Source organism: Conger conger, chromosome 7, assembly GCF_963514075.1.
Source record: "Conger conger chromosome 7, fConCon1.1, whole genome shotgun sequence".
In the NCBI taxonomy this organism is placed as follows: Eukaryota; Metazoa; Chordata; class Actinopteri; order Anguilliformes; family Congridae; genus Conger; species Conger conger.
In genome coordinates this window covers 6693862-6754809 of record NC_083766.1, presented here as the reverse complement: position 1 = coordinate 6754809, position 60948 = coordinate 6693862, and the positions used below count along the sequence as shown (strand labels likewise).

General features: G+C 41.0%; 8 protein-coding genes across 8 annotated transcripts; all 8 read left to right on the top strand.

The window, feature by feature from the left end:
* Positions 1–873: 873 nt before the first annotated feature.
* LOC133132506 (odorant receptor 131-2-like) lies at positions 874–1752 on the top strand. The gene has a single exon (XM_061247963.1). The coding sequence runs from the start codon at positions 874–876 to the stop codon at positions 1750–1752; it is 879 nt and encodes a 292-aa protein (XP_061103947.1).
* Positions 1753–9143: 7391 nt separating this feature from the next.
* LOC133132505 (odorant receptor 131-2-like) lies at positions 9144–10127 on the top strand. Its single transcript, XM_061247962.1, has one exon. It carries the CDS (start codon positions 9144–9146, stop codon positions 10125–10127), a length of 984 nt encoding a protein of 327 aa, XP_061103946.1.
* A 3408-nt stretch (positions 10128–13535) lies between these two features.
* LOC133132504 (odorant receptor 131-2-like) lies at positions 13536–14414 on the top strand. Its single transcript, XM_061247961.1, has one exon. The coding sequence runs from the start codon at positions 13536–13538 to the stop codon at positions 14412–14414; it is 879 nt and encodes a 292-aa protein (XP_061103945.1).
* Positions 14415–20013: 5599 nt separating this feature from the next.
* Positions 20014–20892, top strand: LOC133132503 (odorant receptor 131-2-like). The gene has a single exon (XM_061247960.1). The coding sequence runs from the start codon at positions 20014–20016 to the stop codon at positions 20890–20892; it is 879 nt and encodes a 292-aa protein (XP_061103944.1).
* Positions 20893–26067: 5175 nt separating this feature from the next.
* Positions 26068–26946, top strand: LOC133132502 (odorant receptor 131-2-like). The gene has a single exon (XM_061247959.1). The coding sequence runs from the start codon at positions 26068–26070 to the stop codon at positions 26944–26946; it is 879 nt and encodes a 292-aa protein (XP_061103943.1).
* A 15235-nt stretch (positions 26947–42181) lies between these two features.
* Positions 42182–43165, top strand: LOC133132444 (odorant receptor 131-2-like). Its single transcript, XM_061247888.1, has one exon. The coding sequence runs from the start codon at positions 42182–42184 to the stop codon at positions 43163–43165; it is 984 nt and encodes a 327-aa protein (XP_061103872.1).
* Positions 43166–46249: 3084 nt separating this feature from the next.
* On the top strand, positions 46250–47128 carry LOC133132443 (odorant receptor 131-2-like). Its single transcript, XM_061247887.1, has one exon. It carries the CDS (start codon positions 46250–46252, stop codon positions 47126–47128), a length of 879 nt encoding a protein of 292 aa, XP_061103871.1.
* A 6025-nt stretch (positions 47129–53153) lies between these two features.
* Positions 53154–53969, top strand: LOC133132442 (odorant receptor 131-2-like). Its single transcript, XM_061247886.1, has one exon. The coding sequence runs from the start codon at positions 53154–53156 to the stop codon at positions 53967–53969; it is 816 nt and encodes a 271-aa protein (XP_061103870.1).
* The last annotated feature ends 6979 nt before the right edge of the window (positions 53970–60948 follow it).

Below are 60948 nucleotides of genomic sequence, written 5' to 3'. Positions count from 1 at the left end.
CATTTTGAGAGTTGCCTGACTAAAAACATAATGTCTTTCCATGTTGCCCTGACCAACATTACAGGGACTTGATGGACCCACTATAGGGCATAGGTCTTGCAACCTTTAACTGCATTTCATGTAAATTAATTGCAATTACTCTGTGCTTTAGAAACATGGAATATTTCAGATTCACTCCAGGCAACTTGTGGGTCATCTTAACTGATTAATTGCCTGCCACATAACACTCACACACCTTTTGTTATATTATTGTGTTATTGCATATACTCTAGTGACGATGGCATGACAACAGTGTATCACCCTTGTATATAAATAAATGTCACCAGCACATAGATTGTCAGATGCTGCACAGCAGCAAAAGGAGCTCAAGGATTCTTCCAATTGCACTTTTGAAAAAGATCAGTGACTTATTTATATTTGGGATATTATTCAAAAATGAAATGAGGCCAGCTGTTCAGTATACATTATATTTGGCTGAATTCTGGAATGAAGACATGCCTGCATACTGTACAATACCTGTAAATAGGCATTTATTATAGTGTGGTCACAGGTCAAATATTTTTTTTCCAAGCCTGATGAAGGACACAAAGAAGCATACTGTCTTTTTTCTAGGATTGCAAAGAGACCCTTTGATCTACTGTAGTTTCTTTGTCTCTTTGTGTCTGTGACAGAACGTTATGTCAGGTGTGCAAACGAATGTCTTCCAATCTTATTGAATTGTACCATTTCATTTAAGCAAAAGAAATCAATTCTATTTTTTGCAAACATTCAGGGTAATTTTTTCTTAGGTTAAGAAGGAAGTGATCTATGGAGGAGGGCAATGTTTCATCTGGACAGCTCACATTCATACAACAGCAAGTTGTTGTAATACAGATGACTGCAGTTGTGGTGACAGAGATAATTGTGATATTGGGTACGTCATTTTTCTTTACTTTCTTGAGTGGCATCATGTTCTTCATTCTGTGGAGCAAACCAAAATTCAGGGAGGACTCGCGTTACATCCTCTTTGCCCACATGCTCATCAATGATTCTGTTCATCTGATGGGCACTATAGTGTTGTTCTTATGTGTCTTGGCATTCCTGCATATGTCTAAGGCCATCTGCTCTATCCTGGTACTGATTACTGCAGTCACTTATCACAACACCCCACTCAACCTGGCAGTGATTTCACTGGAGCGCTATGTGGCCATTCGCTTCCCTTTGCGTCACACAGAGATTGCCACCCAGAGAAGGACAGCGATCGCTATTGGACTAATATGGCTCATTAACTCTGTTAACATCCTCATTGAGCTATTTTACAGCATTGCACTTGATCCCCACTTTTTCACTGCACCCGTATTATGTACACGGCAGCAGATGTTAATTGAGGAATGGCAGCTCGCCTTTAGCACTGGGTTGAATTTTTTTTTCCTTGTGGTTGTGGCTCTGACGATCCTCTATATTTACATTAGTATAACATTCATAGCTAAATCAGCTTCCACAAACAAGGATTCAGCCAATAAGGCTCGCAAAACTGTGCTGCTCCACATGTTTCAGCTGGGACTATGTGTCACCTCTTTTCTGTTTATATTGTTTGAGTCTCTGATAGCCAAGACTGCCTCTGCCTTGTATGTGCCTCTGCAATACTTGAACTATTTTTGCCTCATTGTTCTTCCCCGATGTCTGAGTCCCCTCATTTATGGCCTGAGAGACAATGCCATCCGGCCACTTTTCCTTGGGTACTTCAGGTACAACCCCACCACACTCAAGTAACACACTATGAGGGTTTAAATATAAAATGACATTTGTCAAATCATTTATACCTTTAGATATTTACTGGAATAACTGAGGTGAGATGCATTTTTCCAGAAGATCAAAGTAGTGTCCCATGCAGACTGTAAACTTACAGTGTAGTAATACTACAGCTCAAGTCCAAATGTTCAGAGTTATGGTTTTTTTCAAATATGTGTATTGTGTAATTCCTACATGGTTCACCCAATCCGGTTGTGATATTATTCAATTAAAGCTGAAAGTCTGCATTTAACCACATAGTGATTGCTTTATTTCAACTGTTTGTTTGCTGGAGTACAGAGCAAAAATAACAGAAAATGTGTCATTGTGCAAATACTTACTGTCTGCACTGCATACTATAGTTGCCTGCACACAGAGGCGGGCATTGAATATACAAGGCAATTGCTTTTCTGGCAGTGGTCAGAGAACCTCGTAGCTATATTGATCATGTTCTAGAAAGTCTATACAAAATGTAGATAATAGCATTCCTATGTAAAAATACACAACAGCGAAATGGATCATTATAATTATAATTACACCAGAGAAAATCCAAGAAGACAATCAACATTATATGAATGTTTCATTTGAGAATGAACACTGACCTCATCACACAGCCAGCTATAGGCAGCCCATTACACAGGTTTTAATTGACAACCTATTACGATGCTCATGATGACATTTAAATTGATCTGCACAAAACAGAATACAAGCACGAGTAGTCATGTACTCATCAAATTTATTAAGTCAGGTTATCTCACTATCCATTACCTATGTATATTCAATAGATAGACAAAATAATGTGACATTGTTATCAGTAGTCACTGATTGTAAAAGACAAACACAACACATTGCACATAACTGGTATTGTTAGTTAAACTGGACTTGTGACTGACTGTGCTGCAATTGAGAGAAGATGGTTGAGATGAGATTTCTGACTGCAGTCTAGAGTCTTATTTTACTACTTGTTACAGGATGACCCCTATACGTCTCAGATCCTCTCTACCATTAAAGCACCAAGACCTGCAACTGCGCAACAATATCATTCGGAGAGTCGCAACATGACTTTGACAGATGATTCTTTGAGGAGCAGCAAATTAAATGTGATAATATTTTTGCCCTTGTGTTTTCTTTTGTCTCTTTTTTTTAGGTATATATATATATATATATATATATATATATATATATATATATATTTTACCACAATTGGCTTGTATTTTGATTTTCAAAATGCAAATATCGTGGCTTTAATTACTGAATTTCGTTGCATTTATTATGACAAATATACATTTTTTTGTATTAGCTGCAAGCTGCAAGCTGGCTAGCCAGCTAGGTGCACTTAGATCCGTGAGGCTGCAGTATTATGATTAATAGTCTTGTGAGCTAGCCATCAGCACATGTTTTTTTTGGTTCTTTTTAAAAGTATAACACGAGAAAACCACGCACATCTGTCTATTTTCAGAAAAAATGTGTCTGGACATCTTTGAGGGACTTCATCTCCCAGAATCCAATGCTGTAATCTGTACGGAGACCATAGATGTAACAAGTTTTGTATGTTTAAAAACCAGGAATTTTCATTATCCCCGCAAACTGCAGTGGTTATCAGATGTATTGCAGTTTATTAGGTCTCTGGTGCCAAAAAGCTAATTTACCCCATTGAAATCCATTCAAAACTATGAATTATTTTTGAACAGTACTTTTAAATTCTAATTCACTCAGAAGAAGATATGATTTTCTTTTCATTCCTATTCATCCCTTCAGCTTTATGTACCCAGTGTGCATGCTCTGATGCCAAAAAAGCCCTATTGTCAAACATGGAAGCCTTCACTGATGACAATGCACCAACTGATGACACTCAATTGGTCCCACCCACACACACATCATCTCACACATGTCACCCTGCTTAAACTTAATCTGGCCCAGACTGAGCTGCTCTGCATCCATACCAAGTCTGATCTCTTCCAGGACTTCTGCATCACCTCATACTGATGAGCTTACTTCTGAGACGGGTGCGTGGGGGTTGGACCCAAAATGCACGACTCAGAAACAATAGTAATATAAAGACCCCTCAGGGCTTTATTCGGGACGAATCCTAGGAGAGTAGTCAACACAAGCAAAGTCCATACACATAGATCCAGCCAAACAAAAAGTAAACAAACAAAAAGCACGGTGCCGAGGGAAGAGGCAAACTCGTAGTCGGTAGACGTGCAGGGAGGTCCGGTAGCAGGAGAGCTGTCAGCGGGGCAGATGAACAGACGGACGGCAGGCAGAGGCGTAGTCGTGGGCGAAGCGGGAGTCGAAACCATGAAACAATCAGCGAAGCAAAAGTACAAAAACGGTAGGCGAGGACGTAGTCAAAAAACAAACGATGGTCACAAAACAGAAATCAATAAACAATGGTCGGTAAACAGGCTTGGATCGTAACGTGTAATCAATAATGGTAAATGCTCAAGAGTTGCGTGGAAAACAGAGGCAGACAATTTCGCGAAGAACAGTTGCGCGACTGGGCTATAAATGCGGGTGTAGACAGGTGTAGACAATTAGTTAGAGCGTAGCAAGGAAATGGAAAACAGGTGCGATGGATGACAAGCTTAACAAGGAGATTAGTAATCGTTAGTAATAAACCTATCCTGCCCTAGCATTAGTAAATTAGTAAATGACATGCACGAGAAACGTAAGGTAACATGAACACATGATTAGTCTTGTTAGTTTCTACCCAATCCTGATCTAGCGTTAGTCGTTTTAGTAAATAGACAAATGGAAATAATTAGGGAGTGAATGACAGAAGGAGCGAGAGAGAAAAGGCGGAACGCAAGGTTTGCGGAAAGACATGTAAAAGTGTATGCATAAACAACGACCAATTAACGTAACAATAAACATAAATCAAAACATAATACAAAACGAAACTAAGACGATAACCATTCAACATAACAAGGTAATATAATCGTAACGAAACATAACTAGACATGACGAGAAAATAAATCGTAACAAGAAATAAACTAAACAACATGACGAACCTAGACTAACATAATACATGATAAGACACTACGTGACTAAGACAACATGAATAAACATAAAACATGGCGAGACAGACCTGAAACGTGACGACTTCCTGACAGAGGTGGTTGCTGAACTGAAAGTAGATTGGATGGAAACCTGACTATGTATTATTCAGATCATGTGAATCAATGAAAAAGAATGAAAACAGGTTGAGACCAATTAACCACCTCTGTGAGGAAGTAAGCTCATAAGATGCTGCTATGAGCAGTTATATTATCAATGAAGGCATCTGAGATCTGTTTTTCAAGACACATGACCACTGAAATGCATTGTGATTCCTAGGCCTTTTAAAAAAAACCTATTAGACCTTTTTGAGGAAGCTACATTATGCTCTGAAATGAATCGGGCCTCTGACATAATTTACTCAAATCTACAACAAAGTGCCAGATGAGAGGCTGATAATGAAAATGAAATCAATGCAAAGTCCCACACGGATCAGTACTAGTGCCTTTACGCTTCCTGGGGCCTCGGTTTCATTTGCAGATGGTACAAAAATTGGAGGTATGGGAAATACTCAACTAGGATAATCCAAAAATATTGGAACAGAATAGAAGTTGACTGGCATTCAATATAACTTAATGTTCTGCATGTGGGGAATTTTTTAAGACAGGAGTATTTCATGGCGGCAGTAGTAATAACTCAATTTAAAAAAGACTCGGAAGGATTAGTAGACCAAAGTCTATCAGGATCTCTTGTACTGTAGCATATTATAAAAAAGATATAGAGCCTCTGGGAAAAGTAGAAAGAAGGGCAACTAAACTGGCTCCTGTATGAGCCAAAAAAAGGCCACTTAGACTGAGCTCTGTTAACAGAACAAAGGACCACAGGCTGAAATTAGCCGAGACGAAATTCTGAACAACTACTCAAAAAAGTATACTCAGAGTTGTTAATCCTTGGAACAGTTGAAGTTGAAGCATGGTACTGACAATGATGTAGTTTTAGGTCTTTTACTTTTGCTATTTATTTTTTTGATTGTTTATACTCCTTTTTTTTTTTTTTTGCTTTTTTGCTTTATTGTTTCTATTGATTCTATTGGTTTTACCGTAATGATTGTTTTTTGTTTTTTTTCGGGGGGTTTTTTGTTTATTGCTTGCTGTTTTATATATTGTTTGATTGTTCTTTATTGTTGGTTTATTGTTGAATGTTGTTTTTCTGTCAATACCAGAGCTAACAACACTCAAGTGTTGATGTTTGATCAATGTCTCTTCTTTCTTATCTTTGATTTTGTCTCAGTCCAATGGACTCAGACAAACACTACATGACTTGATTTTGACCCAACATGACACATACCCTAACAACACCTTTATATCGTTTAAAGACCTGGTAGATTTTGGGTTACCAATCCCTTCTTGAGATCACCAAGTCAAAATTATTGGTGAATGGTAAATTGCTAAATGGTAAATGGACTGCATTCATATAGCGCTTTTATCCAGAGTGCTTTACAATTGATACCTCTCATTCACCCATACACACATACACACACTTACACAACAACGGCGACTGGCTGCCAGGAAAGGCACCAAACAGCTTATCCGGAGCAATTGGGGGTTAGATGTCTCGCTCAGGGACACTTTGACATACCTGACACACCAGACGACAGCTCCTACAAAACATAATTTTATGTTATAAATAAATTCAAGACTAATCTAAGGAGTGTTGGTATAGCAATTGATATACATTCACTTGATACAATGGTACCAGAGGGATTTCTTACACAGGGTCTCACATAAGTTAGAGCATGTACTGTATGGTTAAAGTTTTCTGTTCCTGTTACATCCCAGCTAGTGTTACAACTCACCCCTACCGTAGCAAATACACTGTTACGGTATATATTTTTAGAAATAGATTTTTAGAATTTCTACATTTAAATACTAAAAAGCGCAATTCAAGCTTTGTTTGAAAAATGTAGTTTTGAAAAGGGTGACATTGTAGAAATGGATTTTGTTTTCAAATCATGTAAGAAAGAGGTCATTTGTTTGTGTCTGATTTAAAGGTATAATAGGTAATTTTGGACTTCTAACGCTCAAGAGAGGAATCACAGCAACAAACTCTCAAACCACAACATTGTTTATCCCACCTCTTCTCTGTGAACGCACAGATGTTGAACCCCCCCACCCCCCGCCATTGGCTGTGGCAATTACAACCTATTTCCAACCAATGAGCTTGAATTATTGTACAGCTGTACAATATTTTGATACAGTGTTGGTGCGTCAACTATATTTTGAAACTTGAATTTTGGGACTATAAACACAGACAGAGTGTGAGTCAGCATGTCAGTGAGCTTTTTTCAATGCTAGGAAGGGATTTACAGTCGTCTTGTAATAATGTTTGAACAAAAAACAAATTTTCTGTTCCTGCTACATCTACTACATGACATGTCATTTGGCTGACGCTCTTTATCAAATGTGACTTACAGTTGATTAGACTAAGCAGGAGACCTTGAGCAATGCGGGGTTAAGGGCCTTGCTCAAGGGCCCAACGGATATTATTGTGGCTACACCGGGGATTGAAGCACCTCCTAGATTGTCACCTTCCCTCATGTATTTAAACCTCAGTCTCTGAATTGTTCTTTGTCAGAACGTTGATCAGACCTCGTAAGCCTAACTCTTGAGATTCTTGATAGACACCCCTTTGCCATTTGATTTCCAAGCCTGCCTTGCCCTTTTGTTTTGTTTGCCTTTCTGGTTTTCGACATTCTGCTTTGTTTTCTGGTTTTGATTCTTGCCTTCGTCCTTTTGTACTTTAGCCTTTTGATTTTCTGGATTTTTGACCCCCTCGCCTGTTTTTTTCGACTATTCTTTTGCCTTTCGTTTTTGTCTTTGTATTGGATCTCCTGGCTACGATTTCGGACTATTAAACTACGATTTTGGATAATCCTGTGGTCTGCATTTGGGTTTTCAGAGGCGTACATAACACTCACGCATTCTGTGACATTCAAGACAATATCTAAATGACTAGTATTTGTAGCAGACAAATGTGGGTAGCTTATATCAGCATAAACACTCATTGAGTTATACATGTTGGAGCATGTTACATTTGTCCCCGGTCTCCCCTCCATAAGAAAACAAAAAACCAAAGCATAAAACCAAAATGAAAAGGCAAATTTCAAATTAAAGTTTGGGAATAGCAATTGCTATAGCTATTTCAGGGTGCTATTGTTATTGCTTTTGCAGGGTGTTTAAAATAGTACACCACTGAACTGGTGAGCTTCAAAGTGTGTGTGTGTGTGTGTGTGTGTGTGTGTGTGTGTGTGTCTCTCTCTTGGGAATAGCAATTGCTACCGATATAGTCAACACACACACACACACACACACACACACACACACACACCATTTTAAAACACCCTGATGGCCATTGCATGATGTCACAGTCATCTCTTATATATACAGTAAATACTCTTCAGCACATGCAGTTACTGATGCTGACACAGCAGCAGCAAGATTAAAAGGTATTTACAGTTCTATTTCTTATCAGTGCCTAACTTGCTTCAGACTCTCTATCTTCTCTCTTTGTGTTATGATGTTAATTTCAAATGTACCCAGCTTTTCATTGCATGTCATTATATATTACTTGCATTGCAGCTCATTCAATGATTAATCAATATACCATATAGCGGAACAAATTATTTCATAATGTTTCTCAGGTGTCACCCAGGGACCCAAATCTTTTCTTTTTTTTTTTTAAGAGTAAAAATATATCATTTTAACAAAATTCCATTACAAAAAGCGTTCTAATTGTCATTGAATGCAGGGCACTCCCCTTTTAAACCAAAATTGAAAAAGCCGACCACGTTAATATAAACCATTATAAAATGAAACACATCGATTCACGTAAAAGGGAACACTTTTCAGCTGCTTTAATGCTCAAATGTCAAATCGGCAGCTTGGAGCTGGGGTGCGGGGTTGTAGCCCACTAGTAAAGGCTGTAGAGCATAATATCTTGAAGCGCAATCACTTTATTTAATCTCGCTATGTTACTTTCAACCTAGGTCTCATTTATTTCACCAAATGAGCTGACTTGGATATGATTAAGAGGCCATGGGCAGCTGTGTCTGTTGGAAGTCCAGTATGATTTGTGAACTTTGCCAGCAGAAGGCTACAGTGCCCCTGTAGCTTCAATCCGTTTGTGTTCTTTCTTAAAACTGGCTGATGAGAGTCCAATAACCAATAGTGTTAAGTAATTTCATAAGTAATAATAAAATTATAAGTAAAACTAAGTAATTTTGTTAAATTCTTGGTAAAATAAAACTTGATTGATTGATTTATTGATGTGAACATTCAGGCAGATTTTCATTTAATTTCAGTGTGAAGTGAACCATGGAGAAGACCAATGTATCCTATGAAGATTTTATAAGTGTACAGGGGCAAGCTGTCCATTTCAAACATGATGCTGTATCTCTAGCAAGAATTATTTTGGTGATGTGTTCTTCCCTTTTCTTCATCTATGTGAACAGTGTCATGTTCTTCACTGTGAGGAGCAAGCAGACCTTCAGCGAATCCTCGCGCTACATACTCTTTTCTAACATTCTCATCGGTGATTCTTTCCATCTGCTGGGCTTGGCAGTGCTGTATTTGTTTTCTGTGGGAAATCTACACCTGATCAGTGCACTCTGCAACCTACTCATAATGATACCTTCTGTCACATTTTCAATCTCCCCCCTGAACCTGGCAGTTATGTCAATGGAACGTTATGTGGCCATTTGCTTTCCTTTACAGCACACAGAGTTTGTCACCAAAAAAAGGGCATATTTATCCATCGCTGTAGTCTGGTTGCTTAGTTCGATCAACTTCATTATTGACATATTGTACAAAACTGTGGTGGATTCAAATTCTCTGATGACACATACAATTTGCAGACGAAGGATACTGTACATTGCTAAGTGGCAGGTAAAATTGTCCCAAATATTTAATGGTCTTTACTTTGCAACTATATCACTAATTCTCATCTATACCTACATTTGTATTATGGTAGCAGCAAAATCTGTTTCCACAGACAAGAAGTCAGCCACAAAGGCTCACAGAACTGTGCTGCTCCATCTGATTCAGCTGGGACTGTGTCTCTTGTCTTTTGTGTATGGTACCTTAGACAGAATGATAAGGCTGCTTATGGCTGACCATGCATTGTTATTGCACCTGCAATTCCTCAACTTTGTTTCCCTCATCATTCTTCCCCGATGTTTGAGTCCCCTCATTTATGGCCTGAGAGACAGTGCCTTCCGGCCGCTGTTCCTCGGATACTTCAAGTGCAAACTAAGCACAGTCAACCCTGTTCTCATAACCAACAAAGATGTATTGCAATGAAAAAACTTTATTTAAAGAGCGTTATGACAGAATGAGAAAATAAAGGCTTAAATTATGACTTGGCATAATATCTGACCTTCTTCAGACCTTCTTGGACCAAGGGCTCTTTTTCCCAGAATCACTGGGGAATGGACACAGTCCACATTTGTGCACTGGGTGTAGTTTTGGTGGTAACAATACAATAATAGGGTTTCCAATAATGCTAGCTATTGCAGGTTATAGTTATAGGTTGCACTTGTTATTCATGATAATTATGTTGGGTAGCTATGTTGGCTAGCACATGAAGCGATTGAATACACCTGTCTAACCAAAAACAGCTGAGAAGACAACTGTCCAATTACTTTTGGTCCCCTAAAATGGGACTATATGATATAATCTATAAAAAGGGATGCAATACCTACACAGATCACCTGATATGGATGTACACACCCTCAAAGGTTAAATCGGCATTTTAACTTCATTTTAATTGTCATTGTTTAATTTTAAATCCAATGTCCTGGAGTACAGATTCAAAAGAACATAAATTGCGCCACTGTCCAAATACTTACAGACCTCACTGTAAAAATGACTGACAAACCGCTGTCATGGTATGAAAAAGAGAGGAGGGACAGCGTTTGCAAGGACAGGAGAAAGCTATAGAGCTGAAAAGCAACAGTGTGGTTTGATTTATTTTGCCTTTGTTATTTTGCCTTTATTATTTTTACCCAGATCCCGTGAGGGTGACTGCAAAGATGTTTTGTTTATTTGTGGCATCACTCTCGCTCTCTCACCCTTCCCCCGTCAGAATTCCCTTTAATAAAATGCCTGTGTAATCCGGAATTTTTGTATTTTCCGGTCTCCAACTCGTCTGTCCTCCCCAGGGTGTGTCACGACATGCGACATGGCGAAATGCCAGATAACTGGAAACAGGGGAGTATAATAACAATATTTAAGAGGGGTGACTATACTGACCCTGTAAATTACAGGCCTATCAGTTTATCTCATATTGTATGTAAAATGCTTGAATCTATCATAAAAGACTAAATGTAATGATTCCTTGAAAACAATAGTACTTTAACCTCTTATGAGCGGATGCAACCTGCATGTTACATCTCCCATAACAGACAGATGCGTTTTATTTCATCATATGACCGTTTTTCAAGACACAATCACAATGAAATACATTGTGATTCTTAGGCTATCCTATGGGTTTTCTATAAGGCGCCTTAGTCCATAATGGGTTAAGTGAAAGTATGTTTTTCGCAAAGTGAGGTCATGTTTAACAAACCTATTAGACTTTTGAGGAAGCCACATTATGGTCATGACCTGAATCGGGCCTCTGACATAATTTATTCAGATGTCCGAAAATGATTTAGATAAAAAAGTACGAGATGAGGGTGATAATAAAAATGAAACAGGGATCAGTACTGGTGCCTTTGCATTTCCTGGGGCCTTGGTTTCATTTGCAGATGATACAAAAATTGGAGTTATGGGAAATATTCAACAAGCATAATCCAAAAATTGAAGTGAGCAAACATTCAATATAACGAAATGTAAAATTCTGCATGTAGGAAAAATAATTTAAGTCAGGAGTATTTCATGTTGGGATGTAGTCTACCGCATAGTCAGCACCTGATTGGGTAGACTGTGCTCAATGGTTTTGGCAAAACATTACAATATGCCGTACCATTAATAAAGTATTATTCCTCCTAAATAGTGCACTAGTGCACCTTAATATGTTTATGAAAATATTTGAGGCAAGAAATAAGCACCTATTCGATCTGCAATGCTTAGTTTGAAAGTTTGATCCAGGTTTTGTGAGCCCGTTGAAAGTAGCACAGCACTCACTGGACTCATGCACTGCAAACCTCTCCATAGAAAATAATGGAATGTGCTGCTCACATGATTCATACAGCAGGTCAGATCCACTCGTTAGTTTTGTTCCAACCTAAGAAGAAATTGTAAATACAAGAAAATTATTTAATGCACCAAGTTCTCTTAAATCCTTTGTACGAGCAATTTAAGAAGAAATCTGTTTGTATGAGTTATTCTTGCCTGAGGCCCATTGATCCCAAGCATATTGCTAAAGCAACAGTTTTTCAAAGTCAAAAACTGGAAAATTCTTGATTACTGATGTCATTCACCCAGTCTGAATACAACTGAATGTGCATTTCATATGCTAAAGAGAAAACTCAAGGCAACTAGCCCCTGGAACTAGTAGCAACTAAAGATGGCTACAGTACAGGCCTGGCGGAGCACCACCAGAAAACAAACTAAGTTCCCATGATGTGTATGGGTCACAGACTTCAAGCACACATTGTATGCAAAGGATATTCAACAAAGTGCTGAACATGACAACTTTAATTTACATCAAGTTAACATGTCCTGAAATGGGGCGAGGTATAAAATGTGCTGTAATTTCTACATTGTGAAACCAAAGTGTATTCTTCAAATGGTTCAGAAATATTTCAACTGACAGCTGTTACTTCCCCACTTAATTTAAATACTTACACATTTCACGAATATGATACAATAACAATTAAAAACACAACTCTACACTCCTGTGCATGATGTCAATTGTGGCCTTTGACTAAATTGTCCCATTTTAAGGGTTGCCTGACTAAAAATATAATGTCTTTCCATGTTGCCCTGACCAACATTACAGGGACATCATGGACCCACTATAGGCCATAAGTCTTGCAACCTTAAACTACATTCCATGTAAATTAATTGCAATTACTCTTTAGCCATGTGTGCTTTAGAAACATGGAATATTTCAGTTTCACTCCAGGCAACTTGTGGGTCATCTTAACTGATTAATTGCCTGCCACATAACACTCACACACCTTTTGTGGTCACAAACATTCTAATGAGAGTTGTGTTATTGCATATACTCTAGTGAGGATGGCATGACAACAGTGTATCACCATGGTATATAAATAAACCACACAGCTTGTCAGATGCTGCACAGCAGCAAAAGGAGCTCAAGGATTCTTTCAATTGCAGTTCAGTTACTTATTTATATTTGGGATATTATTCAAATATGAAATGAGTCCAGCTGTTCAGAGTGCATTATATTTGGCTGAATTCTGGAAGAAAGGCACTCCTGCGTACTGTACAATACCTGTAAATAGGCATTTATTACAGTGTGGTCACTGTGGTCAAATAGATTCTAGGATTTCAAAGAGACCTTTTGATCTACTGTAGTTTCTATGTCTCTTTGTGTCTGTGACAGAACATTATGTCAGTTGTGCAAAGGAATGTCTTCTAATTTTACTGAATTTTACTTTGACAAAAGAAATCAATTTTATTTTTTGTAAACATTCAGGGTCATTTTTTCTTGGGTTAAAAAGGAAGAGATCTATGGAGGAGGGCAATGTTTCATTTGGACAGCCCACATTCATATACCAGCAAGCCTATGTAATACGAATGACTGCAGTTGTGGTGACAGAGGTAATTGTGATATTGGCTACAGCATTGTTTTTTACCTTCATGAATGGCATCATGTTTTTCATTCTGTGGAGCAAACCAAAATTCAGGGAGGACTCGCGTTACATCCTCTTTGCCCACATGCTCATCAATGATTCTGTCCATCTGATGGGCACTATAGTGTTGTACTTATTTGCCTTGGCATTCCTCCATATGTCTAAGGCCGTCTGCTCTATCATGGTACTGATTAGTGTAATCACTTATCACAACACCCCACTCAACCTGGCAGTGATTTCACTGGAGCGCTATGTGGCCATTCGCTTCCCTTTGCGTCACACAGAGATCGCCACCCAGAGAAGGACAGCGATCGCTATTGGACTAATGTGGCTCATTAGCTGTGTTAACATCCTCATTGAGATATTTTACACCATTGCACTTGATCCCCACTTTTTCACTGCACCCATATTTTGTACACGGCAGCAGATGTTAATTGAGGAATGGCAGCTTGTCTTGTCCAATTGGTTAACCATTTGTTTCCTTGTGGTTGTGGCTCTGATAGTCCTCTATATTTACATTAGTATAACATTAGTAGCTAAATCAGCTTCCACAAACAAGGATTCAGCCAATAAGGCTTGTAAAACTGTGCTGCTCCACATGTTTCAGCTGGGACTATGTATCACCTCTTTGCTGTATACATTGTTTGAGGCTCTGATTGTCAAGACTGCCACTGCCTTGTATGTGCCTCTGCAATCCTTGAACTTTTTTTGCCTCCTTGTTCTTCCCCGATGTCTAAGTCCCCTCATTTATGGCCTGAGAGACAGTGCCATCCGGCCACTTTTCCTCAGGTACTTCAGGTGCAACCCCACCACACTCAAGTAACACATTATGAGGGTTTAAATGTAAATTGGCATTTGTCAAACCATTTACACCTTTAGATATTTACTGGAATAACTGAGGTGAGATGCATTTTTCCAGAAGAGCAAAATAGTGTCCCTTGCAGGCTATAATAATACTGCAGCTGTTCGGTTTTTTTTTTTTTCTAATATCTGTATTGTGTAATTCCTACATGGTTCGCTCAATCCGGATGTAACATTATTCAATTAAAGCTGAAAGTCTACACTTAACCACATTGTGATTGCTTCATTTCAACTGTTTGTTTGCTGGAGTACAGAGCAAAAATAACAGAAAATGTGTCACTGTGCAAATACTTACTGTCTGCACTGCATACTATAGTTGCCTGCACACAGAGGCGGGCATTGAATATACAAGGCAATTGCTTTTCTGGCAGTGGTCAGAGAACCTCGTAGCTATATTGATCATGTTCTAGAAAGTCTATACAAAAGTACATAATAGAAATCCTATGTACAAATCCACAACAGCGAAATGGATCATTATAATTATAATTACACCAGGGAAATTCTAAGTAGACAATCAACATTATATGGATGTTTCATTTGAGAATGAACACTGACCTCATCACACAGCCAGCTATAGGCAGCCCATTGAACAGGTTTTAATTGACAACCTATTACGATGCTCATGATGACATTTAAATTGATCTGTACAAAACAGAATACAAGCACAAGTCATCATGTACTCATCAAATTAATTAAGTCAGGTTATCTCACGATCCATTACCTATGTATATTCAATAGATAGACAAAATAATGTAACATTGTTATCAGTAGTTATATTATAAAAGACAAACACAACACATTGCACATAATTGGCATTGTTATTTAAACTGGACTTGTGACTGACTGTGCTCCAATTGAGAGAAGATGGTTGAGATGAGACTTCTGACTGCAGTCTAGAGTCTTATTTTACCACTTGTTACAGGATGACCCCTATACATCTCAGATCCTCTGTACCATTAAAGCACCAAGAACTGCAACTGCGCAACAATATCATTTGGAGAGTCGCAACATTACTTTGACAGATGATTCTCTGAGAAGCATCAAATAAAATGTGATAATATTTTTTCCCTTTCCTTTGTCTCTTTTTTTTTAGGTATGCAATTATTCTTGTCAGTGGAAACTTTATGATTTTTCTGCTACCATAATACCAATGTAGGTATAGATGAGAATTAGTGATATAGTTGCAAAGTAAAGACCATTAAATATTTGGGACAATTTTACCTGCCACTTAGCAATGTACAGTATCCTTCGTCTGCAAATTGTATGTGTCGTCAGAGAATTTGAATCTACCACAGTCTTGTACAATATGTCAATAATGAAGTTGATCGAACTACGCAACCAGATTACAGCGATGGATAAATATGCCCTTTTTTTGGTGACAAATTCTGTGTGCTGTAAAGGAAAGCAAATGGCCACATAACGTTCCACTGACATAACTGCCAGGTTCAAGGGGGAGATTGAAAATGTGACAAAAGGTATCATTATGAGTAGGTTGCAGAGTGCACTGATCAGGTGTAGATTTCCCACAGAAAACAAAAACGGTCTTGAAAAGCGGTCATGATGAAATACATTGTGGTGGGGGTGTTTCAGTTTGGGCATGTATGCTGCTGGCTCAGATGCCTTCATTGATAATATAACTGCTCATAGCAGCATGTACAGAAGCATCTTATGAGCTTACTTCCTCACAGAGGTGGTTCATTGGTCTCAACCTGTTTTCATTATTTTTCATTGATTAACATGATCTGAATAATACATAGTCAGGTTTCCATCCAATCTACTTTCAGTTCAGCAACCACCTCTGTCAGGAAGTAAGCTCATCAGTATGAGGTGATGCAGAAGTCTTGGAAGAGATCAGACTTGGTATGGATGCAGAGCAGCTCAGTCTGGGCCAGATTAAGTTTAAGCAGGGTGACATGTGTGAGATGATGTGTGTGTGGGCGGGACCAATTGAGTGTCATCAGTTGGTGCACTGTCATCAGTGAAGGCTTCCATGTTTGACAATAGGGCTTTTTTTTGTCATAATAAATGCAACAAAATTCAGTAATTAAAGCCACGATTTTTTGAAAATCAAAATACGAGCCAATTGTGGTAAAAAAAAGATATATATCTATATATATATATTAGCTACTTACAATGAAATAACGTTTTTTGAAGAGCGTTATGACAGAATGAGAAAATTAAGGCTTACATTATGATTTGGCATAATATCTGACCTTCTTCAGAGGTTGGACCAAGGGCTCTTTTTTCCAGAATCACTGGGGAATGGACACAGTCCACATTGGTGCATTGGGTGTAGGTGGATTAGGCTGAATATACATTGGGCTCCGGAATGATTGATATTCCTGACTGGCAATGCACAAAAAATACTTTAAAAAAATAAACAATCTGGTTGCTGATATCAACTCACAATGTTGAACTTCAATACAGTTTTTGTCCCAATACTGAGTACGCTTTTTCAAAACTCTTAACACTGGAAGCACCACAGCAGTCCATATATAGGGAAACAATGGGATGATAACTTTACAAATATGAAACTCTGAAACGTTTCATCTGACCTTGCCTGTTGTAAAACTGGTTAGGTAGCTAAATAGTTTTGGTGGTAACGTTACAGTAATAGGGTTTCCAATAACGCTAGCTAGGCAGGTTGCACTTGTTATTCATGATAATTATGTTGGCTAGCTATGTTGGCTAGCACATGAAGCGATTGAATACACCTGTCTAACCAAAAACAGCTGAGAAGACAACTGTCCAATTACTTTTGGTCCCATAAAATGGGACTATATGATATAATCTATAAAAAGGGATGCAATACCTACACAGATCACCTGATATGGATGTACACACCCTCAAAGGTTAAATCGGCATTTTAACTTCATTTTAATTGTCATTGTTTAATTTTAAATCCAATGTCCTGGAGTACAGATTCAAAAGAACATAAATTGCGCCACTGTCCAAATACTTACAGACCTCACTGTAAAAATGACTGACAAACCGCTGTCATGGTATGAAAAAGAGAGGAGGGACAGCGTTTGCAAGGACAGGAGAAAGCTACAGAGCTGAAAAGCAACAGTGTGGTTTGATTTATTTTACCTTTGTTATTTTGCCTTTATTATTTTTACCCAGATCCCGTGAGCGTGACTGCAAAGATGTTTTGTTTATTTGTGGCATCACTCTCGCTCTCTCACCCTTCCCCCGTCAGAATTCCCTTTAATAAAATGCCTGTGTAATCCGGAATTTTTGTATTTTCCGGTCTCCAACTCGTCTGTCCTCCCCAGGGTGTGTCACGACATGCGACAAGGCGAAATGCCAGATAACTGGAAACAGGGGAGTATAATAACAATATTTAAGAGGGGTGACTAAACTGACCCTGTAAATTACAGGCCTATCAGTTTATCTCATATTGTATATAAAAATCTTGAGTCTATCATACATACATACATACATTATCCTAACCCACTTATCCTGAACAGGGTAGCTGGAGCCTATCCCAGCATACATTGGGCGAAAGGCAGGAATACACCCTGGACAGGTTGCCAGTCTATCGCAGGGCACACACACTATTCACTCACACACTCATATACTCATACCTACCGGCAATTTAGACTCTCCAATCAGCCTAACCTGCATGTCTTTGGACTGTGGGAGGAAACCGGAGTACCCAGAGGAAACCCACGCAGACACAGGGAGAACATGCAAACTCCGCACAGAGAGGCCCCGGCCGACGGGAATTCAAACCCAGGACCTCCTTGCTGTGAGGCGGTAGTGCTACCCACTGCACCATCTGTGCCGCCCCTGAGTCTATCATGAAAGACAAAATGTAATCATTCCTTGAAAACAATAGTACTTTAATCTCTTATTAGCGGATGCGACCTGCATGTTACATCTCCCATAACAGACGGATGCGTTTTATTTCATCATATGACAGTTTTGCACCATAATATGTTTATGAAAATATTTGAGGCAAGAAATAAGCAACGCAGTTGCTTAATCTTGATTCATATTTGATCTGCAATACCTCGTTTGAAAGTTTGATCCAGGTTTTGTGAGCCCGTTGAAAGTAGCACAGCACTCACTGGACCCATCATGCACTGCAATCCTCTCCATAGAAAATAATGGAATGTGTTGCTCACATGATTCATACACCGGGTCAGATCCACTCGATAGTTTTGTTCCAACCAAAGAAGAAATATTAAATACAAGAAAATTGTTTAATGTGCCAAGTTCTCTTGAATCCTTTGTACGAGCAATTTAAGAAGAAATCTGTTTGCATGAGTTATTCTTGCATGAGGCCTATTGATCTCAAGCATATTGCTAAAGCAACAGTTTTTCAAAGCCAAAAACTGGAAAATTCTTGATTAGTGAAGTCATTCACCCAGTCTGAATACAACTGAATGTGCATTTCATATGCTAAAGAGAAAACTCAAGGCAACAAGCCCCTGGAACAAGTAGCAGCTAAAGATGGCTACAGTACAGGCCTGGCAGAGCACCACCAGAAATACTTAGCGTCCCATGATGTTAATTTACATCAAGTTAACATGTCCTGAAATGGGGCGAGGTATAAAATGTGCTGTAATTTCTACATTGTGAAACCAAAGTGTATTCTTCAAATGGTTCAGAAATGTTTCAACTGACAGCTGTTACTTCTCCACTTAATTTAAATACTTGCACATTTCACTAATATGATACAATAGAAATTAAAAACACAACTCTACACTCCTGTGCATGATGTCAATTGTAGCCTTTGACAAAAATGTCCCTGACTAAAAACATAATGTCTTTCCATGTTGCCCTGACCAACATTACAGGGACTTTATGGACCCACTATAGGCCATAGGTCTTGCAACCTTTAACTACATTTCATGTAAATTAATTGCAATTACTCTTTAGCCATGTGTGCTTTAGAAACATGGAATATTTCAGATTCACTCCAGGCAACTTGTGGGTCATCTTAACTGGTTGATTGCCTGCCACATAACACTCACACACCTTTTGTTATGTTATTGTGTTATTGCATATACTCTAGTGACGATGGCATGACAACAGTGTATCACCCTTCTATATAAATAAATGTCACCAGCACACCGATTGTCAGATGCTGCACAGCAGCAAAAGGAGCTCAAGGATTCTTCCAATCGCATATTGGAATATATTTGGGATATTATTCAAAAATGAAATGAGGCCAGCTGTTCAGTGTGCATTATATTTGGCTGAATTCTGGAATGAAGACACACCTGCGTACTGTACAATACCTGTAAATAGGCATTTATTATAGTGTGGTCAAAGGTAAAATATTTTTCTAGGATTGCAAAGAGACCCTTTGATCTACTGTAGTTTCTTTATCTCTTTGTGTCTGTGACAGAACGTTATGTCAGGTGTGCAAACGAATGTCTTCCAATTTTATTGAATTGTACCATTTCATTTAAGCAAAAGAAATCAATTCTATTTTTCGCAAATATTCAGGGTAATTTTTTCTTAGGTTAAGTAGGATGTGATCTATGGAGGAGGGCAATGTTTCATCTGGACAGCTCACATTCATTCAACAGCAAGCTGTTGTAATACAGATGACTGCAGTTGTGGTGACAGAGGTAATTGTGATATTGGGTACAGCATTTTTCTTTACCTTTTTGAGTGGCCTCATGTTCTTCATTCTGTGGAGCAAACCAAAATTCAGGGAGGACTCGCGTTACATCCTCTTTGCCCACATGCTCATCAATGATTCTGTTCATCTGATGGGCAATATAGTGTTGTTCTTATTTGCCTTGGCATTCCTGCATATGTCTAAGGCCGTCTGCTCTATCATGGTACTGATTAGTGTAATCACTTATCACAACACCCCACTCAACCTGGCAGTGATTTCACTGGAGCGCTATGTGGCCATTCGCTTCCCTTTGCGTCACACAGAGATCGCCACCCAGAGAAGGACAGCGATCGCTATTGGAATAATGTGGCTCATTAGCTCTGTTAACATCCTCATTGAGATATTTTACAGCATTGCACTTGATCCCCACTTTTTCACTGCACCCGTATTTTGTACACGGCAGCAGATGTTAATTGAGGAATGGCAGCTCGCCGTTAACAGTGGGTTGAATTTTTTTTTCCTTGTGGTTGTGGCTCTGACAATCCTCTATATTTACATTAGTATAACATTCGTAGCTAAATCAGCTTCCACAAACAAGGATTCAGCCAATAAGGCTCGCAGAACTGTGCTGCTCCACATGTTTCAGCTGGGACTATGTATCACCTCTTTGCTGTTTGTATTGTTTGAGGCTCTGATTGTCAAGACTACCACTGCCTTGTATGTGCCTCTGCAATTCTTGAACTTTTTTTGCCTCCTTGTTCTTCCCCGATGTCTGAGTCCCCTCATTTATGGCCTGAGAGACAGTGCCATCCGGCCACTTTTCCTCAGGTACTTCAGGTGCAACCCCACCACACTCAAGTAACACTCTATGAGGGTTTAAATATAAAATGACATTTGTCAAATCATTTATACCTTTAGATATACCAGAAGAGACTGAATAGTGTCCCAAGCAGGCTGTAAACTTACAGTATAGTAATACTACAGCTCAAGTCCAAATGTTCAGAGTTATGGTTTTTTTCAAATATGTGTATTGTGTAATTCCTACATGGTTCACCCAATCCGGTTGTAATATTATTCAATTAAAGCTGAAAGTCTGCACTTCACCACATAGTGATTGCTTTATTTCAACTGTTTGTTTGCTGGAGTACAGAGCAAAAATAACAGAAAATGCGTCATTGTGCAAATACTTACTGTCTGCACTGCATACTATAGTTGCCTGCACACAGAGGCGGGCATTGAATATACAAGGCAATTGCTTTTCTGGCAGTGGTCAGAGAACCTCGTAGCTATATTGATCATGTTCTAGAAAGTCTATACAAAATGTAGATAATAGCATTCCTATGTAAAAATACACAACAGCGAAATGGATAATTATAATTATAATTACACCGGAGAAAATCCAAGAAGACAATCAACATTATATGAATGTTTCGTTCGAGAATTAACACTGACCTCATCACACAGCCAGCTATAGGCAGCCCATTACACAGGTTTTAATTGACAACCTATTACGATGCTCATGATGACATTTAAATGGATCTGCACAAAACAGAATACAAGCACAAGTAGTCATGTACTCATCAAATTTATTAAGTCAGGTTATGTCTTCTCACTAACCTAGCCAGCTAGGTGCACTTAGATCCATGAGGCTGCAGTATTATGATTAATAGTGTGTTTATCTTGTGGTTCTTTTTAAAAGTATAACACGAGAAAGTAATGCATATCTGTCTATTTAAGAAAAAACGTGTCTGGACATCTTTGAGGGATCCAGAATCCAATGTCTGTAGTCTGTATGGAGACCATAGATGTAACAAGTTTTGTACGTTGAAAAACCAGGAATTTTCATTACCCCCGCAAACTGCAGTGGTTATCGGGTGTATTGCAGTTTATTAGGTCTCTGGTGCCAAAAAGCGAATTTACCCCATTGAAATCCATTCAAAACTATGAATTAAAATAATGATATTTTCTGAACAGTACTTTTAAATTCTAATTCACTCAGAAGAAGATATGATTTTCTTCTCATTCCTATCCATCCCTTCAGCTTTATGTACCCAGTGTGCATGCTCTGATGCCAAAAAAGCCCTATTGTCAAACATAGAAGCCTTCACTGATGACAATGCACCAACTGGTCCCGCCCACACACACATCTCCTCACACATGTCACCCTGCTTAAACTTAATCTGGCCCAGACTGAGCTGCTCTGGGTCCAAGTCTGATCTCTTCCAGGACTTCTGCATCACCTCATACTGATGAGCTTACTTCCTGACAGAGGTGGTTGCTGAACTGAAAGTAGATTGGATGGAAACCTGACTATGTATTATTCAGATCATGTTAATCAATGAAAAATAATTAAAACAGGTTGAGACCAATGAACCACCTCTGTGAGGAAGTAAGCTCATAAGATGCTTCTGTACATGCTGCTATGAGCAGTTATATTATCAATGAAGGCATCTGAGCCAGCAGCATACATGCCCAAACTGAAACACCCCCACCACAACGTATTTCATCATGACCGCTTTTCAAGACACATGACCACTGAAATGCATTGTGATTCCTAGGCCTTTCTATGAGTTTTCTATGGGGTGCCTTCGTCCATAGTGGGTTAAGTGAAAGTAAATTGTTTTCGCAAGGGGAGGTCATTTTTAACAAACCTATTAGGCCCTTTTTTAGGAAGCTACATTATGCTCTGACCTGAATCGGACCTATAACATAATTTACTCAGATCTCCAAAAAAGTGCCAGATGAGAGGCTGATAATGAAAATAAAATCAATCCAAAGTGGAGTCCCACAAGGATCAGGACTAGCGCCCAGGACTTGGCCGTCCAGCCAATAGGCATGGAGTTGATTACACAGTAATGTATATTACTTAGATGCCCCTTTCCTTGGTAATTTTCAAATTCTTAAATATAGAGTCCATTCATAACAGATGCACGGGTGAGTAGTGAGAACTTTATTAGGTATTTCACCTAAGTGAGTGTATCAACTGAGGAACCTTCGTTCACAATATGGGAATCCAACAGATTAGGTTACAATATATGGACATTTCCCTAACCAACATACTACACCCCTGCCAGTAACTGGTTTTAATGTGGCTCTCACTCAAAAACCTGTTCTGAAATCTGTGCTGCCTGTGTCACTGAATGCTGGCTGAGGCCTGATGCATCCAGCCAAACACCCTGCGTTACACATCTACAGATGAACACAGGAACAACCAAGGGCCCTAACAGCTCAGGAATGGTCATTAATAATAAATTAGTGTTAATGATGGGGCAGAGGCAAAACATTTTAATGGCACCCTGGAGCTTTCTCTGTGGGGGCACCTTACTCCTCACATGACATGAGGCCATGCACAGAGCAGGGACCAGTTTACTCTGCCATCTTCCTGCTCCTGTTACATCACCTGGTCAAACACAACACTGAACTGACAGGGCTTTGCCTATAGGCCTTTTAACACAATAATTGTATGTACACTCAATGAGCACTTTATTAGGTATTTATTAGAGGTTTTTTTTTTTTTTTACATATTAAGCTGCTGAAGCCCATCCACTTTTGACATCCAGACATGTTATGTGTTCAGAGATGCTCTTGTGAATACCACTGTTGTAATGTGTGGCTATTTGCGTTATTGTCACCTTCCTGTCAGTTTTGACCAGTCTGACCTCATCCGCTGACCTCAACTGCAACAGAACTACTGCTCACTGGATGTTTTTTTAGTTTTTCCACACAATTCTCTGCAAACTCTAGAGACTGTTGTGTGTGAAAATCGCAGGAGATCAGTAGTTTAACCTCTATCTCTTTTTTCTTAATTTCTATCAAGTGTGCCAATACCTCTGGAGCCCACTGTATATAATTGTTCTTTTGGCTCTGTACGCCAACGCATTTGATTTGAAATGAAACACTGAATAAGAGGTTAAAATGCAGCCTTTTAGTACTTTTTCTGTTTGAAGAGCTTGTACAAGTGTGCCACGTTGGATTCAGCAATGCTCCTAATTTCAGGAAACAGTCCTAAAGAATCCACGTAAACTTGATGAATGAATGAATCATGAATGAGCATAATTGACACCCCAAAATGCCAGATCAGGCGAGGCGTGTCCAGAAAATTCATTCATAAAAATTGCATTGAACCCCCAAGCTGCCCATTTTATGGGCTGCACTGTAGGTGGGCTCCATCATATAGATGGTCAATGGGATCAACAAGAACACGGGATGTAGTCTTCCACATAGTCAGCACCTGATTGGATGGCCTGACAATACAGCGTACCGTTAATAAACTTGTATTCCTCCTAAATAGTGCACTAGTGCACCTTAATATGTTTATGAAAATATTTGAGGCAAGAAATAAGCTCCTATTTGATCTGCAATGCTTAGTTTGAAAGTTTGATCCAGGTTTTGTGAGCCCGTTGAAAGTAGCACAGCACTCACTGGACTCATCATGCACTGCAATCCTCTCCATAGAAAATAATGGAATGTGTTGCTCACATGATTCATACAGCAGGTCAGATCCACTCGTTAGTTTTTTCCAACCTCAGAAGAAATTGTAAATACAAGAAAATTGTTTAATGCGCCAAGTTCTCTTAAATCCTTTGTACGAGCAATTTAAGAAGAAATCTGTTTGTACGAGTTATTCTTGCATGAGGCCCATTGATCCCAAGCATATTGCTAAAGCAACAGTTTTTCAAAGCCAAAAACTGGAAAATTCTTGATTAGTGAAGTCCTTCGCCCAGTCTGAATACAACTGAATGCTAAAGAGAAAACTCAAGGCAACTAGCCCCTGGAACTAGTAGCAACTAAAGATGGCTACAGTACAGGCCTGGCAGAGAACCACCAGAAAACAAACTAAGTTCCCATGATGTCTATGGGTCACAGACTTCAAGCACACATTGTATGCAAAGGATATTCAACAAAGTGCTGAACATGACAACTTTAATTTACATCAAGTTAACATGTCCTGAAATGGGGCGAGGTATAAAATGTGCTGTAATTTCTACATTGTGAAACCAAAGTGTATTCTTCAAATGGTTCAGAAATATTTCAACTGACAGCTGTTACTTCTCCACTTAATTTAAATACTTACACATGTCACGAATATGATACAATAACAATTAAAAACACAACTCTACACTCCTGTGCATGATGTCAATTGTGGCCTTTGACTAAATTGTCCCATTTTGAGAGTTGCCTGACTAAAAACATAATGTCTTTCCATGTTGCCCTGACCAACATTACAGGGACTTTATGGACCCACTATAGGGCATAGGTCTTGCAACCTTTAACTGCATTTCATGTAAATTAATTGCAATTACTCTGTGCTTTAGAAACATGGAATATTTCAGATTCACTCCAGGCAACTTGTGGGTCATCTTAACTGATTAATTGCCTGCCACATAACACTCACACACCTTTTGTTATATTATTGTGTTATTGCATATACTCTAGTGACGATGGCATGACAACAGTGTATCACCCTTGTATATAAATAAATGTCACCAGCACATAGATTGTCAGATGCTGCACAGCAGCAAAAGGAGCTCAAGGATTCTTCCAATTGCACTTTTGAAAAAGATCAGTGACTTATTTATATTTGGGATATTATTCAAAAATGAAATGAGGCCAGCTGTTCAGTATACATTATATTTGGCTGAATTCTGGAATGAAGACATGCCTGCATACTGTACAATACCTGTAAATAGGCATTTATTATAGTGTGGTCACAGGTCAAATATTTTTTTTCCAAGCCTGATGAAGGACACAAAGAAGCATACTGTCTTTTTTCTAGGATTGCAAAGAGACCCTTTGATCTACTGTAGTTTCTTTGTCTCTTTGTGTCTGTGACAGAACGTTATGTCAGGTGTGCAAACGAATGTCTTCCAATCTTATTGAATTGTACCATTTCATTTAAGCAAAAGAAATCAATTCTATTTTTTGCAAACATTCAGGGTAATTTTTTCTTAGGTTAAGAAGGAAGTGATCTATGGAGGAGGGCAATGTTTCATCTGGACAGCTCACATTCATACAACAGCAAGTTGTTGTAATACAGATGACTGCAGTTGTGGTGACAGAGATAATTGTGATATTGGGTACGTCATTTTTCTTTACCTTCTTGAGTGGCATCATGTTCTTCATTCTGTGGAGCAAACCAAAATTCAGGGAGGACTCGCGTTACATCCTCTTTGCCCACATGCTCATCAATGATTCTGTTCATCTGATGGGCACTATAGTGTTGTTCTTATGTGTCTTGGCATTCCTGCATATGTCTAAGGCCATCTGCTCTATCCTGGTACTGATTACTGTAGTCACTTATCACAACACCCCACTCAACCTGGCAGTGATTTCACTGGAGCGCTATGTGGCCATTCGCTTCCCTTTGCGTCACACAGAGATTGCCACCCAGAGAAGGACAGCGATCGCTATTGGACTAATATGGCTCATTAGCTCTGTTAACATCCTCATTGAGCTATTTTACAGCATTGCACTTGATCCCCACTTTTTCACTGCACCCGTATTATGTCTACGGGAGCAGATGTTAATTGAGGAATGGCAGCTCGCCTTTAGCACTGGGTTGAATTTTTTTTTCCTTGTGGTTGTGGCTCTGACGATCCTCTATATTTACATTAGTATAACATTCATAGCTAAATCAGCTTCCACAAACAAGGATTCAGCCAATAAGGCTCGCAAAACTGTGCTGCTCCACATGTTTCAGCTGGGACTATGTGTCACCTCTTTTCTGTTTATATTGTTTGAGTCTCTGATTGTCAAGACTGCCACTGCCTTGTATGTGCCTCTGCAATACTTGAACTTTTTTTGCCTCCTTGTTCTTCCCCGATGTCTGAGTCCCCTCATTTATGGCCTGAGAGACAATGCCATCCGGCCACTTTTCCTTGGGTACTTCAGGTACAACCCCACCACACTCAAGTAACACACTATGAGGGTTTAAATATAAAATGACATTTGTCAAATCATTTATACCTTTAGATATTTACTGGAATAACTGAGGTGAGATGCATTTTTCCAGAAGATCAAAGTAGTGTCCCATGCAGACTGTAAACTTACAGTGTAGTAATATTACAGCTCAAGTCCAAATGTTCAGAGTTATGGTTTTTTTCAAATATGTGTATTGTGTAATTCCTACATGGTTCACCCAATCCGGTTGTGATATTATTCAATTAAAGCTGAAAGTCTGCACTTAACCACATAGTGATTGCTTTATTTCAACTGTTTGTTTGCTGGAGTACAGAGCAAAAATAACAGAAAATGTGTCATTGTGCAAATACTTACTGTCTGCACTGCATACTATAGTTGCCTGCACACAGAGGCGGGCATTGAATATACAAGGCAATTGCTTTTCTGGCACTGGTCAGAGAACCTCGTAGCTATATTGATCATGTTCTAGAAAGTCTATACAAAATGTAGATAATAGCATTCCTATGTAAAAATACACAACAGCGAAATGGATCTGTCACGCCCCCCTGCTGCATTTTAACACTTTCCCCTTATGCCTCCCAACAGGATGATTGGTGGGCGTGGTCCCTCTACAAGCGGCACCTGGAGTGAGTTTAATTCCGGGTTAAAGGAGCTCCAGTGTGGCTGCTTGGGGGGGCCGAATAGCATGTCGAGTACCGGTCGTTGGACTGACGGTGTTTTGTTATAGTTTTTGCACTCACAACATTGCTACTCCTACTACATGCAACACTACAGTCATACTAATCCTTCACACCCCATGATAATTTACTTTAAAATAAAGAAATCGTTATCTCGTAAGCCTGTTGTCGCGTGTCTCATTTTCCTGCTCACGACTTGAACGAGTCAGTCGTAACAGATCATTATAATTATAATTACACCAGAGAAAATCCAAGAAGACAATCAACATTATATGGATGTTTCATTTGAGAATGAACACTGACCTCATCACACAACCAGCTATAGGCAGCCCATTACACAGGTTTTAATTGACAACCTATTACGATGCTCATGATGACATTTAAATTGATCTGCACAAAACAGAATACAAGCACGAGTAGTCATGTACTCATCAAATTTATTAAGTCAGGTTATCTCACTATCCATTACCTATGTATATTCAATAGATAGACAAAATAATGTGACATTGTTATCAGTAGTTATATTGTAAAAGACAAACACAACACATTGCACATAACTGGTATTGTTAGTTAAACTGGACTTGTGACTGACTGTGCTGCAATTGAGAGAAGATGGTTGAGATGAGATTTCTGACTGCAGTCTAGAGTCTTATTTTACTACTTGTTACAGGATGACCCCTATACGTCTCAGATCCTCTCTCCCATTAAAGCAGCAAGACCTGCAACTGCGCAACAATATCATTCGGAGAGTCGCAACATGACTTTGACAGATGATTCTTTGAGGAGCAGCAAATTAAATGTGATAATATTTTTGCCCTTGTGTTTTCTTTTGTCTCTTTTTTTTAGGTATATATATATATATATATATATATATATAATTTTACCACAATTGGCTTGTATTTTGATTTTCAAAATGCAAATATCGTGGCTTTAATTACTGAATTTCGTTGCATTTATGACAAATATACATTTTTTTGTATTAGCTACTTTCCAGCTGTTTAAGCCGGCTACGCTGCAAGCTGGCTAGCCAGCTAGGTGCACTTAGATCCGTGAGGCTGCAGTATTATGATTAATAGTCTTGTGAGCTAGCCATCAGCACATGTTTTTTTTGGTTCTTTTTAAAAGTATAACACGAGAAAACCACGCACATCTGTCTATTTTCAGAAAAAATGTGTCTGGACATCTTTGAGGGACTTCATCTCCCAGAATCCAATGCTGTAATCTGTACGGAGACCATAGATGTAACAAGTTTTGTATGTTGAAAAACCAGGAATTTTCATTATCCCCGCAAACTGCAGTGGTTATCAGATGTATTGCAGTTTATTAGGTCTACCCCATTGAAATCCATTCAAAACTATGAATTATTTTTGAACAGTACTTTTAAATTCTAATTCACTCAGAAGAAGATATGATTTTCTTTTCATTCCTATTCATCCCTTCAGCTTTATGTACCCAGTGTGCATGCTCTGATGCCAAAAAAGCCCTATTGCCAAACATGGAAGCCTTCACTGATGACAATGCACCAACTGATGACACTCAATTGGTCCCGCCCACACACACATCATCTCACACATGTCACCCTGCTTAAACTTAATCTGGCCCAGACAGCTGCTCTGCATCCATACCAAGTCCGATCTCTTCCAGGACTTCTGCATCACCTCATACTGATGAGCTTACTTCTGAGACGGGTGCGTGGGGGTTGGACCCAAAATGCACGACTCAGAAACAATAGTAATATAAAGACCCCTCAGGGCTTTATTCGGGACGAATCCCAGGAGAGTAGTCAACACAAGCAAAGTCCATACACATAGATCCAGCCAAACAAAAAGTAAACAAACAAAAAGCACGGTGCCGAGGGAAGAGGCAAACTCGTAGTCGGTAGACGTGCAGGGAGGTCCGGTAGCAGGAGAGCTGTCAGCGGGGCAGATGAACAGACGGACGGCAGGCAGAGGCGTAGTCGTGGGCGAAGCGGGAGTCGAAACCATGAAACAATCAGCGAAGCAAAAGTACAAAAACGGTAGGCGAGGACGTAGTCAAAAAACAAACGATGGTCACAAAACAGAAATCAATAAACAATGGTCGGTAAACAGGCTTGGATCGTAACGTGTAATCAATAATGGTAAATGCTCAAGAGTTGCGTGGAAAACAGAAGCAGACAATTTTGCGAAGAACAGTTGCGCGACTGGGCTATAAATGCGGGTGTAGACAGGTGTAGACAATTAGTTAGAGCGTAGCAAGGAAATGGAAAACAGGTGCGATGGATGACAAGCTTAACAAGGAGATTAGTAATCGTTAGTAATAAACCTATCCTGCCCTAGCATTAGTAAATTAGTAAATGACATGTACGAGAAACGTAAGGTAACATGAACACATGATTAGTCTTGTTAGTTTCTACCCAATCCTGATCTAGCGTTAGTCGTTTTAGTAAATAGACAAATGGAAATAATTAGGGAGTGAATGACAGAAGGAGCGAGAGAGAAAAGGCGGAACGCAAGATTTGCGGAAAGACATGTAAAAGTGTATGCATAAACAACGACCAGTTAACGTAACAATAAACATAAATCAAAACATAATACAAAACGAAACTAAGACGATAACCATTCAACATAACAAGGTAATATAATCGTAACGAAACATAACTAGACATGACGAGAAAATAAATCGTAACAAGAAATAAACTAAACAACATGACGAACCTAGACTAACATAATACATGATAAGACACTACGTGACTAAGACAACATGAATAAACATAAAACATGGCGAGACAGACCTGAAACTTCCTGACAGAGGTGGTTGCTGAACTGAAAGTAGATTGGATGGAAACCTGACTATGTATTATTCAGATCATGTGAATCAATGAAAAAGAATGAAAACAGGTTGAGACCAATTAACCACCTCTGTGAGGAAGTAAGCTCATAAGATGCTGCTATGAGCAGTTATATTATCAATGAAGGCATCTGAGATCTGTTTTTCAAGACACATGACCACTGAAATGCATTGTGATTCCTAGGCCTTTTAAAAAAAACCTATTAGACCTTTTTGAGGAAGCTACATTATGCTCTGAAATGAATCGGGCCTCTGACATAATTTACTCAAATCTACAACAAAGTGCCAGATGAGAGGCTGATAATGAAAATGAAATCAATGCAAAGTCCCACACGGATCAGTACTAGTGCCTTTACGCTTCCTGGGGCCTCGGTTTCATTTGCAGATTGTCAGGGTTGGAGGTAGTACTGATGGTGGCCACCAGGGGGGCTTATTACTTTCACCTGGTGGTCGTTAGTGCCTACTTGATGTCTACCTCCGGAAGGTATTTAAAGCCCTCATTTCCCCTCAGTCTCCGCTTTGGTGTCCACTGTTCGCTCTGGCTCAAAGCTGGTAAAGCACACGGTAGACTCGGTAACCAAATGAGTCAGGTATCGTGCTGGTGGGGTTTCGTTTCTCTATTTAAAGAAAAAGGTAAGGAAGGCGCTCAGCTCGTTAGTGCAGTGTGCACAAGCAGACGCCTTCCTAAAGGTTCTTTGGTTCTTTGTTTCGTTTTGTTTTCGGCTCGTGTGAGTCCGTGGGTGAGGGACGTTGTCCCCGGTATTTTGTATTTTGGTTTGTGTGTTTTTTCGGAGCTGCGACTCCTGAGTCTTTATTTTCGTTAGCCCAGTCTTTTATACTGGGTTGTACTTTTTATTTTGGGTTTTCCCCGGTCCGGGCTGTAGTGCTAGCCTTTACGCACTCATTTTTCGTTTGTGATTTTCGCCCTGGTTTTGGAGGGTAGTTTTTATTTCCTGAGCCGTTATTTGGGGCTCTTTCTTTTATTTGTGCGGAGTTGTCTCCGTGTACAGTGCTGTCTCCTCTACCCCCCCGGGGTCTTAGTGGCGGGCTCGTTTGTGGGTCCGCTTACAAGGGGTCACCCCCTTAGTCGCACCTGGCTCTCCGCACCTCCTCAACCTCACAGAACACCAAAGCCACCATGGAGAGGCCAGCGACTAGTGTGGGAGGGGATTCTCCTCTGGAGGCGGTTGTAGCCGCCCAGCAGGCTGCTCTGGTTAGGCAGGAGCAGGAATTATTGATGTTGCGTGCACAACAAACTGCCACTGCCGAGCAGCAAACCAGGGTATTTCAACGGCAGGATGAGATACTAACTAGGTTAGACCAACAGCAGGAGGTATTGTTCGGACTCGCCGAGACGTTCCGGCAATTAGCCAGCGAGTTTCGGTCTTCTCCAACACCCGCACCCATCTCTGACACCTCCCAATCGTCCCTTCCCCCCCAAGTAACCACTCCTACTTACCAACCCATTACACCGGTGGTTAGGGAGCCCAAGCTCCAGCTCCCTTTACGGTATGGTGGCGAGGCAGGGAAATGTAGGGGGTTCCTCTCCCAGTGCCTCATTTTTTTTAAATCTCAACCCTCACGTTTTACCACGGAGGATGCTCGGGTAGCGTTCATTCTATCGCTGTTGACGGGGACGGCTCTGGCCTGGGCAGACCCGCTGATTCGTGGTCAGGCTCCCCTCATGAATGACTCCCAGCTCCTAATGCAGGAGATGACGCGTGTCTTTGACCACGACATCACGGGTAGAGAGGCGGCATCTCGGTTAACATGGATAAAGCAGGGTGCCCGGAGTGTTGCCGAGTTTTCTGTTGAGTTTCAGGCTCTGGCAGGTGAGACGGGGTGGGCAGACGACCCGCTCATAACCTTGTTCACTAGCGCGTTATCCGACCCAGTCCGGGATGCCCTGGCCACCATGGAGCCACCGGGGAGTTTAGGCGCGCTAATATCCGCGGCTATCCGCATTGACAACCGGGTTCGTGAACGGGCGAGGGAGAGAGCGGGCAAGGGAGGTCAGTTCAACTGGCCTATTCCGTCCTCTCCAGGCAAGGCTGTCAGTACGGTGGGGGGACAAGACACACACACGGGGGAGGAACCTATGCAGGTGGACAGCGCTAATCTGGTGCGCCCTAAGAAACGTCCCTGGAAAGAGGGATTGTGTTTCTTTTGTAGGCGGCCTGGGCACCTAGTTAGAAACTGCCCCGACCTGAAGGGAAAAGCGCAGTCCCACTAGTGGAGCGAAAGGCACTAGTGGGACTGGTGAGAGGTATCAGCTTTCGCACGTTTCTCCCCATCAACTTGACGTGGAAGGGGGGTGGAGTTAGGGCAGACGCCTTTATTGATTCCGGGGCAGTTGACAATTTTATCGACCGACAGTGGGCGAAACACCACAGACTGCCGGTTCGGTCGTTGCCACAGCCCCAATCCATCACGGCGCTGGACGGTCGTCCGTTGGGGTCCGGGGTTGTGCGTCAGATGACTGAGCGGGTGGTAATGCGGATTCCGTTTCTGGGGCACCGGGAGCGCATTTATTTTTTTTTGGTGGAGTCTCCGGCGTACCCGATTGTACTAGGTCACGTGTGGTTAATAAAACATCAACCCCAAATAAACTGGGGAGACCGGAGCAATCCGGTGTCCCGGTGGGGCCCGCAGTGCGCTAATCACTCTGAGCAGACGCACACTCCCGCAGCTCCACCCGTAGAGACCGATATAGACTCCGAGGGGGACGAGGGGGAGGCTAGGGAGTTCCCCAGCGTTCAGGCTAGTCCTCAGGTATCGGATGAGCAGGCGGAGAGTCTGGAATGGGACTCCGTCTGTGACTGGAGTCCCCCCGTGGACGAGGGGGAGGTCAGTGACGTCACCGACTGGGACTCTGAGAGATCCGTGCAGGGCTCTGACAGTGGAGATGAGGGGCGGATGATAGGGGCGATTGCGTTTCCTCGCCCGCAGAACGTTCCCAGGGAATATAGGGAGGTAGCGGAGGTGTTTAGCAAACAGCGAGCCACTACGTTACCACCGCACCGACCCTATGACTGTGCCATTGAGCTATTCCCTGGAACATCTCCACCTAGGGGGTCGTTGTATTCGTTGTCGGCACCGGAGAGCAAAGCTATGAACGAATACATTCGCGAGGCATTAGCTAACGGGTTTATTAGACCATCTACGTCACCAGCGGGGGCCGGGTTCTTTTTTGTGAAGAAAAAGGACGGGAGCCTGAGACCCTGCATAGATTATAGAGGGTTGAATACGATAACCCGTAAAAATAGGTATCCCCTACCGCTAATGAACTCCGCGTTTGAGCGCCTGCAATCTGCATCGGTCTTTACTAAACTCGACCTCCGTAATGCGTACAATCTTGTACGCATACGCGAGGGCGATGAGTGGAAAACGGCGTTTAATACCCACACAGGGCATTACGAATATCTAGTCATGCCGTTCGGTCTCACTAACGCCCCCGCAGTATTTCAGGCGCTGGTGAATGATGTGCTCAGGGAGATGTTGGAGAAATTTGTGTTCGTCTACCTGGACGATATTTTAATATTCTCCAACAATCTCACCGAACACATTCAGCACGTGACCCAGGTCCTCACACGTCTTTTGGAGGCTCGCCTATTTGTCAAGGCGGAGAAATGCATTTTTCACGCGAATACCGTGTCTTTTCTTGGGTTCATTGTGTCTGAGGGGAGAATTGAAATGGACCCAACTAAGGTAGCGGCTGTTAAGAACTGGCCTACTCCTGCGTCAATAAAGCAGGTTCAAAGGTTTTTAGGGTTTGCAAATTTTTATCGCCGTTTTATCAGAGGTTTTAGCACGGTGGTTGCGCCCATCACTGCGCTTACCAAGAAGACGGTGCCAGCGCGCTTTGTGTGGAACTCTCGTGCGGAAGCGGCGTTCGCGGAGTTAAAAGAGAGGTTTTGCACGGAACCCATCTTAATAACCCCAGATCCTTCGCGCCCATTTATTGTGGAGGTGGATGCCTCCGAGCTGGGGGTGGGCGCCGTTCTTTCCCAACGGTCTCCCCTAGACCAAAAAGTGCATCCCTGTGCGTTTTTTTCTCGGTCCTTGTCCCAGACCGAGAGAAATTACGACGTGGGAGACAGGGAACTGCTGGCGGTCAAGTTAGCTCTGGAGGAGTGGCGTCACTGGCTGGAGGGGGCGGAACACCCGTTCACTGTATGGACTGACCACAAAAATTTAGAGTACATACAGACGGCCAAGACACGGAACTCGCGGCAGGCCCGCTGGGCCCTATTTTTTGCACGCTTTTCATTTACCCTGACCTACCGTCCCGGTTCCAAAAACACAAAACCCGACGCCCTCTCCAGGGTGTTTGATAACACTGACAGGGAGCACACTCCTCAACCTATCATCCCTGAGGAGCAAATAGCGGCGCCAGTGGTTTGGGGGGTGGAGGCGGCGGTGCGAGGAGCGTTGCGCCTCGAGCCGGATCCAGGAGGGGGTCCACCTCATTGCCTTTTCGTGCCCGCGGGGGTTCGGTCTCAGGTACTGCAGTGGGGACATGCCTCACGGCTGGCAGGGCATCCCGGGGTTCACCGCACTAAGGACTTCTTGTCAAGGCGGTTCTGGTGGCCCGGGATGGAAAAGGACGTTCGGGAGTTTGTGGCCGCGTGTCCAGTCTGTGCCCGTAGTAAGGGATCGCACCAACCTCCCTCAGGGCTATTACGTCCCTTACCGGTCCCGAGACGTCCGTGGAGTCACGTGGCCCTTGACTTTATTACGGGGTTGCCGTCATCTGATGGCAATAAGGTGATCTTGGTAGTGGTTGACCGATTTTCTAAGGCGGCTCATTTTGTGGCACTACCGAAACTACCGTCGGCGGCGGGGACCGCAAGGTTAGTAGTCGACCACGTCTTCAGACTACATGGTCTGCCCCAGGACGTGGTGTCCGACCGCGGACCCCAGTTCGCATCTAGGTTTTGGCGTGTGTTCTGCGCCTTGTTAGGGGCCTCAGTAAGTCTGTCCTCGGGCTTTCATCCTGAGACCAACGGGCAGACGGAGCGCACTAACCAGACGCTTGAGAACACACTGCGATGCTTAGCCGCGGCCAACCCCACGTCCTGGAGTCGTCAGCTCGCGTGGGCCGAGTACGCACACAACACTCTGCGCAACGCCTCCACCGGGTTCTCACCCTTCGAGGCTCAATTTGGGTACGTGCCGCCATTGTTCCCGGAACTGGAGAAGGGGGCCGAGGTGCCCTCCGCGGAGGCTTTTGTTCGGCGGTGCCGAGGCACCTGGATAAAAGTACGGGCGGCACTCCTACGGGCTACTGCTACCCAGAAGCGACTGGCCGACAGACATCGCCGGTCGGTCCCTGCCTACAGGGTAGGGCAGAGGGTGTGGCTGTCCACTCGCGATCTGCCATTGCGAGTGGAGTCGCGGAAGCTCGCCCCCCGCTACGTGGGTCCATTCCGTATTGTTAAAAGGATCAACCCAGTTACTATGAGACTCCAACTGCCCCGGTCCATGAGGATCCACCCCACCTTCCACATCTCACGCCTTAAACCGGTGCTCACCAGCGTGCTGGCCCCGGCGGAGGTTCCTCCACCGCCTCCACGGTTAGTTGACGGGGGTACGGCCTACACGGTGCGCCGCATCCTGGCTGAGCGTCGCGTGGGCAGGGGTAGACAGTACCTTGTGGACTGGGCGGGCTATGGCCCTGAGGAGCGCTGTTGGGTTCCCACTAGGAACATTCTGGATCCAGAACTCATCCATGAGTTCCGCAGGCGGGGGGCTGAAGGAGCGTCTGGGGCCGCTCCTTAGAAGGGGGGTCCTGTCAGGGTTGGAGGTAGTACTGATGGTGGCCACCAGGGGGGCTTATTACTTTCACCTGGTGGTCGTTAGTGCCTACTTGATGTCTACCTCCGGAAGGTATTTAAAGCCCTCATTTCCCCTCAGTCTCCGCTTTGGTGTCCACTGTTCGCTCTGGCTCAAAGCTGGTAAAGCACACGGTAGACTCGGTAACCAAATGAGTCAGGTATCGTGCTGGTGGGGTTTCGTTTCTCTATTTAAAGAAAAAGGTAAGGAAGGCGCTCAGCTCGTTAGTGCAGTGTGCACAAGCAGACGCCTTCCTAAAGGTTCTTTGGTTCTTTGTTTCGTTTTGTTTTCGGCTCGTGTGAGTCCGTGGGTGAGGGACGTTGTCCCCGGTATTTTGTATTTTGGTTTGTGTGTTTTTTCGGAGCTGCGACTCCTGAGTCTTTATTTTCGTTAGCCCAGTCTTTTATACTGGGTTGTACTTTTTATTTTGGGTTTTCCCCGGTCCGGGCTGTAGTGCTAGCCTTTACGCACTCATTTTTCGTTTGTGATTTTCGCCCTGGTTTTGGAGGGTAGTTTTTATTTCCTGAGCCGTTATTTGGGGCTCTTTCTTTTATTTGTGCGGAGTTGTCTCCGTGTACAGTGCTGTCTCCTCTACCCCCCCCGGGGTCTTAGTGGCGGGCTCGTTTGTGGGTCCGCTTACAAGGGGTCACCCCCTTAGTCGCACCTGGCTCTCCGCACCTCCTCAACCTCACAGCAGATGATACAAAAATTGGAGGTATGGGAAATACTCAACTAGGATAATCCAAAAATATTGGAACAGAATAGAAGTTGACTGGCATTCAATATAACTTAATGTTCTGCATGTGGGGAAATTTTTTTAAGACAGGAGTATTTCATGGCGGCAGTAGTAATAGCTCAATTTAAAAAAGACTCGGAAGGATTAGTAGACCAAAGTCTATCAGGATCTCTTGTACTGTAGCATATTATAAAAAAGTTATAGAGCCTCTGGGAAAAGTAGAAAGAAGGGCAACTAAACTGGCTCCTGTATGAGTTATGAATTCAGTGTATTCAGCCAAAAAAAGGCCACTTAGACTGAGCTCTGTTAACAGAACAAAGGACCACAGGCTGATAGCCGAGAGGAAATTCTGAACAACTACTCAAAAAAGTATACTCAGAGTTGTTAATGCTTGGAACAGTTGAAGTTGAAGCATGGTACTGACAATGATGTAGTTTTAGGTCTTTTACTTTTGCTATTTATTTTTTTGATTGTTTATACTGCTTTTTTTGTTGTTGCTTTTTTGCTTTATTGTTTCTATTGATTCTATTGGTTTTACCATAATGATTGTTTTTTGTTTTTTTCCTGGGTTTTTTTTGTTTATTGCTTGCTGTTTTATATATTGTTTGATTGTTCTTTATTGTTGGTTTATTGTTGAATGTTGTTTTTCTGTCAATACCAGAGCTAACAACACTCAAGTGTTGATGTTTGATCAATGTCTCTTCTTTCTTATCTTTGATTTTGTCTCAGTCTAATGGACTCAGACAAACACTGCATGACTTGATTTTGACCCTACATGACACATACCCTAACAACACCTTTATATTGTTTAAAGACCTGGTGGATTTTGGGTTACCAATCCCTTCTTGAGATCACCAAGTCAAAATGATTGGTGAATGGTAAATTGCTAAATGGTAAATGGACTGCATTCATATAGCGCTTTTATCCAAAGTGCTTTACAATTGATACCTCTCATTCACCCATACACACATACACACACTTACACAACAACGGCGACTGGCTGCCAGGAAAGGCACCAAACAGCTTATCCGGAGCAATTGGGAGTTAGATGTCTCGCTCAGGGACACTTTGACATACCTGACACACCAGACGACAGCTCCTACAAAACATAATTTTATGTTATAAATAAATTCAAGACTAATCTAAGGAGTGTTGGTATAGCAATTGATATACATTCACTTGATACAATGGTACCAGAGGGATTTCTTACACAGGGTCTCACATAAGTTAGAGCACGTACTGTATGGTTAAAGTTTTCTGTTCCTGTTACATCCCAGCTAGTGTTACAACTCACCCCTACCGTAGCAAATACACTGTTACGGTATATATTTTTAGAAATAGATTTTTAGAATTTCTACATTTAAATACTAAAAAGCGCAATTCAAGCTTTGTTTGAAAAATGTAGTTTTGTGTGTGTCTGATTTAAAGGTATAATAGGTCATTTTGGACTTCTAAAGCTCAAGAGAGGAATCACAGCAACAAACACTCTCAAACCACAACATTGTTTATCCCACCTCTTCTCTGTGAACGCACGGATGTTGAACCCCCCCCACCCCCCGCCATTGGCTGTGGCAATTACAACCTATTTCCAACCAATGAGCTTGAATTATTGTACAGCTGTACAATATTTTGATACAGTGTTGGTGCGTCAACTATATTTTGAAACTTGAATTTTGGGACTATAAACACAGACAGAGTGTGAGTCAGCATGTCAGTGAGCTTTTTTCAATGCTAGGAAGGGATTTACAGTCGTCTTGTAATAATGTTTTAACACAAAAACAAATTTTCTGTTCCTGCTACATCTACTACATTACATGTCATTTGGCTGTCGCTCTTTATCAAATGTGACTTACAGTTGATTAGACTAAGCAGGAGACCTTGAGCAATGCGGGGTTAAGGGCCTTGCTCAAGGGCCCAACGGATATTATTGTGGCTACACCGGGGATTGAAGCACCTTCACCTTCCCTCATGTATTTAAACCTCAGTCTCTGAATTGTTCTTTGTCAGAACGTTGATCAGTTTTAGTGCCAAATAACTTGTAAGCCTAACTCTTGAGATTCTTGATAGACACCCCTTTGCCCAAGCCTGCCTTGCCCTTTTGTTTTGTTTGCCTTTCTGCTTTTCTGCTTTTCGACATTCTGCTTTGTTTTCTGGTTTTGATTCTTGCCTTCGTCCTTTTGTACTTTAGCCTTTTGATTTTCTGGATTTTTGACCCCCTCGCCTGTTTTTTTCGACTATTCTTTTGCCTTTCATTTTTGTCTTTGTATTGGATCTCCTGGCTACGATTTCGGACTATTAAACTACGATTTTGGATAATCCTGTGGTCTGCATTTGGGTTTTCAGAGGCGTACATAACACTCACGCATTCTGTGACATTCAAGACAATATCTAAATGACTAGTATTTGTAGCAGACAAATGTGGGTAGCTTATATCAGCATAAACACTCATTGAGTTATACATGTTGGAGCATGTTACATTTGTCCCCGGTCTCCCCTCCATAAGAAAACAAAAAACCAAAGCATAAAACCAAAATGAAAAGGCAAATTTCAAATTAAAGTTTGGGAATAGCAATTGCTATAGCTATTTCAGGGTGCTATTGTTATTGCTTTTGCAGGGTGTTTAAAATAGTACACCACTGAACTGGTGAGCTTCAAAGTGTGTGTGTGTGTGTGTGTGTGTGTCTCTCTCTTGGGAATAGCAATTGCTACCGATATAGTCAACACACACACACACACACACACACACCATTTTAAACACCCTGATGGCCATTGCATGATGTCACAGTCATCTCTTATATATACAGTAAATACTCTTCAGCACATGCAGTTACTGATGCTGACACAACAGCAGCAAGATTAAAAGGTATTTACAGTTCTATTTCTTATCAGTGCCTAACTTGCTTCAGACTCTCTATCTTCTCTCTTTGTGTTATGATGTTAATTTCAAATGTACCCAGCTTTTCATTGCATGTCATTATATATTACTTGCATTGCAGCTCATTCAATGATTAATCAATATACCATATAGCGGAACAAATTATTTCATAATGTTTCTCAGGTGTCACCCAGGGACCCAAATCTTTTTTTTTTTTTTTTTAAGAGTAAAAATATATCATTTTAACAAAATTCCATTACAAAAAGCGCTCTAATTGTCATTCAATGCAGGGCACTCCCCTTTTAAACCAAAATTGAAAAAGCCGACCACGTTAATATAAACCATTATAAAATGAAACACATCGATTCACGTAAAAGGGAACACTTTTCAGCTGCTTTAATGCTCAAATGTCAAATCGGCAGCTTGGAGCTGGGGTGCGGGGTTGTAGCCCACTAGTAAAGGCTGTAGAGCATAATATCTTGAAGCGCAATCACTTTATTTAATCTCGCTATGTTACTTTCAACCGAGGTCTAATTGATTTGACCAGATGAGCTGACTTGGATATGATTAAGAGGCCATGGGCAGCTGTGTCTGTTGGAAGTCCAGTATGATTTGTGAACTTTGCCAGCAGAAGGCTACAGTGCCCCTGTAGCTTCAATCCGTTTGTGTTCTTTCTTAAAACTGGCTGATGAGAGTCCAACAGTGGAGGCTCCTCCATAGAGGTGGAGGAGGCCTGGCCTCCCCAATAATTTGAGAGAAGAGAGAGATTTAAAAAAAACAATAAATATATTTATTTTATTTATTTATTTTAACAAAAAACATATTTTTTATTTTTTATATTCATATTATTTTAGTTTTGTTCATAAATCTAAATTTTCCCATGGCTAAAACCCAATATTGCAATTGTAAAGCAACAGGCCAGATTTCCCTATCAGTTTGTATTAAGGGAGGCCAGGCCAGGCCAGGCCTCCCCTAGGAAATGAGATTCTCATAGAAGTCAATGTAATGCATTTTTTTTCATGCCAATATGTGATTGGCCAGATCACTGAAAATGGGTGGGCAACGGAGGCCTGGCCTCACCATGCATTGTGTCCAGGGCTGAAAGATTGACATTTTGTTCGTCCAATCACATGCTACTGGTTCATTTGGAATCAACTATCCTTTCCTTTCCTATTCAACACAGAAGCCATTTTGAGAATTCGCTAGTCACTTCAGTCAAACAAACACTCGCCATAGTGGCTACGAGTGTCCTATCAACTTGTGCTTTTCAGGAAATTTAGAGAACACCCCTGGCTATCATCCCTGGAGTTTATAGCTCATTTGGCCAAACACTTTTGCTTAAAACTACCTCGGAAGTCGGCGAGATTCTAGCGCAATTTGAGATCTTGGGCTGGAGATATGCAGATTCCAGATACTAGGGAGTGAGAATGACATTCAATAGGTCATGTTAGACACCATTTGGGATTTATTGAACAGTTTTATTTTTAATGTAGTCCATTTCGTTTTATTACAAGTCAATTTAATAATCTTCCATATCAAATTACCGAATTGTTGCTCTGTGAGAAAATTCACTCTAAATACGAATAGAGTGCTGCCCTCTAGTGGATAACGTTAACGTTAGATAAAGCCAACTGGAACCATATTTTTACATATTTTATATTAAATATATTGAATAAAACTACATATGATAAAGAAAGTGTTATCTTATCTTTTTTATATGCTAAACTTGATTAAATTGGTGATTACATGTTGAAGCTGTAGAAGAATGAAAAATGTAAGCTAAACAAAATTGTTTTTAACTACATAATTAAAATTCCCGCCTTTTACACATGTTCACTTGGCATTTATATTACATCCAAATGTCATTTCTCAGCTTAATTATCAGGCAGGCTCATAGACTTACAGCAATGTCATTTCTTCAGGAAGGCACAAGGCTAAGCTCTGCACAATGAATTTCATCAGCCAGAACTTTCTGACTGTAGCTTACACTCCAAATAGTATGCCTTTGGCCAGCACAAAGACAGATAAGAGAACAGGGAACATTCCATCACGAGTGAAGTGAGCAAGCGGAAAAAAATGGCCTCCTCAATTCTGGAAGTCACCAGCCTCCACTGGAGTCCAATAACCAATAGTGTTAAGTAATTTCATAAGTAATAATAAAATTATAAGTAAAACTAAGTAATTTTGTAAAATTCTTGGTAAAATAAAACTTGATTGATTGATTTATTGATGTGAACATTCAGGCAGATTTTCATTTAATTTCAGTGTGAAGTGAACCATGAAGAAGACCAATGTATCCTATGACGATTTTATAAGTGTACAGGGGCAAGCTGTCCATTTCAAACATGATGCTGTATCTCTAGAAAGAATTATTTTGGTGATGTGTTCTTCCCTTTTCTTCATCTATGTGAACAGTGTCATGTTCTTCACTGTGAGGAGCAAGCAGACCTTCAGCGAATCCTCGCGCTACATACTCTTTTCTAACATTCTCATCGGTGATTCTTTCCATCTGCTGGGCTTGGCAGTGCTGTATTTGTTTTCTGTGGGAAATCTACACCTGATCAGTGCTCTCTGCAACCTACTCATAATGGTACCTTCTGTCACATTTTCAATCTCCCCCCTGAACCTGGCAGTTATGTCAATGGAACGTTATGTGGCCATTTGCTTTCCTTTACAGCACACAGAGTTTGTCACCAAAAAAAGGGCATATTTATCCATCGCTGTAGTCTGGTTGCTTAGTTCGATCAACTTCATTATTGACATATTGTACAAAACTGTGGTGGATTCAAATTCTCTGATGACACATACAATTTGCAGACGAAGGATACTGTACATTGCTAAGTGGCAGGTAAAACTGTCCCAAATATTTAATGGTCTTTACTTTGCAACTATATCACTAATTCTCATCTATACCTACATTGGTATTATGGTAGCAGCAAAATCTGTTTCCACAGACAAGAAGTCAGCCACAAAGGCTCACAGAACTGTGCTGCTCCATCTGATTCAGCTGGGACTGTGTCTCTTGTCTTTTGTGTATGGTACCTTAGACAGAATGATAAGGCTGCTTATGGCTGACCATGCATTGTTATTGCACCTGCAATTCCTCAACTTTGTTTCCCTCATCATTCTTCCCCGATGTTTGAGTCCCCTCATTTATGGCCTGAGAGACAGTGCCTTCCGGCCGCTGTTCCTCGGATACTTCAAGTGCAACCTAAGCACAGTCAACCCTGTTCTCATAACCAACAAAGATGTATTGCAATGAAAAAACTTTATTTAAAGAGCGTTATGACAGAATGAGAAAATAAAGGCTTAAATTATGACTTGGCATAATATCTGACCTTCTTCAGAGGTTGGACCAAGGGCTCTTTTTCCCAGAATCACTGGGGAATGGACACAGTCCACATTGGTGCACTGGGTGTAGTTTTGGTGGTAACAATACAGTAATAGGGTTTCCAATAATGCTAGCTATTGCAGGTTATAGTTATAGGTTGCACTTGTTATTCATGATAATTATGTTGGGTAGCTATGTTGGCTAGCACATGAAGCGATTTAATTCACTTGTCTAACCAAAAACAGCTGAGAAGACAACTGTCCAATTACTTTTGGTCCCCTAAAATGGGACTAGATGATATAATGTATAAAAAGGGATGCAATACCTACATGGATCACCTGATATGGATGTACACACCCTCAAAGGTTAAATTGGCATTTTAATCGTCATTGTTTAATTTTATGTCCAATGTCCTGGAGTACAGATTCAAAAGAACATAAATTGCGCCACTGTCCAAATACTTACAGACCTCACTGTAAAAATGACTGACAAACCGCTGTCATGGTATGAAAAAGAGAGGAGGGACAGCGTTTGCAAACTGATAGGCCTGTAATTTACAGGGTCAGTATAATCACCCCTCTTAAATATTATTATTATACTCCCTTGTTTCCAGTTATCTGGCATCTGAGCGGATGCAACCTGCATGTTACATCTCCCATAACAGACAGATGCGTTTTATTTCATCATATGACCATTTTTCAAGACACAATCACAATGAAATACATTGTGATTCTTAGGCTATCCTATGGGTTTTCTATAAGGCGCCTTAGTCCATAATGGGTTAAGTGAAAGTATGTTTTTCGCAATGTGAGGTCATGTTTAACAAACCTATTAAACTTTTGGGGAAGCCACATTATGGTCATGACCTGAATCGGGCCTCTGACATAATTTATTCAGATGTCCGAAAATGATTTAGATAAAAAAGTACGAGATGAGGGTGATAATAAAAATGAAACAGGGATCAGTACTGGTGCCTTTGCATTTCCTGGGGCCTTGGTTTCATTTGCAGATGATACAAAAATTGGAGGTATGGGAAATATTCAACAAGCATAATCCAAAAATTGAAGTGAGCAAACATTCAATATAACGAAATGTAAAATTCTGCCTGTTGGAAAAATCATTTAAGTCAGGAGTATTTCATGTTGGGATGTAGTCTACCGCATAGTCAGCACTTGATTGGGTAGACTGTGCTCATTGGTTTTGGCAAAACATTACAATATGGCGTACCATTAATAAAGTTTTATTCCTCCTAAATAGTGCACTAGTGCACTTTAATATGTTTATCAAAATATTTGAGGCAAGAAATAAGCACCTATTCGATCTGCAATGCTTAGTTTGAAAGTTTGATCCAGGTTTTGTGAGCCCGTTGAAAGTAGCACAGCACTCACTGGACTCATCTTGCACTGCAATCCTCTCCATAGAAAATAATGGAATTTGTTGCTCACATGATTCATACAGCAGGTCAATCCACTCGTTAGTTTTGTTCCAACCTAAGAAGAAATTGTAAATACAAGAATATTATTTAATGCACCAAGTTCTCTTAAATCCTTTGTACGAGCAATTTAAGAAGAAATCTGTTTGCATCAGTTATTCTTGCCTGAGGCCCATTGATCCCAAGCATACTGCTAAAGCATATGTGACAGAAGGTATCATTATGAGTAGGTTGCAGAGTGCACTGAAAGTTTTTCAAAGCCAAAAACTGGAAAATTCTTGATTAGTGAAGTCATTCACCCAGTCTGAATACAACTGAATGTGCATTTCATATGCTAAAGAGAAAACTCAAGGCAACTAGCCCCTGGAACTAGTAGCAACTAAAGATGGCTACAGTACAGGCCTGGCAGAGCACCACCAGAAAACATATTAAGTTCCCATGATGTGTATGGGTCACAGACTTCAAGCACACATTGTATGCAAAGGATATTCAACAAAGTGCTGAACATGACTACTTTAATTTACATCAAGTTAACATGTCCTGAAATGGGGCGAGATATAAAATGTGCTGTAATTTCTACTTTGTGAAACCAAAGTGTATTCTTCAAATGGTTCAGAAATATTTCAACTGACAGCTGTTACTTCCCCACTTAATTTAAATACTTACACATTTCACGAATATGATACAATAACAATTAAAAACACAACTCTACACTCCTGTGCATGGTGTCAATTGTGGCCTTTGACTAAATTGTCCCATTTTAAGGGTTGCCTGACTAAAAACATAATGTCTTTCCATGTTGCCCTGACCAACATTACAGGGACATCATGGACCCACTATAGGCCATAAGTCTTGCAACCTTAAACTACATTCCATGTAAATTAATTGCAATTACTCTTTAGCCATGTGTGCTTTAGAAACATGGAATATTTCAGATTCACTCCAGGCAACTTGTGGGTCATCTTAACTGATTAATTGCCTGCCACATAACACTCACAAACCTTTTGTGGTCACAAACATTCTAATGAGAGTTGTGTTATTGCATATACTCTAGTGAGGATGGCATGACAACAGTGTATCACCATGGTATATAAATAAACCACCCAGCTTGTCAGATGCTGCACAGCAGCAAAATGAGCTCAAGGATTCTTTCAATTGCAGTTCAGTTACTTATTTATATTTGGGATATTATTCAAATATGAAATGAGTCCAGCTGTTCAGAGTGCATTATATTTGGCTGAATTCTGGAAGAAAGGCACTCCTGCGTACTGTACAATACCTGTAAATAGGCATTTATTACAGTGTGGTCACTGTGGTCAAATAGATTCTAGGATTTCAAAGAGACCTTTTGATCTACTGTAGTTTCTATGTCTCTTTGTGTCTGTGACAGAACATTATGTCAGGTGTGCAAAGGAATGTCTTCTAATTTTACTGAATTTTACTTTTACAAAAGAAATCAATTTTATTTTTTGTAAACATTCAGGGTATTTTTTCTTTGGTTAAGAAGGAAGAGATCTATGGAGGAGGGCAATGTTTCATTTGGACAGCCCACATTCATATACCAGCAAGCCTATGTAATACGGATGACTGCAGTTGTGGTGACAGAGGTAATTGTGATATTGGCTACAGCATTGTTTTTTACCTTCATGAATGGCATCATGTTTTTCATTCTGTGGAGCAAACCAAAATTCAGGGAGGACTCGCGTTACATCCTCTTTGCCCACATGCTCATCAATGATTCTGTTCATCTGATGGGCACTATAGTGTTGTACTTATTTGCGTTGGCATTCCTCCATATGTCTAAGGCCGTCTGCTCTATCATGGTACTGATTAGTGTAATCACTTATCACAACACCCCACTCAACCTGGCAGTGATTTCACTGGAGCGCTATGTGGCCATTCGCTTCCCTTTGCGTCACACAGAGATCGCCACCCAGAGAAGGACAGCGATCGCTATTGGACTAATGTGGCTCATTAGCTCTGTTAACATCCTCATTGAGATATTTTACACCATTGCACTTGATCCCCACTTTTTCACTGCACCCGTATTTTGTACACGGCAGCAGATGTTAATTGAGGAATGGCAGCTTGTCTTGTCCAATTGGTTAACCATTTGTTTCCTTGTGGTTGTGGCTCTGATAATCCTCTATATTTACATTAGTATAACATTAGTAGCTAAATCAGCTTCCACAAACAAGGATTCAGCCAATAAGGCTCGCAAAACTGTGCTGCTCCACATGTTTCAGCTGGGACTATGTATCACATCTTTGCTGTTTGCATTGTTTGATGCCCTTATTGCCAAGACTGCCACTGCCTTGTATGTGCCTCTGCAATCCTTGAACTTTTTTTGCCTCCTTGTTCTTCCCCGATGTCTAAGTCCCCTCATTTATGGCCTGAGAGACAGTGCCATCCGGCCACTTTTCCTCAGGTACTTCAGGTGCAACCCCACCACACTCAAGTAACACATTATGAGGGTTTAAATGTAAAATGACATTTGTCAAACCATTTACACCTTTAGATATTTACTGGAATAACTGAGGTGAGATGCATTTTTCCAGAAGAGCAAAATAGTGTCCCATGCAGGCTATAATAATACTGCAGCTCAGGTCCAAATGTTCGTTTTTTTTTTTTTTTCTAATATCTGTATTGTGTAATTCCTACATGGTTTGCTCAATCCGGATGTAACATTATTCAATTAAAGCTGAAAGTCTGCACTTAACCACATAGTGATTGCTTTATTTCAACTGTTTGTTTGCTGGAGTACAGAGCAAAAATAACAGAAAATGTGTCACTGTGCAAATACTTACTGTCTGCACTGCATACTAAGTAGACAATCAACATTATATGGATGTTTCATTTGAGAATGAACACTGACCTCATCACACAGCCAGCTATAGGCAGCCCATTGAACAGGTTTTAATTGACAACCTATTACGATGCTCATGATGACATTTAAATTGATCTGCACAAAACAGAATACAAGCACAAGTAGTCATGTACTCATCAAATTAATTAAGTCAGGTTATCTCACGATCCATTACCTATGTATTTTCAATAGATAGACAAAATAATGAAACATTGTTATCAGTAGTTATATTATAAAAGACAAACACAACACATTGCACATAATTGGCATTGTTATTTAAACTGGACTTGTGACTGACTGTGCTCCAATTGAGAGAAGATGGTTGAGACTTCTGACTGCAGTCTAGAGTCTTATTTTACCACTTGTTACAGGATGACCCCTATATGTCTCAGATCCTCTGTACCATTAAAGCACCAAGAACTGCAACTGCGCAACAATATCATTTGGAGAGTCGCAACATTACTTTGACAGATGATTCTCTGAGAAGCATCAAATAAAATGTGATAATATTTTTTCCCTTTCCTTTGTCTCTTTTTTTTTAGGTATGCAATTATTCTTGTCAGTGGAAACTTTATGATTTTTCTGCTACCATAATACCAATGTAGGTATAGATGAGAATTAGTGATATAGTTGCAAAGTAAAGACCATTAAATATTTGGGACAATTTTACCTGTCACTAAGCAATGTACAGTATCCTTCGTTTGCAAATTGTATGTGTCGTCAGAGAATTTGAATCTACCACAGTCTTGTACAATATGTCAATAATGAAGTTGATCGAACTACGCAACCAGATTACAGCGATGGATAAATATGCCCTTTTTTTGGTGAGAAATTCTGTGTGCTGTAAAGGAAAGCAAATGGCCACATAACGTTCCACTGACATAACTGCCAGGTTCAAGGGGGAGATTGAAAATGTGACAAAAGGTATCATTATGAGTAGGTTGCAGAGTGCACTGATCAGGTGTAGATTTCCCACAGAAAACAAAAACGGTCTTGAAGCGTGGTCATGATGAAATATATTGTGGTGGGGGTGTTTCAGTTTGGGCCTGTATGCTGCTGGCTCAGATGCCTTCATTGATAATATAACTGCTCATAGCAGCATGTGCAGAAGCATCTTATGAGCTTACTTCCTCACAGAGGTGGTTCATTGGTCTCAACCTGTTTTCATTCTTTTTCATTGATTAACATGATCTGAATAATACATAGTCAGGTTTCCATCCAATCTACTTTCAGTTCAGCAACCACCACTGTCAGGAAGTAAGCTCATCAGTATGAGGTGATGCAGAAGTCTTGGAAGAGATCAGACTTGGTATGGATGCAGAGCAGCTCAGTCTGGGCCAGATTAAGTTTAAGCAGGGTGACATGTGTGAGATGATGTGTGTGTGGGCGGGACCAATTGAGTGTCATCAGTTGGTGCACTGTCATCAGTGAAGGCTTCCATGTTTGACAATAGGGCTTTTTTTTGTCATAATAAATGCAACAAAATTCAGTAATTAAAGCCACGATATTTTGAAAATCAAAATACGAGCCAATTGTGGTAAAAAAAAGATATATATCTATATATATATATTAGCTACTTACAATGAAATAACGTTTTTTAAAGAGCGTTATGACAGAATGAGAAAATTAAGGCTTACATTATGATTTGGCATAATATCTGACCTTCTTCAGAGGTTGGACCAAGGGCTCTTTTTTCCAGAATCACTGGGGAATGGACACAGTCCACATTGGTGCATTGGGTGTAGATGGATTAGGCTGAATATACATTGGGCTCCGGAATGATTGATATTCCTGACTGGCAATGCACAAAAAATACTTAAAAAAAATAAACAATCTGGTTGCTGATATCAACTCACAATGTTGAACTTCATTACAGTTTTTGTCCCAATACTGAGTACGCTTTTTCAAAACTCTTAACACTGGAAGCACCACAGCAGTCCATATATAGGGAAACAATGGGATGAAAACTTTACAAATATGAAACTCTGAAACGTTTCATCTGACCTTGCCGGTTGCAAAACTGGTGAGGTAGCTAAGTAGTTTTGGTGGTAACGTTACAGTAATAGGGTTTCCAATAACGCTAGCTAGGCAGGTTGCACTTGTTATTCATGATAATTATGTTGGCTAGCTATGTTGGCTAGCACATGAAGCGATTGAATACACCTGTCTAACCAAAAACAGCTGAGAAGACAACTGTCCAATTACTTTTGGTCCCCTAAAATGGGACTATATGATATAAGCTATAAAAAGGGATGCAATACCTACACAGATCACCTGATATGGATGTACACACCCTCAAAGGTTAAATCGGCATTTTAACTTAATTTTAATTGTCATTGTTTAATTTTAAATCCAATGTCCTGGAGTACAGATTCAAAAGAACATAAATTGCGCCACTGTCCAAATACTTACAGACCTCACTGTAAAAATGACTGACAAACCGCTGTCATGGTATGAAAAAGAGAGGAGGGACATCGTTTGCAAGGACAGGAGAAAGCTCTAGAGCTGAAAAGCAACAGTGTGGTTTGATTTATTTTGCCTTTGTTATTTTGCCTTTATTATTTTTACCCAGATCCCGTGAGGGTGACTGCAAAGATGTTTTGTTTATTTGTGGCATCACTCTCGCTCTCTCACCCTTCCCCCGTCAGAATTCCCTTTAATAAAATGCCTGTGTAATCCGGAATTTTTGTATTTTCCGGTCTCCAACTCGTCTGTCCTCCCCAGGGTGTGTCACGACATGCGACATGGCGAAATGCCAGATAACTGGAAACAGGGGAGTAAAATAACAATATTTAAGAGGGGTGACTAAACTGACCCTGTAAATTACAGGCCTATCAGTTTATCTCATATTGTATATAAAAATCTTGAGTCTATCATACATGCATTATCCTAACCCGCTTATCTTGAACAGGGTAGCAGGGGGGCTGGAGCTTATCCCAGCATACATTGGGCGAAAGGCAGGAATACACCCTGGACAGGTCGCCAGTCCATCGCAGGGCGCACACACACCATTCACTCACACACTCATACCAACGGGCAAATTAGACTCTCCAATCAGCCTAACCTGCATGTCTTTGGACTGTGGGAGGAAACCGGAGTACCCGGAGGAAACCCACGCAGACACAGGGAGAACATGCAAACTCCGCACAGAGAGGCCCGGCCGACGGGGATTCAAACCCAGGACCTCGCTGCTGTGAGGCGGTAGTGCTACCCACTGCACCATCCGTGCCGCCCCTGAGTCTATCATGAAAGACAAAATGTAATCATTCCTTGAAAACAATAGTACTTTAATCTCTTATTAGCGCATGCGACCTGCATGTTACATCTCCCATAACAGACAGATGCGTTTTATTTCATCATATGACAGTTTTTCAAGACACAATCACAATTAAATACATTGTGATTCCTAGGCCATCCTATGGGTTTTCTATAGGGTGCCTTAGTCCATAATGGGTTCAGTGAAAGTAAGCATGTTTTTCGCAAAGTGAGGTCATGTTTAACAAACCTATTAGATTTTTTTGAGGAAGCCAGATTATGGTAATGACCAGAATCGGGCCTTTGACATAACTTAATAAAAATTGTAAAAAAAGTGCTAGATGAGGCTGATAATAAAAATTGAACAGGGATCAGTACTGGTGCCTTTGCGCTTCCTGGGGCCTTTGTTTCATTTGCAGATGATACAGAATTTGGAGGTATGGGAAATACTCAACATGAATGATCCAAAAATAGAAGTGGGCTGACATTCAATGTAACTAAATGTAAAATTCTGCAAGTAGGAAAAATCATTTAACATTACATTACATTATTAGCATTTAGCAGACGCTCTTATCCAGAGCGACGTACAGTTGATTAGACTAAGCAGGAGACAATCTTCCCCTGGAGCAATGCAGGGTTAAGGGCCTTGCTCAAGGGCCCAACGGCTGTGCGGATCTTATTGTGGCTACACCGGGGATTAGAACCACCGACCTTGCGTGTCCCAGTCATTTACCTTAACCACTACGCTACAGGCCGCCCCTGTAGACAGGAGTATTTCATGTTGGGATGTAGTCTACCACATAGTCAGCACCTGATTGGGTAGACTGTGCTCATTGGTTTTGGCAAAACATTACAATATGGCGTACAGTTAATAAAGTTTTATTCCTCCTAAATAGTGCACTAGTGCACCTTAATATGTTTATGAAAATATTTGAGGCAAGAAATAAGCAACGCAGTTGCTGAATCTTGATTCATATTTGATCTGCAATGCCTAGTTTGAAAGTTTGATCCAGGTTTTGTGAGCCCGTTGAAAGTAGCACAGCACTCACTGGACTCATCATGCACTGCAATCCTCTCCATAGAAAATAATGAAATGTGTTGCTCACATCATTCATACAGCAGGTCAGATCCACTCGTTAGTTTTGTTCCAACCTAAGAAGAAATTGTAAATACGAGAAAAAATTTTTATGTGCCAAGTTCTCTTAAATCCTTTGTATGAGCAATTTAAGAAGAAATGTGTTTGTACGAGTTCTTCTTGCATGAGGCCCATTGATCCAAGCATATTGCTAAAGCAACAGTTTTTCAAAGCCAAAAACTGGAAAATTCTTGATCAGTGAAATCATTCACCCACTCTGAATCTAACTGAATGTGCATTTCATATGCTAAAGAGAAACCGTGAAGCAACTAGCCCCTGGAACTAGTAGCAGCTAAAGATGGCTACAGTACAGGCCTGACTCAAAACATAATGTCTTTCCATGTTGCCCTGACCAACATTACAGGGAATTTATGGACCCACTATAGGCCATAAGTCTTGCAATCTTTAACTCCATTTCATGTAAATTAATTGCAATTACTCTTTAGCCATGTGTGCTTTAGAAACATGGAATATTTCAGATTCACTCCAGGCAACTTGTGGGTCATCTTAACTGATTAATTGCCTGCCACATAACACTCACACACCTTTTGTTATATTATTGTGTTACTGCATATACTCTAGTGACGATGGCATGACAACAGTGTATCACCCTTGTATATAAATAAATGTCACCAGCACACAGATTGTCAGATGCTGCACAGCAGCAAAAGGAGCTCAAGGATTCTTCCAATTGCACTTTTGAAAAAGATCAGTTACTTATTTATATTTGGGATATTATTCAAATATGAAGTGAGGCCAGCTGTTCAGTGTGCATTATATTTGGCTGAATTCTGGGATGAAGACACTCCTGCGTACTGTACAATATCTGTAAATAGGCATTTATTATAGTGTGGTCACAGGTCAAATATTCTTTTTCCAGGCCTGATGAAGGACACAAAGAAGCATAGTGTCTTTTTTCTAGGATTGCAAAGACCCTTGGATGTTGTCCCTTTGTGTCTGTGACAGAATGTTATGTCAGGTGTGCAAACAAATGTCTTCCAATTTTATTGAATTGTACCATTTCATTGAAGCAAAAGAAATCAATTCTATTTTTTGCAAACATTCAGGGTAATTTTTTCTTAGGTTAAGAAGGAAGTGATCTATGGAGGAGGGCAATGTTTCATCTGGACAGCTCACATTAATTCAACAGCAAGCTGTTGTAATACAGATGACTGCAGTTGTGGTGACAGAGGTAATTGTGATATTGGCTACAGCATTGTTTTTTACCTTCATGAGTGGCCTCATGTTCTTCATTCTGTGGAGCAAACCAAAATTCAGGGAGGACTCGCGTTACATCCTCTTTGCCCACATGCTCATCAATGATTCTGTTCATCTGATGGGCAGTATAGTGTTGGTCTTATGTGTCTTGGCATTCTTCCATATGTCTAAAGCCATCTGCTCTATCCTGGTACTGATTAGTGTAATCACTTATAACAACACCCCACTCAACTTGGCAGTGATTTCACTGGAGCGCTATGTGGCCATTCGCTTCCCTTTGCGTCACACAGAGATCGCCACCCAGAGAAGGACAGCTGTCGCTATTGGACTAATGTGGTTCATTAGCTCTGTTAACATCCTCATTGAGATATTTTACAGCATTGCACTTGATCCCCACTTTTTCACTGCACCCGTATTTTGTATACGGGAGCAGATGTTAATTGAGGAATGGCAGCTCGCCTTGAGCAGTGGGTTGAATTTTTTTTTTCTTGTGGTTGTGGCTCTGACAATCCTCTATATTTACGTTAGTTTAACATTAGTAGCTAAATCAGCTTCCACAAACAAGGATTCAGCCAATAAGGCTCGCAAAACTGTGCTGCTCCACATGTTTCAGCTGGGACTATGTATCACCTCTTTGCTGTATACAGTGTTTGAGGCTCTGATTGTCGAGACTGCCACTGCCTTGTATGCGCCTCTGCGATTCTTGAACTTTTTTTGCCTCCTTGTTCTTCCCCGATGTCTGAGTCCCCTCATTTATGGCCTGAGAGACAGTGCCATCCGGCCACTTTTCCTCAGGTACTTCAGGTGCAACCCCACCACACTCAAGTAACACACTATGAGGGTTTAAATGTAAAATGATATTTGTCAAATCATTTATAGCTTTAGATATTTACTGGAATAACTGAGGTGAAATGCATATTTCCAGTGTCCCATGCAGGCTGTAAACTTACAGTATAGTAATACTACAGCTCAAGTCCAAATGTTCAGAGTTATGTTTTTTTCAAATAGGTGTATTGTGTAATTCCTACATGGTTCACCCATTACATTACATGGCATTTAGCAGATGCTCTTATCCAGAGCGACGTACAATGAAGTGCAAATCTGCATTACACATCTACAGATGAACACAGGAACAAACAAGGGGCCTAACAGCTCAGGAGTGGACATTAATGATAAATTAGAGTGTTAATGATGGGGCAGGGGATCTACAGTCTGCAGAGGCAAAACATTGTAATGGCACCCTGGAGCTTTCTCTGTGGGGGCACCTTACTCCTCACATGACATGAGGCCATGCACAGAGCAGGGACCAGTTTACTATGCCACCATCTTCCTGTTACTGTTACATCACCTGGTCAAACACAACACTGAACTGACAGTGCTTTGCCTATAGGCCTTTTAACACAATAATTGTCTGGACACTCAATGAGCACTTTATGAAGTTTTTTTGTTTTTACATATTAAGCTGATGTAGCCTATCCACTTTTGACATCCAGACACGTTATGTGTTCAGAGATGCTCTTGTGAATACCACTATTGTAATGTGTTTCTATTTGCGTTACTGTCACCTTCCTGTCAGCTTCGACCAGTCTGACCTTCTCCGCTGACCTCAACTGCAACAGAACTACTGCTCACTGGATGTTTTTTTGTTTTTCCACACAATTCTCTGCAAACTCTAGAGACTGTTGTGTATGAAAATCGCAGGAGATCAGTAGTTTAACCTTTTTTCTTTTTTCTTTTTTTTTGTGGACCCATTTCCCAGACAACTTTTCCCATGCTGATAGAAGACAAAGGGATTTTTCATGCTTGTTATCTATTGTGTATGCTCTAGTGAAACAAGAAGTAGTGGAATGACACAATAGTTCCTTTCGACTGAGATTAATTGAGCCAATTCAACTTTATTAGATTTTTTTACAATAGGGGTGCCAATCATTTTGACAGCTATGATTTTCAGAAATAATGATTACTGAATAAAAAAATGTATGTAAATTTAAGTAAACAGTTTTTCTATCTTTTTGATTATAACATATAGATCATTATTTTTATCATACGCAGCCTTTTTTCTTCATTTCTATCAAGTGTGCCAATAACTCTGGAGCCCACTGTATATAATTGTTCTTTTGGCTCTGTACTCCAACGCATTTCATTTGAAATGAAACGCTGAATAAGAGGTTAAAGTGCAGCCTTTTAGTACTTTTTCTGTTCGAAGAGCTTGTACAAGTGTGCCACGTTGGATTCACCAATGCTCCTAATTTCAGGAAACAGTCCAAAAGAATCCACGTAAAACATTATGAATCCCCACCTCTTCATGAATTAGCATAATTGACACCCCAAAATGCCATATCAGGCGAGGCGTATCCAGAAAATTCATTCAAGAAAATTGCATTGAACCCCTAGGCTGCCCATTTTATGGGCTGCACTGTAGGTGGGCTCCATCAGATAGATGGTCAATGGGATGAACAAGAACAAGGGATGTAGTCTAGCACATAGTCAGCACCTGATTGGGTGGCCTGTGCTCATTGGTTTTGGCAAAACATTACAATACAGCGTACCATTAATAAACTTTTATTCCTCCTAAATAGTGCACTAGTGCACCTTAATATGTTCATGAAAATATTTGAGGCAAGAAATAAGCAATGCAGTTGCTGAATCTTGATTCATATTTGATCTGCAACGCCTAGTTTGAAAGTTTGATCCAGGTTTTGTGAGCCCGTTGAAAGTAGCACAGCACTCACTGGACTCATCATGCTCTGCAATCCTCTCCATAGAAAATAATGGAATGTGTTGCTCACATGATTCATACAGCAGGTCAGATCCACTCGTTAGTTTTGTTCCAACCTAAGAAGAAATTGTTAATACAAGAAAATTGTTTAATGTGCCAAGTTCTCTTAAATCCTTTGTACCAGCGATTTAAGAAGAAATGTGTATGTACAATTTCTTCTTGCATGAGGCCCATTGATCCCAAGCATATTGCTAAAGCAACAGTTTTTCAAAGCCAAAAATTTAAAAATTCCTGATTAGTGAAGTCATTCACCCAGTCTGAATACAACTGAATGTGCATTTCATATGCTAGAAAGGGGCAACTAGCCCCTGGAACAAGTAACAGCTAAAGATGGCTACAGTACAGGCCTGGCAGAGCACCACCAGAAAACATACTTAGCTCCCATGATGTCTATGGGTCACAGACTTCAAGCATACATTCTATGCCAAGGATATTCAACAAAGTGCTGAACATGATTACTTTAAATTACATCAAATTAACAAGTCCCAAACATGATGGTGTCCTGAAATGGGGTGAGGTATAAAATGTGCTATAATTTCTACGTTGTGAAGCCAAAGTGTATTCTTCAAATAGTTCAGAAATGTTTCAACTGACAGCTGTTACTTCTCCACTTAATTTAAATACTTGCACATTTCACTAATATGATACAATAGAAATTAAAAACAGAACTCTACACTGATGTCAATTGTAGCCTTTGACCAAAATTGTCCCATTTTAAGAGTTGCCTGACTCACAAACACAATGTCTTTCCATATTGACCTGACCAACATTACATTTGGAGAGTCGCAAAATTACTTTGACAGATGATTCTTTGAGGAGCAGCAAATGAAATAATAATATGTTTTCTTTTGTCTCTTTTTTTTTAGGTATATATATATAAATATATATTTTTACCACAATTGCCTCGTATTTTGATTTTCAAAATGCAAATATCGTGGCTTTAATTACTGAATTTCGTTGCATTTATTATGACAAATATACATTTTTTTGTATTAGCTGCTTACCAGCTGTATAAGCCGGCTAGGCTGCAAGCTGGCTAGCCAGCTAGGTGCACTTAGATCCGTGAGGCTGCAGTATTATGATTAATAGTCTTGTGAGCTAGCCATCAGCACATGTTTTTTTTGGTTCTTTTTAAAAGTATAACACGAGAAAACCACGCACATCTGTCTATTTTCAGAAAGAATGTGTCCGGACATCTTTGAGGGACGTCATCTCCCAGAATCCAATGCTGTAATCTGTATGGAGACCATAGATGTAACAAGTTTTGTACGTTGAAAAATCAGGAATTTTCATTATCCCCGCAAACTGCAGTGGTTATCAGATGTATTGCAGTTTATTAGGTCTCTGGTGTAATGTTTCTGTATTTGTTCTGTATGTTTTCATGTTTATTCTTGTTTATTATTCATTTTTCATAGTTACGTGATTTATGTTTTCCATTACAGTTCTCTATTGTCCTCCCCTGTTATGTCTGCGTCTGAATGTTTACCAGTCTAGTCACTCCCCTGTCTGCGTGTCCCACTATTCGGGTGGTTACGGTAGTTTTTCGGGTTTTCACCATTTGTTCTAAGACTCCCGATTCTTACTTCCTGCTTTTTCTTGGTAGTTAAATGTTGTAAAGCGCGATTCTTACTAACTACTATCCGATTAATACACTTACTGTCTGTCTAACTAACAAACTAACAATCACTTTTATTGGGTAGTTTAGAAATATTCACGTAACTAACTCACTAACGCAATCTCTTAGTATTTCTGCATTGTTCTGTAACTCCGCCTCCCTATGCTATCCCTGATTACTCATTTAGTTTCAGCGAAGTGTTCGCACCTGTCTCTAACTATCACTACGTCTTCAAACTTTGCAAATGTCTACTCCCTAATCCGGAGCCGTATGTTTTACATTTGTGCATCCAGTCCGTGTTTTCGTCTCCCTCCTGTTATTATGTTATCACCCTATTATGTTTCCCAACCTGTTGTCTATTTGTTTAGCCCACCTTTTTCCCAGCACCTTCCCTCATGTATTTAAACCTCAGTCTCTGCATTGTTCTTTGTCAGAACGTTGATCAGTTTTAGTGCCGAATACCTCGTAAGCCTAGCTCTTGAGATTCTTGATAGACACCCCTTTGCCATTTGATTTCCAAGCCTGCCTTGCCCTTTTGTTTTGTTTGCCTTTCTGCTTTTCTGATTTTCGACATTCTGCTTTGTTTTCTGGTTTTGATTCTTGCCTTCGCCCTTTTGTACTTTAGCCTTTTGATTTTCTGGATTTTTGACCCCCTCGCCTGTTTTTTCGACTATTCTTTTGCCTTTCGTTTTTGTCTTTGTATTGGATCTCCTGGCTACGATTTCGGACTATTAAATAATAAATAATCCTGTGGTCTGCGTTTGGGTTTTCAGAGGCGTACATAACACACGCATTCTGTGACATTCAAGACAATATCTAAATCACTAGTATTTGGGTAGCTTATATCAGCATAAACACTCATTGAGTTATACATGTTGGAGCATGTTACATTTGTCCCCGGTCTCCCCTCCATACGAAAACAAAAAACCAAAGCATAAAACCAAAATGAAAAGCCAAATTTCAAATTAAAGTTTGGGAATAGCAATTGCTATAGCTATTTCAAGGTGCTATTGTTATTGCTATTGCAGGGTGTTTAAAATAGTACACCACTGAACTGGTGAGCTTCAATGTGTGTGTGTGTGTGTGTGTGTGTCTGAGTTGAATATATTACATTTACATTTTACATTTTAGTCATTTGGCAGACGCTTTCAATCCAAAGCGAAGTGCATAGGTTCTACCATAAGTCAAAGCATCACATCCAGAAACTAGCAAAATACACATGAAATGCTGTTCTAAACATAGTTGTCATCAGAAGTGCATTTTTTTTTTTTTTTTTTTTGGGGGGGGTTAGACAAGGATAGGGATATCAGAAAGGAGGGGCAGGGGAAATCAGGAGGGAGGACTAAGGTAGAGTTTGAAAAGGTGGGTTTTGAGTCTGCGTCGAAATAGGGGGAGGGATTCTGCTGTTCTGACAGTGGTAGGCAAGTCATTCCACCACTGAGGAACCAGAACGGAAAACAGGCGTGAACGTGCAGCTCGACCGCCAGGTGCACGTAGAGAGGGAACCGTAAGGCGACCAGAGCTGGCAGACCGGAGTGGTCTAGCTGGGGAGTAGGGAGTGCTCAGGGATTGTATGTAAGGTGGGGCAGTCCCCTTCGCAGCCTGAAATGCCAACACTAGGGCCTTGAAACGGATGAGTGCGGCAATAGGAAGCCAGTGGAGGCCAATGAGAAGCGGGGTGACATGAGCCGACCTGGGCTGACTGGTGATCAGGCGGGCTGCAGCATTCTGGACCAGCTGGAGGGGCTTGATGGCACACGCTGGGAGACCGGCTAGGAGGGAGTTGCAGTAATCAAGGCGGGAAATGACGAGCGCCTGGACTAGGAGCTGGGTGGCTTTCTCAGTCAGGAGATGACGGATACGGCGTATATTATACAGAAAGAACTTGCAGGTTCTGGCAGTGGAGGATACTTGCGGAGCCAGGGTGAGGCAGTTATCAAGAGTCACCCCAAGATTCTTTGCCGTACGGGAGGAGGAAACTACAAAGTCCTCAACAGTCAATGAGAGGTCGATTGACGGAGAGGACTTAGCAGGGATGTAGAGAAGCTCAGTTTTGGCAAGGTTGAGCTTCAGGTGATGGGAAGTCATCCACGCAGAGATATCAGCCAAGCAGGCAGAGATCTGTGTGGTGATTTGGGTGTCGGGGGGGAAGGAAATGAAAAGTTGGGTGTCATCAGCGTAGGAATGATAAGAAAAGCCGTGGGAAGAGATAACAGAACCAAGAGACATGGTGTATAGCGAGAAGAGGAGAGGCCCAAGAACCGAGCCCTGCGGGACTCCAGTTCGTAGGGGGTGAGGGTCGGAGACTGAGCCCCTCCAAGTCACCTGGTAGGAGCGACCAGAGAGGTAGGAGGAAAACCAAGAGAGTGCAGAACCTGTGACACCCATCCCAGACAGCGATGAGAGCAGAATCTCATGGTTGACTGTATCGAAGGCGGCCGACAGGTCGAGGAAGATGAGGACAGAGGAGAGGGATTTTGCTTTAGCAGAGTGGAGTGCCTCAGTGACCGCGAGCAGGGCGGTTTCAGTGGAGTGGCCACTCTTGAAGCCAGACTGGTTGGGGTCATGGAGATTGTTCTGGAGAAGATAAGTGGACAGTTGGGAGCAGACCGCCCGTTCCAGAGTTTTAGCGAGAAAGGGAAGACGAGAGACAGGCCGGTAGTTGTTCAGGGCAGAGGGGTCCAGAGTAGGTTTTTTGAGCAGGGGAGTGACTCTGGCCCTCTTCAGGGAAGAGGGCATGGTGCCGGAAGAGAGGGAGGTGTTGATTAGAGAGGAGAGAAAAGGGAGAATGTCATCAGATATAGATTGTAGGAGGGGAGAGGGGATGGGGTCAAGAGGACAGGTGGTTGGGCGGTGGGAAGTAAGGAGTTTCAGTGTGTCGGCGTCAGAGAGGGGAGAAAAGGAGGTTAGGGAGTTGGGGAGGGTAGGAGGGTCAGCAGGGGTGGAGGGTTGGGAGAAGGAATTGCGAATAGCATCGACCTTCTTTTCAAAGAAGGAGACAAAGTCATCAGGTGTGAGTGATGAGGGGGGTGGGGGGGAGGGGGGGCCAGAAGAGAGGAGAAAGTTGAAAACAGTTTGCGGGGATTAGAGGCGGCCGCGTTAATTTTCGAGTTAAAGAAGGAAGATTTAGCCAGAGAGACAGAGGAATGGAAAGATGATAAGAGGGCATGGAAGGAAGCTATATCACTGGGGAGACAGGACCTTTTCCATTTTCTCCGCAGTTTGGTTCGGACAGCTCGTAGAGCATCAGAAAGCCAAGGACTGGGGGCGGAGGCCCAAGCTAGTTTGGTGGTGAGGGGACACAGAGAGTCAAAGGAAGATGAGAGGGAGGACATGAGAGTTGTAGCCGCATCATCGGGAGACAGTCGAGAGAAAGACTCTGCGGATGGTAGGGAGGAGAGGATTGTAGATGAG

Bases quoted from the DNA above. Each gene is read 5' to 3' on its own strand.
- LOC133132444 (XM_061247888.1), top strand. From the start codon at position 42,182: ATGAAGAAGACCAATGTATCCTATGACGATTTTATAAGTGTACAGGGG.
- LOC133132502 (XM_061247959.1), top strand. From the start codon at position 26,068: ATGACTGCAGTTGTGGTGACAGAGATAATTGTGATATTGGGTACGTCA.
- LOC133132442 (XM_061247886.1), top strand. From the start codon at position 53,154: ATGAGTGGCCTCATGTTCTTCATTCTGTGGAGCAAACCAAAATTCAGG.
- LOC133132506 (XM_061247963.1), top strand. From the start codon at position 874: ATGACTGCAGTTGTGGTGACAGAGATAATTGTGATATTGGGTACGTCA.
- LOC133132503 (XM_061247960.1), top strand. From the start codon at position 20,014: ATGACTGCAGTTGTGGTGACAGAGGTAATTGTGATATTGGGTACAGCA.
- LOC133132505 (XM_061247962.1), top strand. From the start codon at position 9,144: ATGGAGAAGACCAATGTATCCTATGAAGATTTTATAAGTGTACAGGGG.
- LOC133132504 (XM_061247961.1), top strand. From the start codon at position 13,536: ATGACTGCAGTTGTGGTGACAGAGGTAATTGTGATATTGGCTACAGCA.
- LOC133132443 (XM_061247887.1), top strand. From the start codon at position 46,250: ATGACTGCAGTTGTGGTGACAGAGGTAATTGTGATATTGGCTACAGCA.